Here is a 62,674-nt window from a genome sequence, read left to right as displayed (position 1 = left end):
TGAGGAGAGACATCCTCCTTTATATTTATGGGAACAAATATTTCCTAAAACTTTGGATCCCATTCTTGGGACAGTTAGAAGACACAATGCATCAATGCAAAAAAAATCTCAATTACTAATTACTGTCCATGAGTAACCTCAACCTTGTGGGTCTGTGGGTGTTTGGGCCAATAAAGTGCCAACTCAATTCTACCACTGACTAGTCTCTCATGCCTCTATGAACGGGGACACATGGCAATAGTTTTTAATCTAAACCAGACCTTTTTTACTGGAGTACACTAACCCCTAATTGGGGCTCTTTTCTTGACAAACAGTAGCAGTTTAGCAGATAAGAAGTCAAGAAGATCAAAAAGTAGATGGTTGTAAGGGTGTATTACATCCTGTGCTGCCCCATTGTCATATCCATTCTAGATTCTGAGTGCTAAAATCATAGCTGAAAAATGCCTCTATGTATGTGTATACATTTTCCGCCAAGACAGAGCTGCCAAAGGGGGTGGAGTTGCAATCTACAGCAGAAACAGCCTGCAGAGTTCTGTCATGCTATCCAGGTCTGTGCCCAAACAGTTCGAGCTTCTACTTTTAAAAATCCACCTTTCCAGAAATAAGTCTATCACTGTTGCACTGTTACAGACCCCCCCCTCAGTCCCCAGCTGTGCCCTGGACACCATATGTGAATTAATTGCCCCCCCATTTATCTTCAGAGTTCGTAGGTTAACCTGGTTAACACCCCGGCCATCATACAATCTAAGCTAGATGGCCTCAATCTCACACAAATTATCACGGAACCTACCAGGTACAACCCCAAATCCGTAAACTTGGGCACATCCTGACCAACCTGTCCTCTAAATACACCTCTGCTGTCTTCAACCAGAATCTCAGCGATCACTGCCTCATTGCCTGCGTCCGTAATGGGTCCGGGGTCAAACGACCACCCCTCATCACAGTCAAACGCTCCCTAAAACACTTCAGCGAGCAGGCCTTTCTAATCGAAATGGCCCGGGTATCCTGGAAAGATATCGACCTCATTCCGTCAGTAGAGGATGCCTGGTTATTATTTAAAAGTGCTTGGTTCATAAGCTTCGAATAGCCCCCACAATATACACATTTTCAGGGAAGTTAGGAACCAATATACACAGGCAATTAGGAAATCAAAGGCTAGCTTTTTCAAACAGAAATTTGCATCCTGTAGCACAAACTCCAAAAAGTTCTGGGACACTGTAAAGTTCATGGAGAATAAGAGCACCTCCTCCCAGCTGCCCACTAGACTGAGACTAGGAAACACTGTCACCACCGATAAATCTACGATTATCGAGAATTTCAATTGCATTTTTCTACGGCTGGCCTTTTTTATTTATTTATTTATTTTATTTTACCGTTATTTTACCAGGTAAGTTGACTGAGAACACGTTCTCATTTGCAGCAACGACCTGGGGAATAGTTACAGGGGAGAGGAGGGGGATGAATGAGCCAATTGTAAACTGGGGATTATTAGGTGACCATGATGGTTTGAGGGCCAGATTGGGAATTTAGCCAGGACACCGGGGTTAACACCCCTACTCTTACGATAAGTGCCATGGGATCTTTAGTGACCTCAGAGAGTCAGGACACCCGTTTAACGTCCCATCCGAAAGACGGCACCCTACACAGGGCAGTGTCCCCAATCACTGCCCTGGGGCATTGGGATATTTTTTAGACCAGAGGAAAGAGTGCCTCCTACTGGCCCTCCAACACCACTTCCAGCAGCATCTGGTCTCCCATCCAGGGACTGACCAGGACCAACCCTGCTTAGCTTCAGAAGCAAGCCAGCAGTGGTATGCAGGGTGGTATGCTGCTGGCTTCAGCCTTGCTTTCCACCTGGCTACCCCTACCCCGGTCAACAGCTCTGCACCCCCCACAGCAATTGCCCAAGCCTCCCCCATTTCTTCTTCACCCAAATCCAGATAGCTGATGTTCTGAAAGAGCTGCAAAATCTGGACCCCTACAAATCAGCTGGGCTAGACAATCTGGGCCTTCTCTTTCTAAAATGATCCGCATCAATTGTTGCAACCCCTATTACTTGCCTGTTCAACCTCTCCTTCGTATCGTCTGAGATCCCCAAAGATTGGAAAGCAGCCGCGGTCATCCCCCTCTTCAAAGGGGGAGATACTCTAGACCCAAACTGTTACAGACCTATATCTATCCTGCCCTGCCTTTCTAAAGTTTTCGAAAGCCAAGTGAACAAACAGATCACCGTCCATCTCGAATCCCACCGTACCTTCTCCGCTATGCAATCCGGTTTCCGAGCTGGTCACGGGTGCACCTCAGTCACGCTCAAGGTCCTAAACGATATCATAACCACCATCGATAAAAAACAGTACTGTGCAGCCGTCTTCATTGACCTGGCCATGGCTTTCGACTCTGTCAATCACCGTATTCTTATCGACAGACTCAACAGCCTTGGTTTCTCAAATGACTGCTTCACCTGGTTCACCAACTATTTCTCAGAGAGAGTTCAGTGTGTCAAATCGGAGGGCCTGTTGTCCGGACCTCTGGCAGTCTATGGGGGTGCCACAGGGTTCAATTCTCGGGCCGACTCTTTTCTCTGTATACATCAATATTGTCGCTCTTGAGGCGGGTGATTCTCTGATCCACCTCTACGCAGATGACACCATTCTGTATACTTCTGGCCCTTCTTAGGACACTGCGTTAACTAACCTCCAGATTAGCTTCAATCCCATACAACTCTCCTTCCGTGGCCTCCAACTGCTCTTAAACGCAAGTAAAACTAAATGCATGCTTCAACCGATCGCTGCCTGCATCTGCCCGCACGCATCACTACTCTGGACGGTTCTGACTTAGAATATGTGGACAACTACAAATACCTAGGTGTCTGGTTAGACTGTAAACTCTCCTTCCAGACTCATATTAAGCATCTCCAATCCAAAATTAAATCTAGAATCGGCTTCCTATTTCGCAACAAAGCCTCCTTCACTCATGCTGCCAAACATACCCTCGTAAAATTGACTATCCTATCGATCCTTGACTTCGGCGATCAATCAATCAATCAATCAATTTTATTTTATATAGCCCTTCGTACATCAGATAATATCTCGAAGTGCTGTACAGAAACCCAGCCTAAAACCCCAAACAGCTAGAATGCAGGTGTAGAAGCACGGTGGCTAGGAAAAACTCCCTAGAAAGGCCAAAACCTAGGAAGAAACCTAGAGAGGAACCAGGCTATGAGGGGTGGCCAGTCCTCTTCTGGCTGTGCCGGGTGGAGATTATAACAGAACTATGCCAAGATGTTCAAAAATGTTCATAAGTGACAAGCATGGTCAAATAATAATCATGAATAATTTTCAGTTGGCTTTTCATAGCTGATCATTAAGAGTTGAAAAACAAAAGGTCTGGGACAGGTGGCGGTTCCATAACCGCAGGCAGAACAGCTGAAACTGGAATAGCAGCAAGGCCAGGCGGACTGGGGACAGCAAGGAGTCACCACGGGCGGCAGTCCCGACGCATGGTCCTAGGGCCCAGGTCCTCCGAGAGAAAGAAAGAGAGAAGGAGAAAATTAGAGAGAGCCAAGATTTTCAAAATGTTCATAAATGACAAGCATGGTCAAATAATGATCAGGAATAAATCTCAGTTGGCTTTTCATAGCCGATCATTAAGAGTTGAAAACAGCAGGTCTGGGACAGGTAGGGGTTCCATAACCGCAGGCAGAAGAGTTGAAACTGGAATAGCAGCAAGGCCAGGCGGACTGGGGGCAGCAAGGAGTCACCACGGCCGGTAGTCCCGACGTATGGTCCTAGGGCTCAGGTCCTCCGAGAGAAACAGAGAAGGAGAAAATTAGAGAGAGCCAAGATTTTCAAAATGTTCATAAATGACAAGCATGGTCAAATAATAATCAGGAATAAATCTCAGTTGGCTTTTCATAGCCGATCATTAAGAGTTGAAAACAGCAGGTCTGGGACAGGTAGGGGTTTCGTAACCGCAGGCAGAAACAGTTGAAACTGGAATAGCAGCAAGGCCGGGCGGACTGGGGACAGCAAGGTGTCAGCATGCCCGGTAGTCCTGACGTATGGTCCTAGGGCTCAGGTTCTCAGAGAGAAAGAGAGAACGAGAGAATTAGAGCGAGCATACTTAAATTCACACAGGACACTGGATAAGACAGGAGAAGTACTCCAGGTATAACCAACTGACCCTAGCCCCCCGACACATAAACTACTGCAGCATAAATACTGGAGGCTGAGACAGGAGCGGTCAGGAGACACTGTGGCCCCATCCGAAGAAACCCCCGGACAGGGCCAAACAGGAAGGATATAACCCCACCCACTCTGCCAAAGCACAGCCCCCACACCACTAGAGGGATATCCTCAACCACCAACTTACAATCCTGAGACAAGGCCGAGTATAGCCCACAAAGGTCTCCACCACAGCACAACCAAGGGGGGGCGCCAACCCAGACAGGAAGTTCACGTCAGTAACTCAACCCACTCAAGTGACGCACCCCTCCTAGGGACGGCATGAAAGAGCACCAGCAAGCCAGTGACTCAGCCCCAGTAACAGGGTTAGAGGCAGAGAATCCCAGTGGAGAGAGGGGAACCGGCCCTGGAGAGACAGCAAGGGCGGTTCGTTGCTCCAGAGCCTTTCCGTTCACCTTCACACTCCTGGGCCAGACTACACTCAATCATATGACCTACTGAAGAGATAAGTCTTCAGTAAAGACTTAAAGGTTGAGACCGAGTCTGCGTCTCTCACATGGGTAGGCAGACTGTTCCATAAAAATGGAGATCTATAGGAGAAAGCCCTGCCTCCAGCTGTTTGCTTAGAAATTTTAGGGACAATTAGGAGGCCTGCGTCTTGTGACCGTAGCGTACGTGTAGGTATGTACGGCAGGACCAACTCGGAAAGATAGGTAGGAGCAAGCCCATGTAACGCTTTATAGGTTAACAGTAAAACCTTGAAATCAGCCCTTGCCTTAACGGGAAGCCAGTGTAGGGAAGCTAGCACTGGAGCAATATGATCAAATTTCTTGGTTCTAGTCAGGATTCTAGCAGCCGTATTTAGCACTAACTGAAGTTTATTTAGCGATGTCATTTACAAAATAGCCTCCAACACTCTACTCAGCAAATTGAATGCAGTCTATCACAGTGCCATCCGTTTCATCATCAAAGCCCCATATACTACCCACCACTGCGACATGTATGCTCTGGTTGGCTGGCCCTCGCTTCATATTCGTTGCCAAACCCACTGGCTCCAGGTCATCTATAAGTCTTTGCTAGGTAAAGCCCCGCCTTATCTCAGCTCACTGGTCACCATAGCAGCACGCGCCGCAGCAGGTATATTTCACTGGTCACCCCAAAGCCAATTCCTCCTTTGGCCGCCTTTCCTTCCAGTTCTCTGCTGCCAATGACTGGAACAAATTGCAAAAATCACTGAAGCTGGAGACTCCTATCTCCCTGACTATCTTTAAGCATCAGCTATCAGAGCAGCTTACAGATCATTTCACCTGTACATAGCCCATCTGTAAATAGCCCATCCAACTACCTCATATTGTAGTTATTTTATTTATATATTTTTTGCTCCTTTGCACCCCAGTATCTCTACTTGCACATTCATCTTCTGCACATCTTTCACTCCAGTGTTTATTTGCGAAATTGTAATTATTTCTCCTCTATGGCCTATTTATTGCCTTACCTCCCTAATCTTACTTCATTTGCACACACTGTATATAGACTTTTCTACTGTGTTATTGACTGTACGTTTGTTTATTCCATGTGTAACTCTGTGTTGTTGTTTGTGTCACACTGCTTTGCTTTATCTTGGCCAGGTCGCAGTTGTAAATGAGAACTTGTTCTCAACTGGCTTACCTGGTTAAATAAACGTGAAATAAAAAAAATACTGTATGTGGGAATGTCTGTCCTACAAGTAGTGTTGGTGCATGGAATATTCCTCACCTGCATATATCATAAATTGCTATTGCAAATTGAAGAATTATGTTTAACAACTGACATTTTCAGATATTATTTTGACACACACTTTGGTGCTTACAATTAATTCTCTATTGTCATAGATTTGGTGGGCACTGTCATCTGTGATCTTTGTGATATGACTTTCTTTAAGCACGTACTGATGAAACTGTCACTTAATATTTTTTTCTTAAAGTCTACAAAAGCTCTACATTTATTCACTCTGTGATAGGGTTGGATCCTATATGCTACTTTTATTATTGTCCTGTAAATGGTTCAGTGCCTATAATTTAGGCTGTGTGTAGAATGGGTCATAAAGGAAATTACCTCTAATACTAAATTACTACTAGATTATAGTAAAAAGGAAAACAGCATACAAATGTGGCTTGTGTACTCAACAACTAATCAGAATTCCATTATGTTTACATAAAAAAGAGAATACTTCAAAATGAGAAGATCCTGCCATGGAAAAGACGACTGGGTGTACATAAAGTGGAAAGGAGGGGAAATAACTCCCACCATGCAGCAGGACACCTTCAGCTGCGTGGTCTTTGTAATGCAGGTTTGATAGTTATATTTTCAATAATGAATGGTTAGCTGTTATGTGACAATTAGGTCAAAAACTCAATTTTATTTTTTGGTGTAGATGGCCAAGGAAGTTGCACAGAACTTCGACCAACATCCCAAATAGATATGGAACCTTCGAAAACACATGGAACTGCAAAAATAAATGGCAGAGGATATACTAAAAATGTCTGGTATGTAATGACATTTAATTCAAAGTAAATGTAAATTCTTTATTTTTATGTAATTGTGTGGGACAGCCATATGTTCAGTTCATGCCTATGATTTCAGAGTTCAACAAAGCCAACAACTGCTTCATGTGGGCCACTGATGAAGAACCTGGATGTGGCCCAAAGACTGTCTGGGTTAGTAACTTTATTTAACATGTTTATAATCTTTTGACAACAGTGACGGCATGTAAGACAATTTATGATATAACACAATGGATGGCTAATTCGTCATTCGTCATACTGCATTGATAATTTATAACGTGTTATGTTTGATTTTGTTTTAGATTGAATGTTTTGCATGCCAACGGTGGTTCCATGTGCTGTGCCTAGGAATGAAGACAAAAGAGTTCAACAGAGTGAAGAACACAAACTGGAAGTGCAGACTGTTGTTGAAAATGTATGCTATTCCCCATCCACACTGAAGAGGCTCTGAAATGTACATCAACTAGGGATAAAGAGAAAGTTAACACAGTGAAATGTTTCATACTTATTCGAAGTTAAGTGTCTGTTGACATGTTGGAAAAGATTAAAGGTCTACAATTTCTGTTTAATTTGTCAACATTACATTTTTATTCATTGATTTACTGGCCACCATTACTGTGGTTACATGTTCAGTATATGTATTGACCAGCAAACCCAATGCAGCCTACCTCACCAGCTCACTCTCCATCCCTGCTTTGGACAATTAATAGCATGACTCTCGTACTTCGCCCTTTTCCTTTATGGTTGATATTAACGACGAAAGGAGATATTATCCGTCTCTCTCCTATTGTGTACCGCTGTTAAAAACTGTGGGGGGGAAATACAGGGAAAATAAGTACTTAGAACTACCAATTATTATAGATAAATATTAAAGAAAAGGGTAAACACAACAATGGACTGAACCCGCTAATTGTCAAACTAATATTAATGTACAACAATGTAGAAGAGACATGACTAGAGGTTATGCAATATGGGTGTATATCCACTGCACGCTTCTTAGGTGTGTAATTGACATGACCAAGGAGCTATTTAAATTTAAAACTATGAAAAATGTACGTTACACCGCATGATTTTACAGTACACAAACAAGAGTGTGCAATATAGAAGGGTAGTCAGTGGACATCCTGCACCATGTTTGAAGTCACTAGGTCATATGACCAATGCGCTATTGAAATTCAAAAATGTAAATAAATCATTTAAAATAGTGTGAGATGTAAATCAACAAAAAAAGTGTGTGCAATGTGTGTCTATGCCATCGGGTTAGCTACAATCAGTTTTGAAAGTTTTAGAAGTAATGGTTAAAGAGCTATTGATATTTGAAAATGTTGATTTGTCACTATGTTGACGGTCCCTAACTGCTGTTGGTGGACGTAAGGAAAACTACAGGCGAATATCCAACCTGAAACTGTCTTTACCTCGGTATAAGCACCCGCTCAACTTTGCTGCTGTGGAGGTATTGATATGCCTGTTTTGTAGCTCCTCATCTCTGACCCATCCACACCGAGAGACGAGACGAAATAATTGAAGATGTCATCATAGGTCATATGTGGCCATTTTTTCATATCTCCCCCCCACTCTTGAATAATCCGCGGATGTGGCACAGATTTGCCATTCGAAGGTTTTCTTATTATGATCCCGCGACATTTTGAGCTAGCTAGCTAACGTTCGCAAACGGCAAAAACGCCACAACGGAAGCCCTCCACAAACAGAACGTTCGGACATTGTTTTGTATCCGGGTTCTTAAATAAGGTGAATGGGTAATTGTTTACAAGTTGTTAGTTATCCCATAAAACCATCACCGAAAACTCATATTTTAATTTTCTTCGGTGGTTTGGTAACTTCCTGTTTTTCGACGGACTCTGGCTGGACTGAGGACAACGCACAGTTTGAAAAATGTAAAAGTTTGCGGCGTCCCTTCAACCGAAAGGGGGGCATTGCATTTCCAATCCGTTGTGGATGTTCCCATCGAAATGCATGACATCAGGCTCAATGTAATGCAGTGCTTAATCGTCATTTGAATGAGGTTTGAGGCTAAGAATGTAAATTGTTGATCTGTATTTTGAAAAAAAAAAAGTATTATATAAGAAAAAAAAATATCCCCCCCAAAAAATATATTTAAAAACGAGGCTTGAGGCTTCACTCCTTCATTGCAATCCTAGCGAATGATTCCATTCCACTTTCAATGATACTTCACTGGGCCCACACTGGTTGACTCAAAGTTGTTTCCATGTCATCTTAAATAAATTACGTTGAACCGACGTGAAATAGACATTTAATTGACGTATGTACCCAGTAGGACTGTTTCACTTATCTGAAGTTGAAAATCCGCTTTTTTCGGACGTTGAAATCATATTTTTTGTCATTGATTTTATGGCCAAATTTCAACTGTGCATACATTCTCAATGAAGTATGCTTCATATCACAATACTATTCTCAAATCAATTGAATATAGGAAAGAGGAGCTGCTGAAGATTGCAACATAGAATATTTATTATTTCTCCCATCTGTCACATGTACTACAGTATGTAAGCTTTAAAAACGTATTTTAAACTGGCAGCGATGATAATCAAAGTAGTCTAACCTGCAGGATAAATCAACAGACCACTTCAACTACAGTAACATTCTCAGTACCGGTTACAGAAATATTTTTTTCTTGTTATGACTGTGATATGTTGTTGTTTATCTACCTAAACTGCATGCACTGGCTGTAAGTTGCTCTGGATAGGAGTGTCTGCTGAATGACCCCCCCCCCCCAAAAAAAAAAACAACAACAACATGCAAAGTGTGCTTAGACAGGTTCCAATTAACATTTAATATTGGTAAAAGGTACAAAACTATCAAGATAAAAAGGATGAAATGAAACAGTATAAAGAACGTTAAAATAATTAAAAGAAAGATTGAAAACTGTATCTTAACTCGCCGCCTATCTAGCAGGCTAAAGAATATCTTCAATGTTTTTACTTTCACATGCATAATGTCTCTAACATATGCTATCACATAAGCTTCCCAATGTTATTCCTTGCATGTCTGTATTAATAATGTCATAAATGAATCATGCATGTATTATATAGTACATGATATATCATACACATAGTCTGGAGCATGTTTAATATTCATCTGTGTTCATCTAACATCAGAAGCAAGTCCAATTTGACCTCTGGATCATGAGTGATAAGGATTTTCCCCCTCATTAATTGTGTTTAGCTATAACACGTAATCATTTGCACAGACATTAAAGTTGCATTAAGCATATTAAACAGCCTGATTAACAAAAATCCCTAAAATGTCCCGGAGTAGCCAAAAAGCTGCCTGTCACACCATCTGATCTACAGCCATTGGAAATGAGGGGAAAGCAACAGCTTGATAATGACATCATCTGTAATGTTCCCATTTTGTTTCAAACTTGATTACTTGCTGTTGCTGTACTATTTGCAGACACAACGGGTAATTTAACCCAATGCAATTTTCCATTTGCAATTTTTGAGCTGAAGTGAGTTCATAATCAGAGCGGACAGGGCAGAGTAATGCTTATCGAGACTATCTCTGTTTCAACTCAGTGGATAATAAGGAACTGCAGTTGCAATCGACCCCAGTGACTCCCTATAATTGAAACCCATGAAGTGAAAGGGGAAGTGATTCAATAGAGTTCTCTCTGCTATTGCTCTCAGAAAACAAACAAAAACAACAAAACAAAGAAAAATTATCCCAATAACATAACAAACCTGAGAGTATTATGCTGTAAAAGATAAGGTCTATATCTGTAAGAGGAAATTGAATCCATAATTGGTATGATGGGTATTGCACTGGTACACCGCCAGTTTCCTTAAAGACGAAGTGACTCTCCGGCTTGAAATATAGGCCTGTGTGGTGTACACTGGGCATTAGAGAACTGGACAATCAACTTCGGTAGTAGTATGTTCTGTCGGATATCCATTCACTGGTAGCTGTTGATATGTGGAGTCTCTTGGCAGTTGGAACCGTCTGAGTCATGTACTCAGAAACTGCTCTTAGACACCCCCTCCGGGTACCGCAGAGTCAAAGCTCCCACCCAGCATCTGTCCAGAATACATTAACATTCAGCAGCTTTGTCCACCTCTGACCTGCTATTATCTATTGCAGATTCTGTAATGTCCACTGCACTGCCTTCCGTATAGCTCCTTTTAGTTTGTGTGGCTATCTATCCATACACTACCTCCTATGCTTATTTGCTCACCAATATGTATTCCTATCAAATACAAGATAATAGAATATACAAATCACATTGAATAAGTTTGTCTGAAAGTTATCCAGTAAGTACATCTCATATACAAAGCCAAAATGGGATTGCCCATAATCATTATCACATAGATGACACTTCACAGAGCTGGACTATGGAGTGAGTGACAAAAAGCGTGTGGAATATCAAACAGATGGGGCCAGAGCTGCTTATTCCCCTCCTGCATCGTGCTTGGGCGAGCCGGCCATCTGCCATTTTACTGTAAAAGACAGCCTATTTAATAAAAAAAAAAAATGTTGTTCCACAGACAGCATTTGCTTTCTTTATGTCACTGTGGTCCCCCTTAAGCTCATCTCTGAGATGCATAATACCTCAGGGTGCTATCTAATCAAACACATATACTGCTTGTGGGAACCTAGGGAATAGCCAGCTAATCTTTCCAAGCATGGTCTTTCACTTCAGTAACAAACTCATCGGCCTTGGATCTACTGCACATTTTGAAACTGCCCTGTGAGGTAGTTAGTTGGTCTCCCTAGGCAGACAGTTTGCCTGCTATGTAAACAATGCGGGTCCAACTCAAGGTGTCATAGAAAATGCACCCCCCTACCCATCCACACAGGGCTACTGGTCAGAAGGCTCAGGGATCGTCGACTACCACACAGGAGCTCACTCTCCCTGCCTGCTTCATTACTTCACGATCAGAGCCGGTTGCAGACAAGGGGGAAATGAGATTTTCAACATTTTGATGCCATATTAACAATTATATAAAATATATGCTAAGAATTTTCCACCAACAGGTTTCTGTGCCAATGTAACACACAACCAATAAACAAAACATACCGACATGGTTTTAATTTTCAACACCATAATAAATAGACTATGTCAATCTTGACAAACAGAAAACAAGTCCCTCCCTACTTTGTTGGCTTAATCAGTATCGAAAGTTTGGCTTGACAATCTCTGAATGGCATTCATTTTCTTGGTGTTTTGTAACAGATGTCTCTTTCCATTCATCAAATTGCCTCTGCACAATTTGGGTTGATTGATTGTTTTATTCATTTACTTTAAAAATATATATATATTTAAAGTGACCGGGATTGCACAATAAAGTCGGACTTATTTCCATTGTGGTCCCTATATTTGCTGGGGCATATGCTACAGTAGTATAAGGACTGAAAGCGTGTCTAATTTACACATCTCCATCTGGCTTTCGGGGGTCAACTTATTTTTTTCATAGGCTGTATTGGATAAGGACACAATCGTTTGGGCCTTTTTGGGCTTGTGGTCATAAAATTTCTTTAATGTAGGGCTCATATAATGTATTTAATGTATGCTACCTCAACAGGCTCAGGTAGCATCAGACATTAATTTTCAAGCCAATCACAGCTGGGTTATTCTCAGGATGGAACATTTGTAAAACACCTGGAAAATATTCAACCCTAGTCTGTAGCTAATTATTTAGATGTTTGGGGCTGCTTCTGAACCATGATGTGCAGACATAATCAAAGTGACAGTGGACTAGCGCACTTGCCAGAGTCTTTAGGGTGTCTATAGGTTTCCATCCAATTGGCGACAGATTTTCATGCGAAAAATCAAACCTGCATAAAAACAATATGCACATTTCTGGGTTTTCATCAAATATATAGTAACTGTTTACAAGAATGGTTATTATATTTTAAAACACTACCAATAACTAGTAGTGTCGAACTAATGTTCGAATACATTTACAGGACTTCTGATCATTTTCTTGCCTTAGTACCCGACTTTCATATCTTAGAACACATTTAGCAAAACTTTAAATACATCAGTGAATACAGAAGAAAAATGTGATGCAATTGTGTTCACTTTCTCTGAAATCAGGTAACACTACTGCTCAAAAATCTAAATTGCCCCATCAGTGTCATACCATGTACAATATACTGTATTTAAAGATCTAGGAAATGGGGACCTCTTAATTGTTAGGACTTTTTACAATATTTTGGACATGCAGAGAATGAAGTGGGGTTACTTCTAAATAACCTTTGGTTACTCCTAAGTCATCATCTTCAACATTGTGACCTTTAATTATAGAGCTTTGCTTTGGTGTGGATTAAGGCCTAAACTCCTAGAAAAAAATGTGCTGTCTACAGTAGAACTTTAAAGGGTTCTTTGATCTTCCCCATAGGAGAACCCTTTGAAGAGCCCTTTTTGGTTCCAGGTAGAACCCTTTACACAGAGGGTTCTTCATTGAACCGAAAAGAGTTCTACCTCGAACCAAAAAGGGTTCTCCAATGGTGACAGCTGAAGAACCCTTCTTTTTTTGTTGTTGTTTTTTGTTGTACTATTATTAAAATAATATTTAAACAATACAAAACATACACATTCAAACGTCAACATACAGACACACACAAAACATTCACAAAATCACCACTGCCCAAACCCACCTGCTCACCCTCCCATCTCCCGCATCACTCACCACATGGCCTCAAACTGCACCATCTTGTTTCTCTCCGTCGCCCACACACTTTCAACATTCAGATAATAAAGCTTTTTGACCTTTCCGTTGTGTTAACGCTGGAGAATTCTTTGGTTTCCAGTTTTTAAGTATACGTTTTGTCAAGATGATTGACGAGAAAAGTATTGTCTAACTGATCCGGTATCTCACTGCACCCTCATATGCCAGGTCTTGTAATATGCAGAGAGATGGATTAAGTGTTTTTTTTTAACAAACGTTTGTCATTTAGCAGACACTGTTGTTATCCAGAGTGACTTACAGGAGCAATTAAGGTGAAGTGCCTTGCTCAAGGGCACATAGACAGATTTAATGGTAAACATAACATAAACTAAACTTATTTGCAGATTATCTCCTAATATACCTGACCAATTGAAAACGAAATTGCCCCTTGTGACCCTTTCCAAAGCAATTTCATCAGATAATGCATTATTTGTGTATATTTTTGCTTTAGGACATTTGTTTATATTGTTATTAAATCTATTATTTCAGCTGGAAAGTTGAACGCTTCTAAAGTTTGGATTAGAACATTCCATTCAAGATGGCCAAAAGCCTTTTTGATATCAACAACCATTATTGATAAATCTATATCTTGTTTTTCAGCATATTGTATTAAACTTACACATGTTCTTGTTTATCCTTGTTTGAGTGATATGTATCAAGTCTGATTGTTATTATTACACTTTATTAAACTTATGAGTCTATTTTTTCTTTATTTTAATAGGCAAATCAGTTAAGAACAATTTCTTATTTTCAGTGACGGCCTAGGAACAGTGGGTTAACTGCCTTGTTCAGGGGCAGAACGACAGAACGACCTTGTCAGCTCAGAGGATTTGATATTCCAACCTTTCGGTTACTAGTCCAACGCTCTAACCACTAGGCTACGCTGCCTAGTGGGGGACTCTCCAGATTTTCCTGGTTTTAATATCACCCTTTTTTCTGTGTATACATTTATATCGGTTGTGTTCCTCCATTTGATTCACTTTTCCTTATTTCTATTGTGGATAGTGTTTTTGTGCACCAATGGAAAGTCTACAAAACAATGAGCAAACCAGCCTTTGTATTGAATACATGGAAATGGATTGTAATGACACCGGTGAATGAATCCTGCACACAATGTGCTTATTAAAAATATATATATATATTATCAGGAGTAGTATTTGATTTGATGTATGAAATTGTTTTGTCGAAATATCAATGAAAGGAGAGTAATTGCCTATAACTCTGCACCTTTGTATAGTTGTACTTCCAATTTGGATAATCGTGAATAAGTGGCTGCAAAGAAAATATGTTGATCTACTGGGATTTTTAAAAGACAGACTAACTTTCTGTTTTGTCTAATTGGACTCGAGATAAGTATGGTTGTGTTAATCTTTTTTGCTCTTTTGATGAATGGATTTATGATTTGAGAAGGCAATTCATTTTTTTTAAAGCGTTTAGTATTTTGCAAAAGGCAACATTGTTCCCAATTTTTTTTGAAAGTGATTTAGAAAAACTGTAATTTTTTGGGGGGTCCTGTGCTGTTGTAAATCAACCAAATACACGTGAACACCAAAACGTTTTTTCAATTTCAACTTATTTTATGTAGCAGCAATAGTGAATCATGCAAGGGTGCCAATATATTCAGCCTGGTCTCATAGACTAGACGTAACATAGTAAATGTAAATCGGGGACACTCAAATTAGTATGATATGTTACTTTGGTATGATTACATAAGACAGATGGTTACTTAAAGTAGGGTGGTTGGTCGGGGTGGATGGGTGGACGTACAAGGCGAATGTCTAGCAACCCAAAGGTTGTCAGTTTAGATCTCATAACAGACAACTTTAGCGTTTTAACTAATTAGCACTTTTTCAACTACTTACTACTTTTTAGCTACTTTGCAACTACTTAGCATGTTAGCTAACCCACTTTTTCAACTACTTACTACTTTTTAGCTACTTTGCAACTACTTAGCATGTTAGCTAACCCTTGCCCTAACCCTAATCTTAACCCTTTTAGCTAACCCTTCCCCTAACCCTAACTTTAACCCTTTAAAACTGAACTCCTATACTGTTATGGATTTTATGAATAATGACTAAATGATGTATACATTTAACGTAGAACTATAACTAAAACTACCCTGTCATTGTATGATTGTATGAAATTTATTAGAATCATACCTCTATAAATCTGATGTGTGTAGTTTTAGTCAGAATTAGGACAATGACTTTTTGTTCCTTTTTAGTATGTAAGCAGGGTGCAAGTGTGAGACAATGTATGAGATAAGAGGAGCTATCGACAGACAAGCTCTACTACTGTGTTCCTTACCCAGGGAGGGGAGAGACCCTGGGCTTGTAGTAGATTGTATAACAGGTGGCAGACAATGTATGACAGGAAGACTTGTGAACTATGTGGCCATTGTATCTGAGAGTAGGAGGAACATTTATGACGAAATGTGAGGTATATAGACCAATGTATAGGAAATGATAGGCAGCGCGCTCTCGTAAATAAATTATCTGACTCTTGTGACTGGGCCTCCGTCTGATTCATTCCAACCAGTTTCCTACAAATTCTGGGTTTCAGGCTGAGTAATTAATTAAATTGGGTTTATTAACACGGAGAACATAATTCTCGTGACATAAACTTAACCCTAACCTCTAGCCTAGCTAACGTTAACCACCTAGCTAGAATTCGTAACATATCATACTTTATGCAAATTCGTAACATATAGTACATTTTGCTAATTCGTAACATATTGTACATTTTGCAAATTCGCAACACATCATACGAATTGTAATTCGTAACGTATCATAGGAAATGAGTAATGGACATCCACAAATTAATACATACCATACAAAATGTAACATATCACACTAAATGGAGTGTCTCAGATTTACGTACAGAATTTCCTGAATGGCCCCAGTGATGTACTAGGCCGTACGTACTACCCACCGCAAGGCACTACAGTGGGTAGTGCGTACGGCCCAGTACATCACTGGGGTCAAGCATCCTGCCATCCCGGAACCTATATACCAGGCAGTGTCAGAGGAAGGCCCTAAAAATTGTCAAAGACTTCAGCCACCCTAGTCATAGACTCTCTCTGCTACCACATGGCAAGCGGTACCGGAGTGCCAAGTCTAGGTCCAAGAGGCTTCTCAACAGCTTCTACCCCCAAGCCATAAGACTCCTGAACAGCTAATCAAATGGCTACCCAGACTATTTGCATTGCCCCCTCTTTTACGCTGCTGCTATTCTCTGTTATTATTTGGTATTTGGTATTTTATTAGGATCCCCATTAGCTGTTGGAAAAGCAGCAGCTACTCTTCCTGGGGTCCACACAAGACATGAAACATAATACAGAATGACATAATACAGAACATCAATAGACAAGAACAGCTCAAGGACAGAACTACAGAAAACATTTTTGAAAGGAACACGTAGCCTTAATAGCAATGCCTACACACAAACTATCTGGGTCAAATAGGGGAGAGGCGTTGTGCCGCGAGGTGTTGCTTTATCTGTTTTTAAAACCAGGTTTACTGTTTATTTTAGTAATATGAGATGGAAGGAAGTTCCATGCAATAAGGGCTCTATATAATACTGTACGCTTTCTTGAATTTGTTCGGGATTTGGGGACTGTGAAAAGACCCCTGGTGGCATGTCTGGTGGGGTAAGTGTGTGTGTCAGAGCTGTGTTTAAGTTGACTATGCAAACATTTTGGGATTTTCAACACATTGTTTCTGATTAAAAAAAAGTGATGCAGTCAGTCTTTCCTCAACTCTAAGCCAAGAGAGAATGGCATGAATAGTATTTATTTCAGCCCTCTGATTACAATTAAGAGCAAAACGTGCTGCTCTGTTCTGGTCCAGCTGCAGGTTCTTTCCTTGCAGCATTGGACCACATGACTGGACAAGAATCAAGATTAGACAAAACTATAGCCTGCAGAACTTGCTTTTTGGAGTGTGGTGTCAAAAAAGCAGAGCATCTCTTTATTTCGGCCAGACTGCTCCCCATCTTAACAACCATTGACTCTATATGTTTTGACCATGACAGTTTACAATCTAAGGTAATGCCAAGTAATTTAGTCTCCTCAACTTGTTCAACAGCCACACCATTCATTACCAGATTTAGATGTGGTCTAGAACTTAGAACTTGATTTGTACCAAATACAATGCTCTTAGTTTTAGAGATGTTCATGACCAGCCACCCATTTCAAACAGACTGCAGCTCTTTGTTAAGGGTTTCAGTGACTTCATTAGCTGTGGTTGCTGATGCGTATATGGTTGAATCATCAGCATACATGGACACACATGCTTTGTTTAATGCCAGTGGTAGGTGATTGGTAAAAATAGAAAAGAGTAGATGGCCTAGAGAACTGCCCTGCGGTACACCACACTTCACATGTTTGACATTAGAGAAGCTTCCATTAAAGAAAACCCTTCGAGTTAGTTCCATTAGATAGATAGCTCTGAATCCAAGATATGGCAGAGGTTGAAAAGCCATAACACATACGTTTCTCAACAACAGGTTATGGTCAATAATATCAAAGGCTGCACTGAAATCTAACAGTACAGCTCCCACAATCTTCTTATTATCAATTTCTTTCAACCAATCATCAGTCATTTGTGTCAGTGCAGTACATATTCAGTGCCCTTCTCTATAAGCATGCTGAAACTCTGTTGTTAATTTGTTTACAGAGAAATAGCATTGTATTAAGTCAAACACTATTTTTTCCAACAGTTTGCTAAGAGCTGGCAGCAAGCTTATAGGTGTGCTGTTAGAATCAGTAAAGGCCGCTTTACCACTCTTGGGTAGCGGAATTACTTTGGCTTCCCTCCAGGCCTGAGGACAAAGACTTTCCTCTAGGATCAGATTAAAAATAATATGACTGATAGGAGTGGCTACCATCCTCAGTAGCTTTCCATCTAAGTTGTCAATGCCAGGAGGTTTGTCATTATTGATCGATAACAATCATTTTTCCACCGCTCCCACACTAACTCTACAAAATTCAAACTTGCAATGCTTTTCTTTCATTATTGTTTTTTTATGCATGAATACAATTACTCACTGTTCGTTGTTGGCCCATCTCTTTCAACCATACATTTTTTAAATTCTTTATCAATCCATGGAGCCTTAACAGCTCTAACAGTTGGTTTCTTAACATGTGCATGTTTATCAATAATTGGAAGAAGCAATTTCATAAATTCATCAAGGGCAGCGTCTGGATTCTCCTCATTAATAACATCAGACCAGCAAATATTTTTAACATCATCCACGTAAGAGTCACAGCAAAATCTTCTGTATGAACTCTTACACACAATTTTAGTCCCAGCTGTAGGAACTTTGGCTTTCCTGGCTATAGCCACTATATAGCCACCACTATATTGTGACACTATATATAAACGAGTCATCCCGCAGTGTCTGTGATTGTACCCTGATGAAGACAGCTTGCCTGTCGAAACGTTGGTAATTAAATATTTTTGCATCTGAGCTCCTAGAGTGTGCGGCTCTCCTTTATTTTCTTATTTTTTACTTATATCATTTTTTTACTTAACACTTATTTTTCTTAAAACTGCATTGTTGGTTAAGGGCTTGTAAGTAAGCATTTTACTGTAAGGTGAACACCTGTTGTATTCGGTGCATGTGACAAATACACTTTGATTTGAATAATACGAAACGCTCTGAGACAAGATTGATATATTTGACCAGAACTGTATGTCAAAGTGTATGTGTGTGTACGTGTGTGTGCGTGTGTGTACGTGTGTGTGCGTGTGTGTACGTGTGTGTGCGTGTGTGTGTGTGTGTGTGTGTGTGTGTGTGTGTGTGAGTGAGAGAGAGACAAAAAGAGAGAGAGCGAGGCTGAGATAAAGAGAGAAAGAGCATTTTAGATTCTACTCCATTGTATATACAGTACACTACTCTTGCCCCATGACCCCATCAGGGAAATGTAGATAGAAAGCCTAGTGGAATAGAACTATGAATGGAACCCATTAGAGATCAATAAGCCCAATGCCCGGATTCCTCTGGTTGCTTTCCTCACGTGAAGCACGTTTATGTGGCCTTGTAAGACCTTGAAATCGATGTGGTATAATTTCTTCCCACCCAATCGAATATCTCTCTACCAGTTTCAAAGAGTTGTAAATTCCCGCTATTCAAATAATTGTGTCTTTGCATTGATTTCTGATGTGACAGTACCCCTTTGGCTGACCAATGGTTAGCCATGACCACAGCTTTTTCACAGGAAGAATGAACAGTATTATTCACTTCCTGCCATGACATCTCCTCTAGTAACCTCCACCAGTCTCTCTCAGGTCCTATTTGTCAGGTCATTTTTACGTGTCCTCATTCTCCCTTTCATCACAGTGGAATTATTGCAGTGTTAAACTTGTTTGAATTAGCTACAGGTACAACATACTGGCGCCATATCCCTCCCAGCCCAAATGTCTTAAGATATATCAAAAGATAATATAGAAAAATTATGAACATAAGCATCTGAATATAAGGCTTTGATTATTATGAATTACCCTAAACCATGCCAATTTCACTAATTAGGTCAATGGTATCATTAAACTGTACATCTAGGCCAGAGTGAAACGACCTGAATATTACCCTATTTTACTTCAAGTATCATAAGCTGACTGAATGTACCGTTTTCTATTGAGATTTAAAAGGACTTTGTTTACCATCTCCCTCAAGCTGCCGCACACCGTATCTTTTAACTTCTTGGTGAGAACCATCTTCCAGCGATGTCAATAAGAGATATAAAGTCGGGGAGTCAACAACTCAGAGGGCAGCTAAAAAAAGCCTGATTCCCATTTCCCAGCAGCTCCAGACTAGATTACAGTTCCTAGCAAATCTGCTCTCCCGTGAGGAGCGCTGGTGCTCTGCTCTGGTTGCCATTTTTAGATGAGGATATGCTCTCTCTTCACATTGGGGTTACCGGTGTCTGTTGTTGGCATGTGTTTGGTACTACTGTTGAGGCTACGCGGCACTTGTGATCACAGCCTAGAGGTCAAGAACTCCAAGGCATAGGTGGTAGTGCACACACAGGTGGTACCGCAGAGTTGATGGCTCAAGCCCTGCCCCAGGTGCTTTTCCACTACCTTATGCATTATGTTTACATAATTTGAAAAATAAGAAATAGAATACCTTGTCTAAATTACTCTGTAGCCTACCTATTATGATAAATTATAGGTGGTTGTGCACACACAGGTGGTACCGCAGAGTTGATGGCTCAAGCCCTGCCCCAGGTGCTTTTCCACTACCTTATGCATTATGTTTACATAATTTGAAAAATAAGAAATAGAATACCTTGTCTAAATTACTCTGTAGCCTACCTATTATGAAAAATTATAGGTGGTTGTGCACACACAGGTGGTACCGCAGAGTTGATGGTTCAAGCCCTGCCCCAGATGTTTACATAATTTGAAAAATAAGAAATAGAATACCTTGTCTAAATTAATCTGTAGCCTACCTATTATGAAAAATTATCACACAATCTGGTTATTAGGCTATGATATAAAATGAAAATGACTTAAATAAACATTATTCCACATGTTTGCAAAGCCTTTACCGTTACATAAACTACATCTATTGAATTTCATTATTCAGCTTATATGAACCAGTGGTGTAAAGTACTTAAGTAAAAATACTTTAAAGTACTGTCACGAATCCCGCTTCCTGAGTCTGTTTTTGCCTGTGTTCTGTCCTGGAGTGTTTTTTCCGGTGTCCTGGAACGTACCCTGTCTGGTTGCCGGGCGACGTAGCTGGTTGGGAGATCTCTGATTTACCGCACCTGTTTCCAATCCGCTATCTGCACACCTGGTCCTGATCATCACCCCTCCACTTCATAAGCACTGACCTGACATCCATTCCCTGCCGGATCGTTAGCCATGAACAGTATGTTGTGCCAGTGTATCAGCCTCCAGTTTGATAGAGTTTGTTTTGTACGTTTTGCTTGCCTTGAACTCACCTCCGTTTTTTCTGTCTACAGTCATTCACCCGGAACACTCATCTCATCCCTACCTGGTCGTCGGTGACTTCAGTTACTTCCTTGGATCTGCCTATTCAATCCCATCAACTCACCTCCGCTGCACGCTCCGTCACTTGGATTTTTCTATCACTACATTCAAAATTGTAAATAAATACTCACCTTCGTCTTACTCTGATTGTCCTGGTCTGCTTCTGGGTTCAACTTTAGAAAACCGTGACAAGTACTATTTAAGTCGTTTTTTTGAGTATCTGTACTTTACTTAACGATATATTAACTTTATATTTCTGACTACTTTTACTTCACTACATTCCTAAAGAAAACATTGTACTTTTTACTCCATACATTTTCCTTGACAACCAAAAGTACTAGTTGCGTTTCGAATGCTTAGAAGGGCAGGAAAATTGTTAAATTCATGCACTTATAAAGAGAACACGTGGTCATCCCTACTGCGTCTGGCCTATCGGACTCACTAAACACAAATGCATCTTTGTCACGCCCTGACCTTAGAGATCCTTGTTATTCTCTATGTTTGGTTAGATCAGGGTGTGATTTGGGTGGGCATTCTATGTTCTCTATTTCTTTGTGTTTGGCCGAGTGTGGTTCCCAATCAGAGACAGCTGTCTTTCATTGTCTCTGATTGGGGATCATACTTAGGCAGCCCTTTTTCCCTCCTTCAGTGTGGGATCTTGTCTTTGAGTGCATGTAGCTTTTTGTTTGTTACATTGTTTATTGTTTTTCTTGGTGGAACATTTAAATAAAATAATGTACGCCTACCACGCTGCACCTTGGTCTCCTTCCGACGACAAACGTTACAGAAGATCCCACCACCAACGGACCAAGCAGCGTGGTCAGGAGGACTGGCCCTGGGAGGAATTCCTGGATGGAGCAGGACCCTGGACAAGGGCTGGGGAGTATCGCTGTCAGGAGGAGATAGAGGCAGCGAAAACGGAACGGCGACATTACGAGGAGTTAGCAGAACGTAGCAAGCACGAGAGGCAGCCCCCCCCAAAGAAATTGGGAGCACATGGGGAGATTGGTGGAGTCAGGGTTCAGACCTGAGCCAACTCCCCGTGCTTACTGTGGGCAGCGTGTGACTGGTCAGGCACCATGTTATGCGATGATGCTCACGGTGTCCCCAGTGAGCAGCCACAGCTCGGTGCGCTCTGTGCAAGCTCCCCGCAGTTGCCGTGCTAGAGTGGGCATTCAGCCAGGACGGATTGTGCCAGCTCAACGCTCATGGCCTCCGGTGCATCTCTTCGGCCCAGGATATCCTGCGCCAGCTCTATGCACGGTATCCCCAGTTCGCCAGCACAGCCCAGTGCGGCCTGTTCCAGCTCCCCGCACTTGCCGTGCTACAGGGGGGATTCAGCCGGGACGCGTTGTGCCAGCTCTGCGCTCCAGACCTCCAGTGCGCCCCCATGGCCCAGTATATCCTGCGCCGGCTCTACGCACTATGCCTCCAGTGCGCTGTCATAGCCTAGTGCGTCCCGTGCCAGCTCTCCACACTCACCGAGCTAAAGTGAGTATCCAGCCAGGATGTGTTGTGGCAGCTCCACTCACTAGGTTGCCAGTACGTCTCCTCAGTCCGGTGAGACCTGTTCCGGCTCCAGGTACGAAGCCTCCAGCGACGGTCGGCAGTCCGGTGTCTCCGGCGACGGTCGGCAGTCCGGTGTCTCCGGCGACGGTCGGCAGTCCGGTGTCTCCGGCGACGGTCGGCAGTCCGGTGTCTCCGGCGACGGTCGGCAGTCCGGTGTCTCCGGCGACGGTCGGCAGTCCGGAGCCTCCGGCGACGGTCGGCAGTCCGGAGCCTCCGGCGACGGTCGGCAGTCCGGAGCCTCCGGCGACGGTCGGCAGTCCGGAACCCACCGGCGACGGTCGGCAGTCCGGAACCCACCGGCGACGGTCGGCAGTCCGGAGCCTCCGGCGACGGTCGGCAGTCCGGAACCCTCCGGCGACGGTCGGCAGTCCGGAACCCACCGGCGACGGTCGGCAGTCCGGGACCCACCGGCGACGGTCGGCAGTCCGGGACCCACCGGCGACGGTCGGCAGTCCGGGACCCACCGGCGACGGTCGGCAGTCCGGAAGCCTCCGGCGACGGTCGGCAGTCCGGAAGCCTCCAGAGGGGGGTTCCCAATCCAGAGCCTCCGGCATCGAGCTGCTATCCGGAGCCTCCAGCGGGGGTTCCCAGTCCAGAGCCTCCGGCATCGATCTGCATTCCGTGGCCTCCAGAGGGGGGTTCCCAATCCAGAGCCTCCGGTATCGAGCTGCTATCCGGAGCCTCCAGCGGGGGTTCCCAGTCCAGAGCCTCTGGCGATGATCCACGGTCCGGTTCCTCCGGCAACGATTCACGGTCCAGAGTTTCCGGCGACGATCCACGGTCCGGTTCCACAGGAGCGGAGGGATCAGCGGGGGAAACGCCCCGAACCCGGAGATTGGGGATCATACTTAGGCAGCCCTTTTTCCCTCCTTCAGTGTGGGATCTTGTCTTTGTTTGAGTTCATGTAGTTTGCACGACGAAGCTTTTCGTTGGTTATATTTTTTATTGTTTTTCTTGGTGGAACATTTAAATAAAAGAATGTGCACCTACCACGCTGCATCTTGGTCTCCTTCTGACGACAAACGTTACAATCGTCTGTAAATAATGTCTCAGTGTTGGAATGGGACCCTGGCTATCCATACATTTTAAAAACAAGAAAATGGTGCTGTCTGCTTTGCAGGAATTTGAAATTATTTATAATTTTACTTTTGATACTTAAGTATATTTAACCAATTACATGTACCATTGATACTTAAGTATATTTTTAAACCAAACACTTCTAGACTTTTACTCAAGTAGATTTGTACTGGCTGACTTTCACTTTTACTTGAGTAACTTTTTATTAAGGTATCTATACTTTTACTCAAGTATGACAATTGGGTACTTTTTACACCACTGATATTAACTGCTTATTAATAGTAATTAACAGCCTGTAAACTCTTTGTTAACACCGATATTTTTTTCAAAGGTCTCTTTTACAAGGAAGCTCTGCAATTTACAAATACAACACAATACAAATATATATATATACAATATTTCAAACACATCCAATAGAAAGAGTTAGGCTATATTCCTCAGTAAAGAGATCCCCAGTCAATAATTTGAATTGTGCGAAATTGTACCATCCTTGAAAAGGCGTTCATTACGACCACGCGGAGTTATCATACTGGGCGCTCTGGATCCTGCGAGAGAGAAGTGGATCGTTGATGTATCAGTGCGAGTGCTAATCTGCTACATTAGGGATGCGCTCTTTGTCAAAAAGTCAGTCAGTTGTTATTTGGCGTAAACAGACACGGCTGCGACGATTTCAGCAACGTGAATGCTCTGGCTTCTAAATCGTTATGTAAAGTGAAGAATTTTACGGAGGACATCCACAAAATGAAGGCTCAGGTGGTAGGCTTTTTGAAACTCTTTTGGAAAGATGGAAGTTATGGGAGAAAATAGACATCTCGCCTACTGCTACTGTATCATGCTCCTTGCCTACTCTACTCTACTGTTTAAATAGTCTACTCTATCTTTATGACAATGGGTTGGATGATGGATTTAAAGATTATAATGTGAAGAGTGCACAGCTGTCAGTCTTTTTAAATCATAGAGCGCATCTGTTCCCACAGGGCAAAAACTGGTTGGGTCAATGTTGTTACCACGTAATTTCAACAACAAAGATAATATGTGATGAAGTTGAATCAACGTGGAAAACTGAGTCATCAGCACAATCGAATTTCCCCCAACTTTGAACCTAAATCATTTTTTTTGTTGATTTTACGTTGAATTCACGTTAGTTGACAACTCAACCAAATGTAAATCAAAACTAGACTGAACTGACATCTGTTCACAGTGGGTTGTTTTGAGTGGCGGTTTCGAGAATTGAAGTGTGATCACAGAAAGAAGAGATGTGATATTATTTGTTATCTAGAAACCATTATTGTAAGCTGCTAACAGAGTTTAAAGTTCTAATTTGTCATTATATTCTAGAATAGAAATGCTATAAATAAGTAATTGTAGCATACTGCAGATATAAGCTAATTTGTTTTTTTGCATATATATATATATTTTTTAAATAAACCGGCTGAATACCTCATAATGTAGCCTATTTTACCAATTTTCTCATTATTATAGCGCCATGGGGTTATCGTCATTATAGTTATTACCATGGGTACCAGTCTCATCGTTGTGTACAACAACAGCTTCACGGACACGTCAGGGACAGCGTATCACACGGATGCTGCTGCTACTGGGCCGCTAATGGATAAGCCCAGGAAAGCGCAGCCTAAACCAGGAAGAGCCCTGTCATCAACCCTACAGGGCTACACTGGAGTCATCGATCAAAAGGTAAGCAGTATACTGACTATACGAACGCAACATCTGTAGAAATGTGTCAAGACATTTAAAACATGTATGGACAACCAATGCTGTCAACAAACAGCGGTTGTTTCCTGTGTCATTTATTCAAAAGGCTTTGTAGATATTTATTCAAAAGGTTTTGTAGATATTTTGAAATTGTAAGTAGGTATTCGGCAAAGTCTACAGTATATTCCAAAGTACCATCGAGAGCACTATCACTAGACCTTTCAGTTACCCAATGCCTTTGTTGCCACGTATCTTCAGTCTGTCGCTTAAGGTTCAATCGTTTAGAACTAAGATGAGGGTTAATTGATTCAGTGTCTTGTGAGTATAATTGTAATCAGTGGCCGTAGCCAATATGTTGGCCATTAAGCACCTGAGAAGCACATTGTCTGCTCTAGTGATGTTGTGCATGAATAAGACGAGCTGCGCCTCCTGATCTGTATTCAGACTGTCTTTCAGGTAAAGCTGACAGGCCGGCTCACAGACAAATATCCCAGGTAGGCTACACTCTAAATGGCTTATTGATAAAGCTTTGGAGATTTCTTCTTAGAACCACATAAGTGGGTGGGACTTTGAAATTGGCAACCGTCTGCGGTATGTTTGATTCCCGTCCCAACGACTGCAGCCATCGAGGTTCCAGGCAAGTTGATTGAAAGCGAGATAGGTAGTTCAAATCAAATCAAATTGTATTTGTCACATGCTCGGAATACAACCTTACAGTGAAATGCTTACTTACAAGCCCTTAACCAACAATGTAGTTTTAAGAAAAATAACAACAACAACAACAACAACAACAAAAGATGAAATAAAAGTAACAAATAATGAAAGAGCAGCAGTAAAATAACAGGGGGTAACGGTATGGAGTCAATGTGCTGGGGCACCGGTTAGTCGAGGTAATTGAGGTAATATGTACATGTAGGTCGAGTTATTAAAGTGACATAGATATGCGTAGATAATAACAAAGAGTAGCAGCAGTGTAAGGGGGGGGGGGGGGGGCAATGCAATTAGACTGGGTTGCCATTTGATTAGATGTTCAGGAGTCTTATGGCTTGGGGGTAGAAGCTGATTAGAAGCCTCTTGGACCTAGACATGGCGCTCTGGTACCGCTTGCCGTGCAGTAGCAGAGAGAGCAGTTGTTTTGGTACCTTTGGGTTTTTGTTGGTTGTTATTCCTAAATAAGGGATACACACAGCGTGCTGGCTTCTGTATGGGCTGACTCTAGCAGCATGGCTCCAGAGTGGGAGAGATACGGGACTAGAGAGAGACACAGCAGCGTGGACGGACACTGCGTCTCTCAGGTGGCACCGGACAAGAGAGGCGCTACAACGGAGAGGAGTTGAGAACAGGATTATATCGGGGTCTGTGTCTGGAGCGGTTCTGTTCACTGCTCACTGTTTAATGGCTATGAAAAGCGTCAGAGTTGTGTGATATTTAGCCATTGTACTGTACATGCCCAGTACAACAAAGTTATTTGTTCTTGCCCAGCCCAAACTTTTCAATAGATTCAGCCGCAATTTGAAGTCCCCTTCCAGCCAACAGCTAGAATGTGATGATGAAAGAACTTAGTAGCTCGGACAAAACAGGACACAAAGAGGTCTTTCTTTGTGTCCTATTTGGTCCCAGTCCAAGAAAAGGCAGCACAATGAACACGTCTGGATTCTATTTCCATTCTCCCCACATCCCCTGATATTGCGTCTGATATTCGTTATGTATTGAAAAGTCCTCCCTCCAGTCGTTCCCTGCCATCGTATTTCTTCATCAATCGCCAACTGCCCTATCTCAGGTCTGCTCTCCACTGTAGGGACTCTCTCATGTACCGCTGTAGTGTTGCTACCACTACACCCTGTAAATCACTATGTGGACTATCTGAATTCACAGACCATCCCAGTCAGTTGGTATCGGCTTTAGCTGCGGGGCCTCTTGACTCTGATCACTTAACATACACAAAGCATTCATGCATGCACACACACACCCCCCCACACACACACACACACCACCGTATTTACAGTATTTACTGCGCCTGAAGGTTTCTGGTTATGCCCCTCATTAACTTATGTGCATAACTTTCTCTTCACGGGCCCGTGATTCCACAGAGCTGGGTGGTGGATCTGTGAGTACCACCACTACTCCTCTAGCTGCTTTCTGTCTCACACTGAGGGCTGAGAAAGGCCACACATTAATCATGGAGAACACACAGGAAAGGTCTGCCTCCACCTACGTGCCATAGGAGGTTATTAGTTTGCTCACAAGCCACTCAACGCAAACTTTCTCTACTTCTATACCTGGAAACGTTTATCTCTTTCTAGTTTCACCTCAGCATTTGTGAATTGGGATGAGACTTAAGATATACAGTACCTAACTGGTAGACCTTTGAATATTTCAGGACAAATCATTTATAATAGCTGAAACGTCGCTGATGCACGTAGCATAAAAGGAAATATATTTTTTTTTTAAAAGAAGGAAATATGTGTATCTGAGATGTAATCGTAGAATTTAGAATGAATCAGTGCGTCTCCCCCTTTGTGTTGCTTTCTCCACTGTCCGTCACGGTGGTTTCTTTTCTGAGAATGTCCCTCCTCCGTGGCGTTCTCACTTTTGACAATCTGATTACAGCTGCAGTCACACACACGCACACGCACACACACACACACGCCTGGTGGACTAGGTACAGTTAGTGACAGCCCCCCCCCCCACACACTCCCTCCTCTGATGCTTTACCGATTCCTATTAAAGAGATGTTGACCTTTAACACATGGCCATCAGCATCAATATGCACTGGCCTTTACACATGGTAATCACAAATCATGTATTTTCTGTGAATCTCCTCACTGAATGTGTGTGTTCGCACCAGTGCTGAAATCCACCACTTTGCTTTTAAAGCCTTGCTTTTTGATGTAATCGCTGATGATTAGTTGGAACTGGAAATGCAAATGTAGATAACCGGAGAAAAATCACAAGTGCAGAAATGAGTTATTTGTGAGACTCCCTCTTAATGATGCCCTTTACAAATCCCAGTTGTATAGAACACCAGACAAAGGATCCAGAAATCCCTTAAAAAACGACTACCTAACAAGAGAATCAGTGCATTCCTCCCTAACATCTGATATCTTCACCAGTCCTATAGGCCTAGACAGAGACTAGAAGATCAACACTTAACCGAACCACGGCTAACCTTATTGGACATCATCCTCTGGATGTCATTAACATAAGTAGCCCATTGGCTGTGCACCCGCCGCACTTCCTCCTCACTGAGAGAACTTCTTCAAATGGATCCAAGTCCTCATTAATCCAAGAGGACCTACTCCCTCATAAACTGATAGATAGACAGGGCTAATCAGAGCCTTGAGGAAAGCTGACAGGAAGCAATGAATATCATCATTTTGTAAGAGGCAGCTGTTGACTCCATCTTGGATCTAAGTGGGAATTGACCGTTTTCAGATTTCACTGTTAAAGACGAACTTTGACATTTTTTAAAGAACAAAATGGCAGTGATATATACAGAAAATATCGCAGAGCTGTGAGAAGAATGCTGGTGCCCTCATCATTAAAAAACAGTTGTAAAGCAAACAAATACACGTGTGAACACCAAAGATTATTTCAATTTCTACTTATTTGAGAAGAAATTGTGAATCGTGCAACGGTGCCAATATATTTTACCGCATCTGTAATACAGTAACCCCCCAATACAATTCCCCCCGGTCCCTCAAATGCCTCAACACCCTCAATTCTGACATTTCCTCTGATATGTAAGCCTACTGTCTCTAGTCATCATAAAGGAAGGGCTCTGTGCGCCTGGTCTCACTGTCAAACCATTGTTTCTGAAATATTACATTTACCAGAACTGCGAGACATGAAATCGAGGCTACTGTCCGCCTTGGGTGCTGTGAGTATTCTGGGAGGTAGCTAGAGCGAAGCTGAATGGACGGGGTTGTTCTCAATGCAATTACGAACCTGCTTTCCTCTGGGGAGAGTCTAAGCAGGAGGATAGTGATGCGTCTGGAGATGCTGTGTGGGTGGTAATTGACTGGGTTGAGGCACTACTCATAACTGTGTGTTGTGCTGTGAGCTCTGTGGTCTGTTTATCATGGCTCAGCTAATCTAATCTACTTCACATTAGAGGTCAATGAAGTCTGAGCCTGCATTCGCACCATTACTATAGTAACTCTGGGACTACGTCCCAAATGGCACCGTCCCAAATGGCATTCCCTACATAGAGCCCTATGGGCCCTGGTCAATAGTAGTGCACTGTATAGGGAGTAGGGTGCCATTTGGGATGCACAGTTTGAGTGGAATATGCACATTGTCGGTTTATGAATGATTTATGACACGGTGAGTCGTATTAGTCAAGTTCCTACTGCATAGGTAGGTGTGCTCATATTGAAATGAGTTCATAATGCAATACATGTAAAACTATCAAACTATTTGGGTACAGGTGGATCCATGAAGACCTCTACCACAGTCTTCTCCCAAATGCATAGGCCTAATAAGGATCCTCACAATTATTATTGCTTTCAAGCAGGTAGCTTCCATAATGATGGACTATGTAATAACCTGTGATTCAATTATGTGTTATTTGAGAATCGTTTTTGACATGGTTTCTCCCCTAAAAGACTCGGTTTCAACCTTTTCCTCAAAATGAAGGTTGATAAGTCATTGCTATTTCTGCCTAGAAAGAATCATTGAGCTGACAGAAGCTCTGGGCTCTGTCAAAGACAATTTAGTCTTCCTGTCAAAAACACTTATTACTGGTACTGGGAGAATTTCCCTGGTGCTCTAGGCCACAAGGAGGATCCAATAATATAGTTGAAAGTTATTGCTTGGGTTCTAGGTTCGCGTTTTGCTCATATTCCTGAGCGTGAACATTTTTTCAATTCCAAATATCAGTCTCTTGACTCGTTAAAGGAGAAACGAATGTGTCGAGAAAATGTTCACAGACAAACATAGTCAGTTCAGGTAAGAAAGCAGCAGAGATGGAAAGGAAAGAACAATCTTTCAGGAAGGAAACACCTGCAGTTCATTAGAAGAGACAGGCATGAAGACCAGCCAATAGAGAAAATGCAGAAACAAAACCGGCACGGTTTTCTTTTCTTGTATTGAACTGCATTAAGTAGGAAGTAGGAAGAAGAGCGGTAAAGAGAACATAAAGAACGTAAAGAATACGAGAAATAAATACGATTTATGTCCTCCCTAGTTTATTTTCGTAGCCTGGCAGGGGATTGTGAATAATTGTGTGACGTGGTGTGTCATTTTTTTCTTGTCTACTTGTAGGATGTCTGGCTAGCACGAACAATCGATATATCCACACTATTTCGATGAAAGATGCGGTAGTTTGAAGTCGGGAAATTCCATTTCACAACCTGTTACCGTGACAGAAGAACCCGGATCACTCATCACACACACTTCCCACATCGTGCTCATTCCCTTCTCCGTTTCCTGGCAGCTTCCCTTGGTAATTCATCTATGTGTAATTACAGAGATTATAGGAAGACACATGTGAACAGTAGAGCGGGATCATGAGGCAGTGAAGTCGGTAATCTCACCCGTATGCACAGTATGTATGTGTGCACAGGCCACAGTCAAGCATGAAGCTAAGAGTACAGCTCTGAATGCCAATGGGCCTCTGCATTAAGCCTTAGAATAATTCATGAGAGGGTCTCAGGATTTTCATTATTAGATATAGATGCCCTTTTGCCTGGCCTTCTACTTTATGCTGTAGCGGGTATTGATTATGCTGTTGGATTTTGGGGAACACAGTTTTCCTCTTGGCAGGGAGATCTGAATCGGGTGCCATGGACCTCAACTCTCCATCCGCCCATTGACATCGATGAGAGAGAGGGAGGATTACATTCTTTTTGAACGTTTTTGAACGTTGAAACAAAAGTATACACCTGACACACATGGTTATGGCTTAAACAAAAATATGAATAACATTCCACCCATGAGGGCACTAGGTCATTTGACTGCAGGAAAGGGCCACAGGCATCGTTACATACTCCAACATGAATATGTGCATATGTCTCATATTTTATTGAATGATAATGGGTCGTGTGATTCCTGTAGAAGACCCTTTGGGCTCCCGTCCGCCCCAGAGAGCGCAGATTCTGTTTGAAAACTTCAAACATGCATCCTTCTTTCTTTTCTGCCTTCCGATAGGCTTGAGCAATGTGGTGGGTACCGTGGTTTCACGTGTCCAATGCTGTTAGCTACAGGTGACTACCAAAATAAAGGAATAACCAAACCTAAAGTGTCATAGTGTCACGATCGTTCTCCTCCTCTTCGTCTGAAGAGGAGAAGCATGGGTCGGACCAATATGCGTCAAGGTATGCAGTCATAATGAATTTATTTAAATGAAAGACGAACACTTAATACAAACTATACAAAATAACAAAACGACCGTGAAGCTACAAACGTTGTGCATAGACAGACAGGCTACAAACGTTCTGACATAGACAATTACCCACAATTAATGAGAGCCTATGGCTACCCTAAATAAGGCTCCCAATCAGAGACAACCGACATCAGCTGTCTCTAATTGGGAACTCATTCAGGTAACCATAGACTCTTCTAGATCACTCACCAACATAGACAACGCTAGACATCTACACTAAACACAAAACCATATTTTACACCCCATAACCCCTTTACCAAATAAACATCCAAAACCAACAAAACATAAACATTACCCATGTCACACCCTGACCTAACTAAAATAATCAAGAAAACAAAGAATAATAAGGCCAGGGCGTGACATAACCCCCCCCTTGAGGCGCGAACTCCGGGCGCACCATACACAGTCTAGGGGAGGGTCTGGGTGGGCTTCCATCCACGGTGGCGGCTCCGGCTCTGGTCGCGGTCCCCACGTCACCACAGTACCTAAACACCTCCTAGGCTTCCTCCAAACGACCCCCCTCCACCTTAACCCCATTGCATTCAGGGGCAGTTCCGGACTAAGGGGCAGTACCAGGGTAAGAGGCAGTACCAGGGTCAGGGGCAGTACTAGGGTCAGGGACAGTACCAGGGTCAGGGGCAGTACCAGGGTCAGGGGCAGTACCAGGGTAAGGGGCAGCACCAGGGTAAGGGGCAGCTCCAGGGTAGGGGGCAGCTCCGGACTGAGGGACTGCAGCTCCGGACTGAGGGACTGCAGCTCCGGACTGAGGGACGGCCCATGGCTGGCTGACAGATCTGGCTGCTCATGGCTGGCTAACGGATCTGGCTGCTCATGGCTGGCTAACTGATCTGGCTGCTCATGGCTGGCTGACGGATCTGGCTGCTCATGGCTAGCTGACGGATCTGGCTGCTCATGGCTAGCTGACGGATCTGGCTGCTCATGGCTAGCTGACGGATCTGGCTGCTCATGGCTAGCTGACGGATCTGGCTGCTCATGGCTAGCTGACGGATCTGGCTGCTCATGGCTAGCTGACGGATCTGGCTGCTCATGGCTAGCTGACGGATCTGGCTGCTCATGGCTAGCTGACGGATCTGGCTGCTCATGGCTAGCTGACGGATCTGGCTGCTCATGGCTGGCTGACTGATCTGGCTGCTCCTGTCTGGTTGGCGGCTCTGGCAGATCCTGTCTGGTTGGCGGCTCTGGCAGATCCTGTCTGGTTGGCGGCTCTGGCAGATCCTGTCTGACGGACGGCTCTAGCGGCTCCTGTCTGGCTGGCGACTCTAGCGGCTCCTGTCTGGCGGACGGCTCAGTGGGCTCATGGCAGACGGGCGGCTTTGCAGGCTCATGGCAGACGGGCGGCTTTGCAGGCTCATTGCAGACGGATGGCTCAGATGGCGCTGGGGAGACGGATGGCTCAGATGGCGCTGGGGAGACGGATGGCTCAGATGGCGCTGGGGAGACGAGCAGTTCAGTCAATGCTGTGCAGACGGCAGACTCCTGCCGGCTGAGGCGCACTGTAGGCCTGGTGCGTGGTGCCGGGACTGGTGGCACCGGGCTGGGGACACGCATCTCAGGGCTAGTGCGGGGAGCAGCAACAGGACGCACAGGACTCTGGGGACACACAGGAGGCTTGGTGCGTGGTTTAGACACTGGTGGTAAAGGGCTGGAGACACGCACCATATAGCTAGTGCGTGGAGGAGGCACTGGTGGTACTGGGTTGGGGCGGGGAGGTGGCGCCGGAAATACCGGACCGTGCAGGCGTACTGGCTCCCTTGAACGCCGAGCCTGCCCAACCTTACCTGGTTCTATGCTCCCCGTCGCCTGACCAGTGCGGGGAGGTGGAATAACCCGCACCGGCCTATGTAGGCGAACCGGGGACACCATGCGTAAGGCTGGTGCCATGTACGCCGGCCCGAGGAGACGCACTGGTGACCAGATGCGTTGGGCCGGCTTCATGACATATGGCTCAACGCTCCGTCTAGCCCGGCCGATACGTGGAGCTGCAATGTACCGAACCGGGCTATGCACGCGTACAGGAGACACCGTGCGCTCTACTGCGTAACACGGTGTCTGCCCGTACTCTCGCTCTCCACGGTAAGTACAGGGAGTAGGCGCAGGTTTCCTACCTGACTTCGCCACACTCCCTTTTAGGCCCCCCCCAAGAAATTTTTGGGTTGTACTCACGGGCTTCCAGCCTTGTCTCCGTGCTGCCTCCTCATATCGCCTCCTCTCGGCTTTCGCTGCCTCCAGCTCTTCACGAGGGAGGCGATATTCTCCAGGTTGATCCCACGGCCCCTTACCATCCAGTATCTCCTCCCATGTCCAGAAATCCTTTATGGGTAGGTCCTGTTGCCGCCTTCCATGCCGCTTGGTCCTATGGTGGGTAATTCTGTCACGATCGTTCTCCTCCTCTTCGTCTGAAGAGGAGAAGCATGGGTCGGACCAATATGCGTCAAGGTATGCAGTCATAATGAATTTATTTAAATGAAAGACGAACACTTAATACAAACTATACAAAATAACAAAACGACCGTGAAGCTACAAACGTTGTGCATAGACAGACAGGCTACAAACGTTCTGACATAGACAATTACCCACAATTAATGAGAGCCTATGGCTACCCTAAATAAGGCTCCCAATCAGAGACAACCGACATCAGCTGTCTCTAATTGGGAACTCATTCAGGTAACCATAGACTCTTCTAGATCACTCACCAACATAGACAACGCTAGACATCTACACTAAACACAAAACCATATTTTACACCCCATAACCCCTTTACCAAATAAACATCCAAAACCAACAAAACATAAACATTACCCATGTCACACCCTGACCTAACTAAAATAATCAAGAAAACAAAGAATAATAAGGCCAGGGCGTGACACATAGCCCTTTCCTGCAGTCAATGACCAAAAGCACCCTCTTTGGCCTCATGTGTAGAATGTTATTAATATTTTTCCTTATTTCGTTATTAATGAAGATTATTAATAAAAAAATGCACACAAATCCTGAATCAAACCTGATTTAGCCCACTGCAGTATAAGGTTCATAGGGTGTTGGGCCACCACAAGCCGCAAGAACAGCTTCAATGCACCTTGGCATAGATTCTACAAGTGTCTGAAACTCTATTGGAGGGATGCGACACCATTCTTCCACAGGAAATTCCATCATTTGGGGTTTTGTTGATGGTGGTGTAAAACGCTGTCTCAGGCATCGCTCTATAAGTGTTCCATTGGGTTGAGATCTGGTGACTGAGACGGCTATGGCATATGGTTTACATTGTTTTCCTTCTCATAAAACCATTTAGTGATCATTCGTGCACTGTGGATGGGGGCATTGCCATCCTGGAAAAGACCACAGACTAGAGGCCTTCACAGGTTCAGAAGGTTGGACCCGTTCCACAATGGACCTGGGGCTTTCCCATCCGAACCCGATATGCATAAATGGCTTTTTTAAATATAGAGATCGGTTTCAAACGTACCCGAGAACAACTAGACCAATTCCGTATAGAGCTGGTTCGGATCCAGACCCGATCCAATCCGAGTGGGGGAAGCAGCAGAGAAGTACATTTTTAAGCTACTTTATTAACTGGAGCTGATAAAGCTCGAGGGAGATAAAGTAGAGAGAGGTAATGCTCTAGCATAGGCCAAGCTGTGTGTATAGGCTACTGTGAGTGAGCAAGTGACACGGAACAGGGAGGGTGGGAGGAAGAGATGAGAGACAGCAACCAACTAAGCCGACAAGTGCTATAGTAGACTAATAGCTGCCATAGCTAGGTTATTTATCATCCAATATGATTACGTAGGTAACCTGTCTTGACTGCATCAAACCGGGAGGAGCTAGTTAAGATAGCTAGCTAGCTAGGCTAATTAAGGCTGCATGCGCATTCTCGTCCTACACAGTTACAAACAACAACAATTCCATTCAGAATATTAATTAGCAGCCTACCTGTTGCCTCTTGACCATTGTAACCTATCCTTCTCCTTGTTAACTTTTAATTCCATCATTTTAATTCAAAATATTCCATTGATTAGATATCTCCTAACTTTTTGCTCCAAACAGAGGCTCTATGACTGTAGCCTTTTGCCGTTTTGATGACTTATGATTGGCCAACAACATCAGCAACAAGCTACATGCGCCACTCTCGTGGAAAGCAAAGAGCAGCAGTATAAATTACACATTTCTCTCTCTTTCTGCTGCTGCAGCAGCAGCAGAAATTCAGGAATTCAGCAGAAATTCGGATCTGTATGGATCCTTCCAGAAAAGTCTGTTAAAATGACACATACCCGAGACCCCTGACCCCTGAATATCAGATCCGACCAGACCTGTGACATTATTTCGACTTATGGATCCGGACAGGTGGATCTGTGAAGACCTCTACCACAGACCACTCCCATCAGAATAGAAATGATTTCCATAGGTTGAAGGCGATCACTCAGAATGGCTGTGTATTTGTTGGTATCTACCTTGCTATCTAAGGGGTTGAGAGGATTTAAACCATGCCAGGAAAATGCACCCCACACCATAACAGAGCCGCCAGAACTCTCATTTACTCAAGTGTTTCCTTTATTTTGGCAGTTACCTGTACATCATTTCAGTGCAAGGAAATAAGGAAGCATGCATTTTTTATGTTGTTTTAATGGCCACAGTTGAACTCCTGTAACCTCTGACCTCACTCTACTATACCGTCTTTGACCTCTTGACTTTCCCCCCGAGCCTCTGAGGATGCACTGTAACTGCTGTGCCCTGGTGACCAGCTCGGGCCACCTTACCGGCAGCAACCGCGGGGACGAAATCGACAGCACCGAGTGCGTCATCCGCATGAACGACGCCCCGACTGGGGGTAGTTTCCAGCGGGACGTGGGCCAGCGTACCAGCCTGCGCGTCATCGCCCACTCCAGCCTGCAGAGGGTACTGCGGAGCCGGCAGGAGCTGCTCAACGCCAGCCAGGACTCAGTCTTCCTCTTCTGGGGACCCAGCAGCTGTATGCGACGCGACGGCAAAGGCCTGGTCTTCAACAACCTGCGTATGGTCAACCAGCTGCTGCCCAAGCTCAAGGTCTATGTCATCTCCCAGCTCAAGATGCTGCAGTTCGATGAGCTCTTCAAGAAGGAGACAGGGAAAGACAGGTAGGGTTTTGGCTGATGATGCAATGATGCCATTGGGTTTTGGCTTTGTGAGTCTGTCTGTCTGTCCAATTCTGGTCAAGAATGACTTCTGAAAAATACAGTCAGTGTGTTTGAGGACTTGAGCCACTTGAAGCAGGATTTGCCAGGGAAGTCGAATGCATTGTAGTCAGTGCTCTTGGGCATACACATTCTAATTCAAAAGCTGCTTTTGAGCATTTTTAACAATCGAATAAGAAAGAAATCCCAACAACCACCCAACCACTCACACTATCATTAATGGGATTTAGTTCAAAGCACTCTGAATATATGTTAGGAACTAAGAGGATTAGTTGTAGACCATGGGGTATGAGAATCTCATTGAATGGGACAATGCAGCTAGAGAGGGATTTTAGCAATCTGTAAGTACAGAAACTCTGTCCCAAACAAAATGCTGGATCATGTTGTGAATGGAAGTGGTAGAAGAAGAAGAAACAAGACGTTGTGTAATAACGCTGAGACAACCTAATGCCAACTACCAATTTTACATTACGAAGTGTTAGGTTCTAATTCTCAGAGTAAAAACTCTACGGACACTATGAACGCTCAAACCAAGTTTATTCTTCCCAGAGGGTCAATTAGACAAAGACATGGTGTCAGCCGTGGTAGTATACATACCCCACTTTGGGTGGAGTTTCCTCCTTATCGCTAAGCATTGCATCATTATTGCTGGGCAGGTAGCCTAGTGGTTAGAGCATTGGGCCAGTAACCAAAAGGTTGCTAGATCATATCCCTGAGCTGTTAAGGTAAAAATCTGCTCTTCTAAGCCACCATTGTAAATAAGAATGTGTTCTTAACTGACTTGCATACTTAAATCAATGTTATATAAAAATCAAATAAAAAAGTGATATGGGCCTTAAATGGTTCCTCCCCTTATCAGCACTGCTACATGTGATTGTTCTCCCTGCAATCAGCCCCCCCCCCCCCCCCAAGTTTCATTATGGCACCTCTCATGTCTCTTTTGTAACTAATGATTAATAATATAACTAATGATTAATAATAGTTAAAGCTCAGAAACATTGACGAAATGTTTCTGTGTTTCTGCGCAGGACAATCTCTTCGACAAGAGTGATTGAATTAAGATAGTACATCTGTACACGACAGTTACATATGCTACGATAATACGAGATAATTGGTGTCTTCATTAACTGTTGACAGGAAGTGACAAAAGTGCTGCACAGCCTCACAAGATAATGTCACTGAGGCAAAGCTAGGAGCAGAAACCTATTGCAGGTCCTACCAGACTTTCACTGGCTGGCACTCTCCCTGGGTACTCTCGCCGTGCCCCCCTGGCAGAGGCTGCCAACAGTAAACAGAATGAGCCCAGACAGAAGTGGCACCGCTGCCAGCTGGGATATCCCCCAGTGAGGGGCTGGTATGGCTGGCAGGTCCAGCCTTCGACAAACTAGCCTTGACGGTTCAGTAGATGAAAGGGCTCCATTTTACAGGGGGCACTGCTTTGATGGCTGTTTAACAGATTTGAAATTGCGATTTCATGTCAAATCATGTAAATTAGGAATATGGCAGTGTGAAATCTTATGGTATTAAAAATTAAGCAATAAATTGAGGGCCTTGGGCAGGATGGATATCGCTGCAAGCACCACATATGGTCAGTTTTTTTCTGTCTCACAATTTCTCTCATTTAAATCTATTGAGTCATGCAATACATTTCGTTGGAACATATAGTATATATTGTGTCTTGTTTCCCCTCACCGTGTCATCCAGGAAGACCTCTAACTCATGGCTGAGCACTGGCTGGTTCACCATGGCCATTGCCCTGGAACTCTGTGACACGATCAATGTCTATGGCATGGTGGCTCCTGACTTTTGCAGGTGGGTTGGGTTCGGCACAGGTCACAGTGCTGTCGGACCCGAGAGTTTCAATGACATGTATGCCATAGGGATTATTACCCCAATGATTACTAATAGGCAACTTATCACTTTTATTATTATTATTATTTCTGTTCTGGCAAATAAAAGATACCTGCTTGTGTTCTAAATATCTTGACTATGCATCTTAATACATGAGAGGGGAAGGTTGAATAAAACAAAGATAGATAGATGGAGGATAACAGGTGCTCCAGATAATGAGCTGATATCCACAGGCAGGTCCATGGGACCAGATCCAATGTCTGTGTTGTGTGAATTATTCATGCTGGCTCAAACTCTCATCTGAGGCTAGTGTCTACTGAGTCTAGAACTGAAGAACTATCACAGGGAAAGAAGTAGCTTTGATAAGCACATCTCAGGGCTAAGACATATGATATACAGGCATTCGGAAAGTATTCAGAGCCCTTGACTTTTTCCTCATTTTGTTACATTACAGCCATATTCTAAAATGAAGTAAATAGTTTTTTCCCTTATCAGTCCAAACACAATAGCCCATAATGACAAAGCAAAAAGGTTTTTGGACATTTTTGCAAATGTTTATATTTATTTAAAATATACAATATCACATTTACATAAGTGTTCAGATCCTTTACTCAGGACTTTGTCGAAGCACCTTTGGCAGCGATTACAGCCTCCAGTCTTCTTGTGTATGACGCTACATGCTTGGCACACCTGTATTTCTGGAGTTTCTCCCATTCTTCTCTGCTGATCCTCAATCTCTGTCAGGTTGGATGGGGAGCGTTGATGCACAGCTATTTTCAGGTCTCCAGAGATGTTTGATCGGGTTCAAGTCTTTTTATTAGATTTTTTTATGTTATCTTTATTTAAATAGGCACGTCTGTGCTCTGGCTGGACCACTCAAGGACATTCAGAGACTTGTCCCGAAACCACTCCTGCGTTGTCTTGGCTGTGTGCTTAGGGTTGTTGTCCTGTTGGAAGGTGAACCTTCGTCCCAATCTGAGGTCCTGAGCGCTCTGGAGAAGGTTTTCATCAAGGATCTCTCTGTACTTTGCGTCGCTCATCTTTCCCTCGATCCTGACTAGTCTCCCAGTCCCTGCCACTGAAAAACATCCCCACAGAATGATGCTGCCACCACCATGCATCATCGTAGGGATGGTGCCAGGTTTCCTCCAGATGTGACGCTTGGCATTCAGGCCAAAGAGTTCAATCTTGGTTTCATCAGACCAGAGAATCTTGTTTCTCATGGTCTGAGAGTCTTTAAGGGCCTTTTGGCAAACTCCAAGCGGGCTGTCGTGTGCCTTTTACTGAGGAGTGGCTTCCGTCTGGACATTCTACCATAAAGGCCTGAGTGGTGGAGTGCTGCAGAGATGGTTGTCCTTCAGGAAGCTTCTCCCATCTCCACAGAGGAACACTGGAGCCATGTCAGAGTGACCAATTGCTCAGTTTGGCAGAGAGGCCAGCTCTAGGAAGAGTCTTGGTGGTTCCAAACTTCTTCCATTTAAGAATGATGAAGGCCACTGTGTTCTTGGGGACCTTCAATACTGCAGAAATGTTTTGGTACCCTTCCCCAGATCTGTGCCTCGACACAATCCTGACTCGGAGCTCCCAATTCCTTCAACCTTATGGTTTGGTTTTTGCTCTGACATGCACTGTCAACTCTGGGACCTTATATAGACAGGTGTATGCCTTTCCAAATCATGTCCAATCAATTGAATTTACCACAGGTGGACTCCACAATCAAATTGTAGAAATATCTCAAGGATGATCAATGGAAACAGGATGCACCTGAGCTCGATTTCGAGTCTCATAGCAAAGGGTCTGAATACTTATGTAAATAAGATATTTCAGTTTTTTATGTTTTATAAATTTGCAACAATTTCTAAAAACCTGTTTTCGCTTTGTCATTATGGGGTATAGATGAGGAAAATAAAATATTGAATTGATTTTAGAACAAGGCTGTAATGTAATAAAATGTGGAAAAAGTCACGGATCTGAATACTTTCTGAATGCACTGTAGTGCATCTCCACCATCTCTCTGTATTTTTAAATCCCTCTCTCTCTCCCTCCCTCTCTACCACTCCCCTCCCTATTCTCTATCTGTCTCTCGCATGCATGCACACACACTCTCTCTTTTTCTGTTGATCTCTCTCCTCTCCAATCTCACTCTCTCTCCCCCCTCTTCCATTTCCCCCCTCAAACTTCTCTCCCCCTCATTTCCTCCTTTCTCCAGGGCTCCTTCCCATCTCTCGGTGCCATATCATTACTACGAGCCTTCGGGGCCTGACGAGTGCGCCATGTATCTCTCCCACGAGCGGAACCGGCGCGGCAGCCACCATCGCTTCATCACGGAGAAGACAGTGTTCGCCAATTGGGCTCGGATGTTCGACATCCACTTCTACCAGCCAGACTGGACCCCGTCCTCTACTCTCAACGGAAACACCTCACTCACACCTGCTTCAGATGGCTCTTGATAGCAGACATAGACAGAAAGGTCACCAGGACCTGGGGAAGAAGTGACTGTGTGTTTGGACACCAACATGCTGATTTTCCTCATCCTCTCCTTGGCTCCCTTATGGGAGTGTCCCTTATGGGAGTGTGTGGGAGGAGTGGAAAAGTACAAGGGTCATTCCACCAATTCAGTGCCTTTTGAGAAGTGTAATTTGGGAAAAAAATATATGTTTGATTTAACCTAATTTTAACATTCTGACATAAAGAGCACATGTTCAACTTCATAAAAAAATACATTTTCCCATCTCAGCAGGTTCAATTCAAAAATGACTATAGTAAGTGCTAACTAAGTGCCAAATAAAGTAACAGGGTTGACTGTTCTCTTAAATCAGCCATAAATCCCCTTGTGACAGGGGGAATGGAAGCTGGCTGTGTGCAACAGAGGGTGGCAATTGAATGTAAGCTTCACAAAAATATTATGAAATTGTAAAAAAACAAAATGCCTGTCTATCTATGGGTAACGGGGATGACATGTTATGCTCGACCCGCTCAGATTTCCCCCACAAAACACCAGAACGTGGCAAAAAAGAGTGGAACCAGCTCACCTGCTTTTACACTAGGATCTGACTATTAAAGGAGAGTTCTGTTCACGCAACCTGTTGACCTTCAAATGAAGGACAGGTGTAAATGAATCACTAATCACATTAAATAAATAATCATCTTCAGAAATGACTTAGTTATTTTGTTGCTTTGACAAAGGCTTTACAATGATGCTGATACTTTGAGAAATGTTGGGATTAAGTGGGTTAGCATCTTAGAAGTGACACAGGGCTGAAGGAGGGAAATGTCAAAAGGCTGAATTTTGGCACTTTAGCAAGTGTCACATAAAAAAATCAGATTTATTGAATTCTCCATATGGTCTATATTAAATATCTCTTAGATTAATATAACAGACTTTTTAAGATATTGGTGCACAATTTTTACTGAAAATATCAAAGGGACCCAAAAGGCACTCTTTTCGTGGAATGACCCGCAAGCTGCATTTGCTGGAGAAGCAGACTTCAAAGAAGTGGGTAGCTGCTCCTCTAATGGCGTACGCACACACTGTAAAATAAAAAATCTAGTTGTTAAGTAACTGGTTCCACAGCCTTTTTCTTTTGTTTACTCAACTTTTTGGTCCAAGTGTTACCAAAACAACAAAAAATTGTTGGCACCAACTTAGCTCCAACTTGAGAAAACTTGATTTGTTTGCTCAACTTGTGTTCGTTCTACAATGAAATATTATTTGGGCATCTTAACTAAATAAGGCTGTGCAACTGGTTACACACACAAACAGTGCTTTTAACACACATGATTAAATTGTGCTTTTTAATTTATACATTAATCGTTATTCAACATGTCCTCACCTGGGATTTGAACTCACAACCTCCTGGATCATGGAATGCAGATCTTCATACTACGCCACCATGTCTGTGTCAATTATCAGTTAATCAGACTTTGCTCTCATTATTGATTTGATTGACCTATTTCAGCAATTAGGCTAATTTATAACTCTGGGATGTACCAACTCAAATAATAATGACAGACGCAATATCTCCTTCACAATACTTAAAATAAACTATTTTGTTGAATTATTTACACATTCTGTAAGTAAATACATAGGGCCTATATAAAACCAACTGGGCACTAATAAAAGGAGAGCTCAAATACAAGGACAACTGGCTACCAATCTGTTTTTCCACACTGATACAAACTGGGAAGAGAGATTCTATGTAAAACTATATGATCGCATTGTGTCATCGTAGTGCCTTTTCCTTCATGTTTATGGAGAAAACAGAGCTGGAAAAATGTCAATTCTTATCAACTGAGCCTGACTTGATCACCTAGCTACGTTTGCTTTTTTCCCCAAAAAGTAACTAAGTAACAGATTACTTAAATTGAAAACTAATGCGTTAGGTTAGTCGTTACCACAAAAAGTTATCTGAGTACTTTAACGCGTTACTTTGGTATCCTAATGCCAGTAGCTACCCTCCCAAACAGGATGGGGCTACAGGGGCAACCCTTCGGAATGATGGGATGTCATCTACACAGCGTCCACCTGAGACCTGGATCATAATGAGCATCCCGGAGGTGGACCTGGTTGGATTTAAGGGCTTCAAAGGACAAGCAGGGTTTAAAACAAGCTTGTTTTTTAATTAGTCCAGTCCCTATAATCACACTCTCAGGGCGACATGATAATTACGTTTGACCTTACCTCGTAAAATGCAGTGTAAATGTATAAGTAGGTTTTGGTGCTTACAAACTATTCACCTACAAGCCTCTTTATTCGTATATTTGGAAAAGGTTGGTCCGAGTTTTACAGGTTCAAAGTGCCAAGGTGGTGTACTTGGTATACAAAAATAATAAGCAGTCTTGTCCTGACTTGATTTGGGTGAGGAATCCTGTTTCCAAACCAATCTGACAAAACAGGCGTTAACAAAGGTTCAAAACAAATCATGAGCTATCCCCTTTCCTCTTTCAATAGTGTTCAACTTTATCGCGATTGAAATCATACCGTTTGCGGATGCAGGGTGTAGAGTACATTACAGTATGTGTCAGGATTTGACACCTCATTGAGCCGGAGGATGAACAGTCGACGTTCCATATCACGGTCTGATCATTTCATCTTCTGAGCAGCAATTTCCATCATGACACATATCCCCATTCCTGACATAGATAAGCACTGGCGCTAAATTGCCAAAATTACTAATGTTGATAGCCCCTGGTAGTGGGGGAGATGGTTTTGGGATGTTTTGGTGGTGATTCTTGAATGGTTTTATCAGTAAAAAGTGACATCATCATCCAGTGGGACCAAACTGTTTTCTGCACATAGTTGAAATAAAGTATAAGATAAGTATAGGAAAAGATTGCATAGCCTACGCACATCCAATACTGAGCAGGTGCTGGAGATCAAATAACATGATCAGCAAAAGGTAAAAACAGAAGGCAGTGTACAGAGTCTGATGATTTATGAGGTATTATAACTTATCTTTTTTATAGGCCGTTAATAACTTGGCCCCAGTCCACTTTTAGATGACCAGAAGGTAGGCTTAAAACAGACTGTCATTTCTCTAAGTGTCAAAAGCTAGTGTAAATTCTTGGCAAATTTGAAATGTGAAGGTTATGAGGCGTTTTAGGAGATATTACTCATGTTTGCCCTGACACCTAGTGGCTATGTGTGTCCTCCATATATATGGACTGGTCTGTGGGTGCTGGAGAATGAATGTCTTGTCGTCTATTACTGTTTTAACGTTGATTGTGGGCATAGCGGGGCACTTTGCAGTGTGTGGGTGGTCTATATGGACAACAATTGTTCCAATCGCCCGAGGAAAATTGCAATTGCCACGTTTTCCGCCTTTATGTGTCTTTCACCAGTAGAATATAGGCCCACCCTTTGTCTTTAGTGGATAGTTCATTGTTGACAAAATATTTTAAATATGGGCCTTACAGTCTGTGAGGAACCTTTATTATAGATCCATCTGCGAGGCCCCTATTTAAACTGGCAAGCCTGAAATGAACCTTTACCATGATAGACCAGCCTGTAAGGCCCCTATTTGCTCTGATCAGCCTCCGAGGAGCCTTTATTATAGACCATTAGACCAGCCTGTTAGGCCCATATTTACTCTGACCCGCCTGAGAGGAAACTTTATTATCGATTAGCCTGCAAGGCCCCTATTTACTCAGATCAGCCTCAGAGGAGCCTGTATTGTATTAGTTGTATGAATAGATAGCTCGATTTAACCAGCCAGCTAAGATACAGCTTGCTATATTAGCTCATTGCTCAAGAGAAAATAGCTAGCTAAGCAGTTAGCAGTGGTGTAAAATACTTATGTAAAAATACTTTAAAGTACCACTTAAGTAGTTTTCTTGGTATCTGTACTTTACAATTTTTATTTTTGACAACTTTTACTTTTACTTCACTACATTCCTAAAGAAAATAATGTACTTTTTACTCCATACATTTTCTCTGACACACAAAAGTACTTGTTACATTTTGAATGCTTAGCAGGACAGGAAAATAATCAAATTCACACACTTATCAAGAGAACGTCCCTGGCCATCCCTACTACCAGATGTGGCGGACTCCGTAAACACAAATGTGTTGAAGTGTGACCACTAGCTATCCGTAAATATTTGTATTTATTTAAATTGTGTAGTCTGGTTTGCTTAATATAGGGAATTTGAAATGATTTATACTTTTACTTTTGATACTTAAGTACATTTTATCAATTACATTTACTTTTGATACTTAAGTTAATCTAAAACCAAATACTTTAAGACTTTCACTCAAGTAGTATTTTACTGGGTGACTTTCAGTTTTAATTGAGTCATTTTCTATTAATGTATCTTTACTTTTGCTGAAGAATGACAATTGGGTACTTTTTCCACCACTGGCAGTTAGTAACATTGGTAGCTGTAATTGCTGCATTATGTTGTCAGATGAAAAACATCAGCAAAATAGTCGACTAAGATGCAAGCTCCTTTAAAAAGAGAACTAACCAGCTAAACAGCTTAGATTATTTATATATCAGCCTGTATACTGTCTAAGTAGTCTTGCTATTTCAGTCTTTATATGTTAGCCAGTATAATTTGAAAACAGTCCAGCCATTTCAGTGTTTTTGGATCAGCGGAGTTGATTGGCGGAGTTGCTTAAACATCAGCCTGTGAGGCAGCAGTGTGTAAACATCAGCCTGTGAGGCAGCAGTGTGTAAACATCAGCCTGTGAGGCAGCAGTGTGTAAACATCAGCCTGTGAGGCAGCAGTGTGTCAACATCAGCCTGTGAGGCAGCAGTGTGTAAACATCAGCCTGTGAGGCAGCAGTGTGTAAACATCAGCCTGTGAGGCAGCAGTGTGTAAACATCAGCCTGTGAGGCAGCAGTGTGTAAACATCAGCCTGTGAGGCAGCAGTGTGTAAACATCAGCCTGTGAGGCAGCAGTTTGCAAACATAGGCATGAGGGAGCAGTGCCTCACAGGCACAAGTCACTTGTGATAGTAGTAGATTGTATTGGTTTTTCGCAGTTATAGACTGAATTGTCTATGGCGTGCTAAAATATGCTATTCCTGCCATTGACCTGTGATGTTGTGTTCTTCAACAAAAAATAGACATATTTTCCACCCTGTCTTTCTAATTCAGCTACTGAGTGATGTGTATCTGTTAAGAAATGGCATCATATTGAACTGAATAAAATTGAAATTAATACATTTTTCTCATGTGGGACAATGTCTTTACAATGACATTTTAGAAGGATATGCATAGTTTATGTGTGGCCAAACAACTGGAGTGGAGATTGATAAGAGTCTTAAGGAAATAACAGTGGTTGAAGTGTGCTTTTAAACCAGCAGATGGAAATATAGTCCCAACCTTGGGAAAAACTTCCATCCAAATACATGTTGAATGCTGGAAGAACTACCCCTTGAATTTACACACCAACCTGTTTTTCCTCCCCTTTTTTTGTAATTATTGGGTTTAACCACATGGGAAGGAATCCTCGGAGAGGACAGAGCAAATCCTTTGGCTTACCACACCAGGATCAAGCTACAGAACAAGCTTCACGGAGTTATTTCAGGAAAATGGACCCTAGGTCCTGATCCTGCATTAACCATTATATAATGAACACATCATTTCAATTAATCGTATAATAACTGCACACAGATGTGTCATATCAAATGTCATCACATCATCCCTATGTGAGTGAGTGCCCTCTCCCAACTCTGACAGAGCAGTCTAGCCTATGTCCCTTTGCAACATTTCTGCAATGGCCATGTAATGTTTCTGCATTGTCCCTGTAATAGTGTTTCTACAATGTTCCTGTAATGTTTTTGCAATGTCCCTGCAATGCAATGTCCCTGTAATGTTATTGCAAAGTCCCTGTAATGTTATTGCAAAGTCCCTGTAATGTTTCTGCAATATCCCTGCGATGTTTCCGCAATATCCATTTAATGTTTCTGGAATGTCCCTGTAATGTTGCTGCAATATTCCTGTGTGTAAAGTTTTTGTAATGTCCCTAACGTTCCTGCAATGTCCCTGTAATGTTACTGCAATGTCCCTGTAATGTTTCTCAAATGCCCCTGTAATGTTTCTGCATCAAGTAAAAGTTTATTGGTTGTGTGCACAGATCTTCAGATGTTATCGCAGGTGCAGCAAAATGCTGTGTTTCTAGCTCCAACAGTGCAATAATACCTAGAAATACAAAACAATGCACACATAATCCAAATGAATGAATGAACCATGCACATTTGTGGCCTGCTGGAGGTCATTTTGCAGGGCTCTGGCAGTGCACCTCCTTGCACTAAGGCGGAGGTAGCGGTCCTGCTGCTGGGTTGTTGCCCTCCTAGGGCCTCCTCCACGTCTCCTGATGTACTGGCCTGTCTCCTGGTAGCGCCTGCATGCTCTGGACACTACGCTGACAGACACAGCAAACCTTTTTGCCACAGTTCGCATTGATGTGCCATCGTGGATGAACTGCACTACCTGAGCCACTTGTGTGGGTTGTAGACTCCGTCTCATGCTACCACTAGAGTGAGAGCACCGCCAGCATTCAAAAGTGACCAAAACATCAGCCAGGAAGCATAGGAACTGAGAAGTGGTCTGTGGTCACCACCTGCAGAATCACCCCTGTTTTGGGGGGTGTCTTGCTAATTGACTATAATTTCCACCTTTTGTCTATTCCATTTGCACAACAGCATGTGAAATTTATTGTCGATCAGTGTTGCTTCCTAAGTGGACAGTTTGATTTCACAGAAGTGTGATTGACTTGGAGTCACATTGTGTTGTTTAAGTGTTCCCTTTATTTTTTTGAGCAATGTATAAGGGAATCAGTCAATTTAAAAACATAAATTAGGTGTTACAGCTGTCCTCGCTGACAAAAGGTGGGGACCAAAACGCAGAGTGGTTAGTGTTCATTCTTTTAATGAAAATCAACAAAACACTTCAAAATACAAAAACAACCAACGTGACAAAACCAAAACCGTCCTGTGTGGCAACAAAACCTCCACAGGAACAAACACCCACAAAACACAAGTGAAACCCTGGCTGCCTAAGTGTGATTCTCAATCAGGGACAACGATTGACAGCTGTCTCTGATTGAGAATCATACCAGGCCGAACACAAAATCCCAACATAGAAAATCAACCATAGACAACCCACCCAACTCACGCCCTGACCAACTAAAATAAATACAAAACAAAGGAAAACAGGTCAGGAACGTGACATTAGGCCCTAATCTATGTATTTCACATGACTGGGAATACAGATATGCATCTGTTGGTCACAGATACCTTCAAAAATGGGGTGCGGATCAGAAAAACAATCAGTGTCTGGTGTGACCACCAATTGCCTCATGCAGATCGACAAATCTCATGCGCAATGAGTTGATCAGGCTGTTGATTGCGGCCTGTGGAAGGTTGTACCACTCCTCTTCAATGGCTGTGCGAAGTTGCTGGATATTGTCGGGAACTGGAACATGCTGTCGCATATGTCGATCCAGAGCATCCCAAACATGCTCGATGGATGATATGTCTGGTGAGTACGTAGGCCATGGAAGAACTAGGACGTTTTCAGCTTCCAGGAATTTTGTACAGATCCTTGCGACATGGATCCATGCATTATCATGCTGAAAGATGAGGTGATGGCGGCGGATGAATGATACGACAACGGGCCTCAGGATCTCGTCACGGTATCTCTGTGCATTCAAGTTGCCATCGATAAAATGCAATTGTGTTCATTGTACGTAGCTTATGCCTGCCCATACCATAATCACACCGCCACCATGGGGTGCTCTGTTCACAACGTTGATATCAGCAAACCGCTCGCCCACACAAAGCCATCTGCCATCTGCCCGGTACAGTTGAAACCGGTATTCATTCTTGAAGAGTCCACTTCTCCAGCGTGCCAGCGGCCATCGAAGGTGAGCATTTTCCCGCGGAAGTTGGTTACAGCGCTGAACTGCAATTAGGTCAAGACCCTGGTGAGGACGATGAGCACGCAGATGAGCTTCCCTGAACCAGTTTCTGACAGCTTGTACAGAAATGATTTGGTTGTGCGAACCCACAGTTTCATCAGCTGCCAGGATGGCTGGTCTCAAGGGAAGTTAATTTGGGGACTTGATCAATCAATGTCAGATTTTTATTTTCACTAAATCTGTGTTTGGATATTGGTTAGGCTACAATTAGGCTGTGGAAATGTTCGTTAAGTTGAGATGAGTGCTGCTCATGGTCATCATCTCCAGCTGGCTCATGTATTACAACATTGTGCCTGTATGTTATGTAGGCTAGGCCTAGTTTAACAAGTTGAGTATTTGGCTGTTTTAAAATATCACTTCTTTATGCTGTGACGCAAGTTGTGTGGATAATTGTTTTTTGTTGTTTATTTTGTTATTGTCCATTATATTCTTACTATAAAATATATGGGTGTTGACTACTAGGTGTGTCTTGTCTGGTTAATTAACAAAATAACTATTGATTTGATTTGGATAGTGCAGCCATGGCTACACAGACCCATAACATAATTAATCTCAAAATATGCCATTCTATTCTTTTGAAAATACATTTCATTAGTGTTTCTTAGGACCTGCCTAAAACAAAGTAATAATGGATTTCTTTGTGATGGTGTATAATCAATGGATTTATTAAAATACTGTAGATATCCACCCACCTGACCGAGGTCCTCTTAAAATTTCTGCCATGAGTATAGGAGATATAAAAGGCTTATCCAGGCAAGAATGTGGTACAAATGGGGCTGTATGAATTGGGTTCTAAAAAACATTTAGGGACACCGATCCTTTCGAGGTTTTAATAGTCTGATGGCCTGGAGATAGAAGCTGTTTATTGGTCTCTCAGTCCCAGCTTTGATGCACCTGTACTGTCTCCGCCTTCTAGATGGTAGCGGGGTGAACAGGCCGTGGCTCGGGTGACTGAGGTCTTTGATGATCTTCTTGGCCTTCCTGTTCTCGTTAATTATAGGCGTGTCCTTAGAAGAAGGTTCAGATCAGCCTGTTTGCTTTTCTGTAAGGATCAGTCTGTTCCTTGTTAACATTTTATAAATGTCTGACCGCCCTGACAGGTTAATATTCACCCTCTTCACACAGAGGTGGAACCATTGTGTACTTGAGTGCTTTCTTCAATGTTTCTATTAGCAGCCATAGCGTTTTCTTCTTGGATCTCTTCATTACGAGTGTACTTTAAATGTAGAATTTAAACTTTCACCAAAGGATTGAGTAGTCAGATTGGAATAGTTGCTGTCGAAACAGACACAGTGTATTTCAAGCAACTTTTTGACTACTTTTCACTCTATATTTATTCTCGGTATAAATATGTAAATGAAAACACCAATCTCTTATCTCATTTACCAAACAGTCCTTTCGCCTGCTCTTTCTGAGTCTGATAATGTACTGCGATGCGTTGACATAGCCCCATTCCATCTGCTAGTCTCGTTGACCTAGCTAAGTGCAGCCTGTGATGTTAATATTTGCCTCTCTCCGCCTGCAGATTGCCTCTTTCAGAGTAGCGGTAGTATTTTCAAGTTGCATTTTCAAGTTTTTATTGTCACGTGCACAAGTACAGTGAAATGCCTTTCTTTCCCAACAATGTGCTAATCAATATCAGTTGTACTATAACTTTTTTTTAAATTACAAAACACGAGAAATAGATATAAGAAGAACACAAGAAAGTAAGTAAGCAATATACAGGGTCAGTTCCAGGCTCAGTGCCAATACCATATTTACAATGTGAGGGATACTGGAGTGGGAATGTTATATATGTACAGGGGTAAGGTGACTAGGCATCAGGATATATGATTAACAGAGCAGCGTCAGCATATCTGATGATTGAGTGTGTGTGCGTGTGTGTAGAGTCAGTGTGAATGTGCAGGTTATGTGTGTGTGAGGGTGTGTTGGAGTGTGGATAGAGTCAGTGCAACATTTCTTATTAAATGGAAGGGTCCATGGAGAGAGTCCATGTAGCAATAGTATGGGAGAACAGGTGGGGAATTCGGGGTTCCCTGTGGGACAGCGGCAGCCTCTGCTAGCCAACAGGTGGCCTGAGTGTCTGTGAGAGAACACATAATGGGAACGGAGTGTGTTGGAGGTGGGGATGGAGGGATGATGACAGATAGAGAGGAGAGAGGTCCGAGTGGTTTGGATAGTAGTAGAGAGATGGAGGGAAGGGAGGATGGCGATAATGAGTTGAAGAAAGATGGAGGAGAGCACATTGGAGCAATGGATAGGGCGTGAAAAGGGAAGAAGGTGGTAGATGTTTTTGCGATGGGGACAGAGGTATGGACTTTGTTGGTCTATGCTGGTCAGTGCTGGTCTGACTAGCATGGTTTAGCTGGTTAGGCTGGTGATGCCGTTGACCAGCTCTGATGATGCTGGTATGCTGGTATGCTGGTGACCAAGCTGGTCTATGCTGGTTCAGCATTGTCTTGCTGGACAAGCTGGTCTGTCTAGCTGGCAAAACCACGACCATAATTGTCATATTTCCCAGCACGGTTGATTAATTCATAAATAATTTTTTATTATGCTACACAAAGATAAATAACATGCATTTTTCTAAACTATTCCAATCTGTTAGTAGGACTCATTGCATCCGTATGTTTTCTCAGGACTCTTTTGTTGAAGATGTAAAACATGTATGTTGGTCTGATGTGTATAATGAGGAGAATCCAGATGCAGCACTTGGAGTATTGGTACAATTATTCATGCCAATTGTTGACAAACGTCCCCCTGTTAAGAAAGTAACTGTGAGGACTGTTAGAGACCCACCTGGATCGATGATGAATTGAAAAAATTGTACGGTTCAAAGAAATTATGTAAAAGAGGTGGCAAACAAGTCAGGCTGCTCAGCTGATTGGTTGAAGTACTGTCAATTGAAAAATATTGTGAGTAAAAAGAAGAAATGATATTACCAAAACAAGATAAATGACATAAATAATGGGAAAAGACTCTGGAGCACCTTAAATGATATTACAGAAATCCCAATTTATCTCCATCTTTCATTGATGTTGATGGGTCATTTTTAACGACACCTTTTGATATAGCCAATCATCTGAATGACTATTTCAACAGTAAAGTGGACAAACTGAGAAGTGAAAGGACAACATTGAACCGTGAACCATCATACTTGTGTATTGAAGATCGAATAAGGAAAGAGAAGGATTACCGTTTTGAATTTTGTCAAATTTGTGGAAGCGGTGGAAAAACTTTTTTTTATCCATCAATAATGCTAAGCCACCAGATGTAGACAACCTGGATGGGAAACTATTGAGAATGGTAGCAGACTGTATTGCCACCCCTATTTGCCATGTCTTTAACCAAAGCCTAAAGGGCTGTGTGTGTCCGCATGCGTGGAAGGAAGCTGGCTCTAACAGCCAACCAATCAGTTTGCTGCCTGTTCTTAGTAAACTGATGGAGACAATTGTGTTTGAACAAATACAATGCTATTTTTTTAAGAACAAGTTAAATACTGACTCTTTTTTTTATCTGAGAATTAACCGATGATATCAGGCCACACCCGGCCACGACACTGTGTGTGTCCTTTAACACTATATAAACTTGTCACCCGACAGTGTTTGTCATTATACCCTGATAAAGACAGCTTGTCTGTCGAAACGTTGGATATTGGGTTATTAAATTATTGCATCTGAGCTCCTAGAGTGTGCGGCTCTCCTTTCATTTTTCAAGTGTTCTACTCCGCTGGCCAGCACCTCGCCGAAATAGGAGTGCGTTTCTTTTGCCTCTAAACTACTGACTTTCAGCATGCCTACTGTGTAGGGAAGGGCACTCAATTTGTACTGCACTGACTCCGATGACTGAAGATTGGCTAAAATAAATTGATAATAAGATTATAGTTGGATCTGTTTTGGATTTCTAAAAGTGAGAGGTTATAGGCCGACAGTCAGTGTCCGTATTTCAGTTACTATTCCATTTAACCCATATTCTTAAATTAGGAATATTTAGCTTATCCCTAATAGACCTTAGGCGGGATATGAGCTACTATCTGGAATGCTGTGCACATGTGAACGTGGTCAAAGTAAGGCCAATTGATGTAATGTATTGTCTTATGCTGGTTTTTCTGGTGACCAGCATATGCTGGCATGCTGGTGTCAAAAACACAGTTCCCTCCAGTGGCAGCCACCGGAGCCTCCTCTGATGAAAAATGAAAGAGAAAATAAACGGACTCAGACCAGTCATCCTACTCAGACCAGTCATCCTAGTGACCAGCCTTCGCTGTGTTCTGGAGACTGGCAGCCTTCTCTTTGATTTGGACAATAGAATGAATGAATGCATCACATCAGACCTTTACTTTTCAGATTTTTCAGAGATGATCAGATTAGTCAAAAGACCAATTAGTGAAAAAAAATATCAGAATTGGGCTGCCTGTGAAAACGCAGCCATCAAGAATATTCATTTGCCCAAGTTGAACATGTGTCTGAAAAATGACTGGTTTCATGTGGTGTGCCTCAAGGTTAGATCTGGGGTCCTATACGGTTTAGCCTTTACATGTTACCCCTTGGTAGTATTGTTAGAAAACATAGTGTCAAATTTCATTGCTATGCCCAATGATAATCAGTGGTATATATCGGTATCACAAGATGATGTTAGCCCAATTAACACCCTGGTTGAATGTATCACTGACAAATATTTGGATGGCAGATAACGTCCTACAGCTAAACAAGGAATTCAATTGGTGCTGGTGGAGCGAAGGCCCACAGAGAGAAGCTGACGGCACATTTACAGTCTTTGTCATTATATGCAACCTACCTAGGTGTGATTTTAGACTCTGCCCTACATTTTGAGGCACACATCCGTAATGTGACTAAATTGGCTTTTTATCACCTAAGAAATATTCTCTGCCAGGCCAACACTGACACTAATGCATGCTTTTATTACTAGTAGGCTTGATTATTGCAATGTTCTCCTGTCTGGTCCTTCCCCCCTCCAAAAAAACATTAGCCAACTCCCAAATAATTCAGAATGCAGCAGCACGTGTGCTAACGAAGATCAGAAGGAGAGCACACACAATTCCTATTTTAAAGTCCCTGCATTGGTTGCCTGTTAGTTTTACAATTGATTTTAGAATTGCTGTATTGATTTCTAAAGCACGGCGTGGCCTTGCAACCGAATACATGTCTGATATGCTTTTAAGATATGTGCTTGGTTGGACCCTCAGATCCTCTGGCACTGGCCTTTTAGTTGTTCCAAAGGTCAGAACCAAAACGTTTGGTCAGCCACTATGGTCCTGGTCTTTGGAACAGCCTACTGGTGGATCTGAGGGCCTCAGAAACTGTAGAAATGTTTATGATAGATCTTAACACACCTTTTTAGCCAGGTTTTTACATCGGGTGCTTTTAGTCATACTATGTATTTCATTTCTTTTATCCCATCCTATATATCTTATTCATGTTGTATTTATTTTATACATTAGTCTCTCGTGTCCATTGTTATTTTAGTATTGTTTTACTATTTCAACTCGTCTCCTTCTCTTACCTTTTATTATGTAATCTGTCAAACACTTTGAAATGCATCCCCTGCAAGACATGTGCTCTATAAATGAGGTTTTGTTTGATTTGAACAGTCTTGCTTTCAGAAACTTCTTCAGGCAGGTGATGTTTCATTCAGAGACTCAATCATGGACACTCTTACTGGCGGTTGTGGCTGCTTAGCGTGATGTATTGTTGTCTCTACCTTTTGCCCTTTGTGCTGTTGTATATGCCCAATAAAGTGTGTACCATATTTTGTGCTGCTACCGTGTTGTGCTGCTGCCATGTTGTGTTTCTACCATGTTGTTGTCATGTTGTGTTGCTACCATGCTGTGCTTTCATACGTTGCTGCCATGCTCTGTTGTTGTCTTAGGCCTCTCTTTATGTAGTGTTATGGTGTCTCTCTTGTTGTGATGAGTGTATTGTCCCATATATATATATATATATATATATTTATTTTTTTATCCCAGCCCCTGTTCCCACAGGAGGCCTTTTGCCTTTTGGTAGGTCATTGTAAATATGAATTCGTTCTTAACTGACTTGCCTAGTTAAATAAAAAAATATAAATTAATCACTGCTGTTGGGTACATATTATCTGTACGTTTGTGTAATGATGTCAATGCCTCAATTGCTAATGATAACAGATTATAGAGATTATTTAGATATAGTGCAGTAAACTTTGCTGGAATATTTAATAACAAAACAGGAACAATGTTATAGTGTATTATAGATATAGTGGCTGTAGTGTGTAAAATACATTTAACAGAGTATACAGGCCTATACGACAAAATGATTATTTTATACAAGAAAGCAAACAGGGTCCAGCTGACCCATGGATTCATTGAATTCGTATATTGACACTTCTTAGATCATCTGCAAGATTAGGGGGAAGAGATAGCAAAAAAGGGTCCCATATTTGATAGAAATCATTTATCCAAATCAAATCAAATGTTATTTGTCACATGCAACGAATACAACAGGTGTAGACCTTACAGTGAAATGCTTACTTACAAGCCTTTAACCAACAATGCAGTTAAGAATTTTTAAAGATTTGTATTTGTATTTATTAGTGATTACCATTGCCTGGGGTTCAACCACATTAAGGCACTTACATCCCACATTAAACAGAAGATAAAACAATACATCATACAGTATAACAGTATTACACCACTACATATCTACAATACAAAATGTATAATACCACCACAGTATCACGGCTCAGAAAAAGACCCAGATGCAGACAGTTCGAATAACGGCCGTTTATTATATAAACAGGGGGCAGGCAAAGGACAGGTCAAGGGCAGGCAGGGGTCGGTAGTCCAAAGGAAGAGGTCAGTAATCCAGGGCAGTGGCAAAAGGTACAGAACGGCAGGCAGGTTCAGGGTCAGGGCAGGCAGAATGATCAAAACCGGGAGAACTGGAAAACAGGTGCTCAAAGAAACAGGAGTACGAAAAACACGCTGGTAGGCTTGACAAGACAAGACGAACTGGCAACAGACAGACAGAGAACACAGGTATAAGTGCACAGGGGATAATGGGGAAGGTGGGCGACACCTGGAGAGGGGTGGAGATAAGCACAAAGACAGGTGAAACAGATCAGGGTGTGACACATACAACAATAATACAATGTAGATTGAGCTGTGCTAAGGTAAGTGAGGGCCTATTCCCGACAACACCCAATACAAATAGCCATGGGTCCATTCTTATAAGAAATATCAACATTCCCTCCAGCTCCGTTTTGACATTCTCCAAGAAGATTGTACTTAATGGGCAAGTCCAAAATAGATGGCCATGAGTGCCTTTTTCCTTCTTACACTTACAACAGGTATCCGAGAATTATGCTATCATTTTACTACATATAATGGGAGTCGTATGAACCCTTTGTATAATCTTATATTGTGTCTCTTGCACCTTGTTGCAGGTGAACAGTTGCTTCGAGCATAGCCTTTGTCTAATTTTGAATGTATGTGCCTCTTCCCAGCTCTGTTTCCCGTACCCTGATCGGAGCACTTGAGTTCCTTTCATGACAAGTGAATGTTGAACCTTGTCTGTTCACTTTCAACTTTAATCTTGCATTTTGAATTGAAACTTGTTTACTCTATTTTGTCATGTAATTCACAAGACTCCTTCTCTGACATGTGAGTGAATGTACAAACTTGAACGGGAACTTGGTAAAAGACAAGCTGTTATCGCAATTTACACCAGTGGCGATCAGTGCCGTTTATGATGAAGAAGGTCAACAACAAAAATTCACGAGCGTGGCCTTATTTCTAGTACAGCATATTGGATGACTGTCATTCATATTCCATTCACAGCGATAGGTTTAGGCTACTACATGATACTCAAATCTTCCCTGTATGTCACATTCCTGACCTGTTTCTGTTAGTTTTGTATGTGTTAGTTGGTCAGGACGTGAGTTTGGGTGGGCAGTCTATGTTTTCTGTTTCTATGTTTGTTTAAGGGTTGCCTGGTATGGCTCTCAATTAGAGGCAGGTGTTTGGCGTTTCCTCTAATTGAGAGTCATATTAAGGTAGGTGTTTTCACACTGTTTGTTGTGGGTGGTTGTCTCCTGTGTCTGTGTATGTCATTGCGCCACATGGGACTGTTTCGGTTTTGTTTGTTCGTTCGGTTTATGTAGGCAGTTTTCGTGTTCATGCGTTCTTCGTGTTTCATGTGAGTTCGTCGTTCAGGTCTGTCTACATCGTTTATTTGTTTTGTAACTTCAAGTGTTCGTTCGTGTTTTCTGTTTTGTTTATTAAACATCATGTCTAAGTATCACGCTGCGTCTTGGTTCAATCCATGCTCCTCCTCTTCGGATGAAGAGGAGAACCGTTACACTGTACCCATCATGAGGTTGCTACAACCTAGCCTATGAATTAAAGTAGGTGTAGGTTTACAACGTAGGTGCACACAGGTCGAGATAAAAATGTGAGATGACAGAGTGACACATTCAATACTGCATGGCACACTCTTGCCTGCATCTAGCTTATACAGGGTGCAATCATTAGTCCAACAGTTGCAAACAAGAGTTTATATTGGACAAATTCAGGTATTTTTTTATCTTTGTTTCACAATTCACTTTCATTGCAGTCACGTCGTATTCATTCTCGCCTCTATGCACTCTCCTCCTCTCACCCTTTCCTTTGTGGACTTCAATGAACAACACATCAGCTGTACGTGACCAGGTGAAAAAAACGTTCCTAGCCAAAACCATGTCATAACCACTATACACAACCTACACCGTAATCCCCATATTAGCTAAAGTAATGTCATAGTCAACATAGCTAATATAACTAATGCGTTAGTAAACCCCACCACAATCATGCAGTTACACCGGCAGGCCCCGGTGGCAATAAATGAATACATCCAAAAGCTTACCTTGACTTGGAAGAGTTCCAGTGTTGTGTTGGATAGTCATAGCCAGCTAACTAACATAGCATCCCTCTGTTTGTGCCGGGTGTTTGAGTAACTAAACTAGCCAGCTGCATTTGCTAGCTAAGTAAGTGAAACTGAACAAAATGACAATCTCTCTCTCTCGATTATCTTTCTTTTCTGAATAAATTAATTTGTTGAAAACTGTTCAACTATTGTCTTTCTCTCTCTTTGAGTCAACTACTCACCACATTTTATGCACTGCAGTGCTAGCTAGCTGTATCTTATGCTTTCAGTACTAGATTCATTCTCTGATCATTTGATTGGGTGGACAACATGTTAGTTCATGCTGCAAGAGCTCTGATAGGTTGGAGGACGTCCTCCGGAATTCGTCGTAATTACTGTATAAGTCTATGGAAGGGGGTGAGAACCAAGAGCCTCCTAGGTTTTGTATTGAAGTCAATGTAGCAAGAGGATGACGGAAGCTATCTGTCCTCCGGCTACACAATGGTGCTACCCTACAGAGTGCTGTTGAGGCTACTGTAGACCTTCACTGCAAAACAGTGTGTTTTAATCAATTATTTGGTGACGTGAATATATTTAGTAAAGTTTTATCTTAAAAGGATAACTTTTTCAATGTTTTGAAATTTTTATTTTTATGAAATTCACTGAGGAGAAAGATTCTCCCCTTCCTCCTCTGAGGAGCCTCCACTGATTTACACTGTGCTGAATCAAATTGCAGTCATTACACTGAGCTAATAATTTATTTTACAGTTGTAATGGGGAATATGGGTGGAAATTCTAAAGCAGTAATTCATCGGTGCAAATATATTGATCATGATTAATAATTGCATTTGTTTCCAGTCTACTGAGGTGTTCTGTTGGTTGTGTTGTGAGACCCAGCCCAAAGAGGTTATGGTTATGTTGTGGAAATTCACCACTAAGGACTCAAACTCAATTGAAATTTCTCTTCTCTCAATGTTCTGGGTGTACTGCCAATTGGTCTGAGGAGGAGGTCACGGTCACCTGCACGAACCAAGATAGAGTGAGAGGAGATGCTGTGTACAATTCAAGGCTCTCTCTTCAGACAATAACATTTTCCCTCACAGTTATGTCTTACTGGATGCTGTGATCACTTGGGTAAAAATAACTCCAAAGTAGAGACTATGCTGCTCTGCTGATTTCAGCGTTTCTTAATCTCAAAGCATCAGTCATGTTCAAATTGTAGCCTATTACCACAGAAATTAGATTGCTAGTATTAGATAGCTACCCCCTATTGCCAGACGCCAGAATGAGCTAGCTACCCCCTATTGCCACACAACCCCAAAATGAAAAGTTTATTACTTCCCTTCCAACAACAGACATCAATGGAGCCAAGGTCAGTGCACTATGAGTACGGTGTTAAGGGTCAAAATGAAACGTTGTTTCTGATGTTATACTTTTGTATTCCATGTTACAGAGCAGCTTCTCAGGAACATATAACACCAGAACTTCATGAGGAGAGGATTTACCATTGCTGAGATCGTATTTTCAAGTGATCAGAAAAGGTCAAAGATAATCCATAGTCTAAAAGGCACCAAATCAGGTCAAAAATAATCCATAGTCAAAAAGGCACCAAATCACCTGTCTAGAATTTTAAATTCAACACTTTTTGTCCAATATCAAAAGATAGGGTGGTTATGCCATGTTCAGGCTGATGTAGAACACAGATGATTCAAATAAAAGTACAATTTACTGAATTAATATGCAAATTAGGCAGTATGGAATACATAATTACAGGTAATTTAAGACCAATAATTGGTCATATTATTAACAAATCTTCATGCTTTAATCAAAACCGAGTTTGTAACCATTTGAAACAACTACTTCATGCAAATTGCATACATCAAATGCTAATTATTATGTGTGAAAAAATATAATACAGAATGTTAAACCCATTCATTTAAAGTCAGGTGGTCATATTGTTAACATAAATTGCTGTTTTAAGCAGAACTGGGAGTCTACACTGAGGAGTAAGGTGCTGAGCGAATACACACACACACACACACACACACACACACACACAGACACACCAGGAGTGGCAAAAGAGTACATATACAGTGCATTCGGGAAAGTATTCGGACCCCTTGACTTTTTCCACATTTTGTTACATTACAGTCTTATTCTAAAATTCATTAAATTGTTTTTTTTTTATTGTATTTTTCAATCTACACACAATACCCCATAATTACAGAGCAAAAACAGGTCTTTAGAAACGTTTGCTAATTCATTAAAAAAAAAAAACTGAAATATCACATTTACATAAGTATTCAGACCCTTTACTCAGTACTTTGTTGAAGCACCATTGGCAGCAATTACAGACTTGAGTCTTCTTGGGTATGACGCTACAAGCTTGGCACACCTGTATTTGGGGAGTTTCTCCCGTTCTTCTCTGCAGACCCTCCCAAACTCTGTCAGGTTGGATGGGGAGCGTCACTGCACAGCTATTTTCAGGTCTCTCCAGAGATGTTCGATCTGTTTCAAGTCTGTGCTCTGGCTGGGCCACTCAAGGACATTCAGAGACTTGTCCTGAAGCCACTCCTGTGTTGTCTTGGCTGTGTGCTTAGGGTCGTTGTCCTGTTGGAAGGTGAACCTTCACCCCAGTCTAAGGTCCTGAGCGCTCTGGAGCAGGTTTTCATCAAGGATCTCTCTGTACTTTGCTCCGTTCATCTTTCCCTCGATCCTGACTAGTCTCCCAGTCCCTGCCTCTGAAAAACATCCCCACAGCAGAATGCTGCCAACACCATCCGTAGGGATGGTGCCGGGTTTCCTCCAGACGTGACGCTTGGTGACCTTCAATGCTGCAGAAATGTTTTGGTACCCTTCCACAGATCTGTGCCTCAACACAATGCTGTCTCTGAGCTCTACAGACATTTCCTTCGATCTCATGGCTTGGTTTTTGCTCTGACATATATTGTCAACTGTGGGACCTTATATAGACAGGTGTGTGTCTTTCCAAATCATGTCCAATCAATTGAATTTCCAACAGGTGGACTCCAATCAAGTTGTAGAAACATCTCAAGGAATATCAATGGAAACAGGATGCACCTGAGCTCAATTTCGAGTCTCATCCAGGTTTATTAGCTGACCTCTCGCATTTGACTTGAATCCAAAATGTGCCCAAACGGATGCAGTTGCAGGACCGTGTTTTATAATCAGTTTCCACCTGTTGACTAACTGGACCTGATGTTACCTCTCAGATCTTCTGCTCTTTTCTGTCCATATGGGAAGTTGTGGTTAAATCAAGGTTTTTAATTGTTTTTGCTATTGCTATCTCTGCAGATTATTCAAATTCAATCATGAAGATTGATTATCGCTTGCATTTGCATTGACGTCAGAGTGATTAGAAGGACAATAGAATGTTGAGTGCGAGGCCATTAGTGACTTGATGGCTGTTGGCAAGTGCATAGCGTAGTTACCGTGAATCAATGGTCATGTGGAATTTGACTGTGGTCATGACTCGTGACTGCCGGTGTTGCGTAATACGGTGACCGTAACAGCCCTAGGTCTGCGAGGAAAACCGGTGGCACATTTTATGAAGCGTGTGGAAAATTCCTGTCTGACCATAAGACTACGAGACCCGCCCAAACTAGACCCTTACTGTGAGCTGCCTAGAAGGAGACACATCATCCGCAAACAATTGAATTTTACAAATTCAATTTTTTAAAAAATATATAAAACCAATAAAATTAAGGCGAGTAACGCATAAAAAGGTACCCATAGTCTTATGGAGAGAAGGCTATTTACTTGTCTTGTGAGAAGACTAGAGCGAGGGTGTAATGATACCATGGAAAGCCCCGCTGACAGCTGTCTGTAGGCATTTAGAAGAGAAGTGTTTATGTTGTCTGAAACCACTAACAATAATATAAGGCGCTCATCTATATGTAAAGAAAGCTACATATGGTGCATAGGAAGTAATGACAGGAGAATTGTTGAAGATGCACATGGAGTCAAGTAATAGCACAAAGCGAATGTGGATGTGAGAGTGTGAAAGAGGTGCGTGTCTGAATGGATACCCAAAACCAGTTCTGTTAGCTGAGTTTTTCGATCTATAGCATTATCTACGGTTATTATATATGTATTTGTCACGAACGTCGT

General features: G+C 42.4%; 1 protein-coding gene and 1 long non-coding RNA gene across 4 annotated transcripts; one reads left to right on the top strand and one right to left on the bottom strand.

Moving 5' to 3' along the window:
• Positions 1-1,362: 1,362 nt before the first annotated feature.
• Positions 1,363-8,488, bottom strand: LOC129811031 (uncharacterized). Its single transcript, XR_008752826.1, has 2 exons — positions 4,372-8,488; positions 1,363-4,080 (listed from the first exon to the last, which is right to left on the bottom strand). It is a non-coding gene; the product is annotated as an uncharacterized LOC129811031 (long non-coding RNA).
• A 16,120-nt stretch (positions 8,489-24,608) lies between these two features.
• LOC129811029 (alpha-N-acetylgalactosaminide alpha-2,6-sialyltransferase 5-like) lies at positions 24,609-46,891 on the top strand. 3 transcript variants are annotated; one of them, XM_055862132.1, is made up of 5 exons: positions 24,609-24,836; positions 25,566-25,778; positions 36,901-37,313; positions 39,075-39,182; positions 41,431-46,891. In XM_055862132.1, the coding sequence occupies exons 1-5, from the start codon at positions 24,825-24,827 to the stop codon at positions 41,669-41,671; spliced, it is 987 nt and encodes a 328-aa protein (XP_055718107.1). In that variant the 5' UTR covers positions 24,609-24,824; the 3' UTR covers positions 41,672-46,891. The 3 variants fall into 3 exon arrangements, with proteins under 3 accessions (XP_055718107.1, XP_055718106.1, XP_055718108.1); XM_055862131.1 differs by having other exon boundaries at positions 24,609-24,839; XM_055862133.1 differs by lacking the exon at positions 39,075-39,182 and having other exon boundaries at positions 24,609-24,839.
• Positions 46,892-62,674: the final 15,783 nt, after the last annotated feature.

This window comes from Salvelinus fontinalis, chromosome 14, assembly GCF_029448725.1.
Source record: "Salvelinus fontinalis isolate EN_2023a chromosome 14, ASM2944872v1, whole genome shotgun sequence".
NCBI classification, from domain to species: domain Eukaryota; kingdom Metazoa; phylum Chordata; class Actinopteri; order Salmoniformes; family Salmonidae; genus Salvelinus; species Salvelinus fontinalis.
Note: the sequence above shows the minus strand (reverse complement) of the source record. Positions and strands in the feature narration are given on the sequence as shown.

What these genes read in the sequence shown, in the direction of transcription:
- LOC129811029 (XM_055862131.1), top strand. An exon ending in AAGGAGACAGGGAAAGACAG is followed by an intron (nt 37,314 to 39,074) that starts GTAGGGTTTTGG and finishes CGTGTCATCCAG; the next exon opens with GAAGACCTCTAACTCATGGC. An exon ending in GTGGCTCCTGACTTTTGCAG is followed by an intron (nt 39,183 to 41,430) that starts GTGGGTTGGGTT and finishes TCCTTTCTCCAG; the next exon opens with GGCTCCTTCCCATCTCTCGG.